Source organism: Puccinia triticina, chromosome 9A, assembly GCF_026914185.1.
Source record: "Puccinia triticina chromosome 9A, complete sequence".
NCBI classification, from domain to species: Eukaryota; Fungi; Basidiomycota; class Pucciniomycetes; order Pucciniales; family Pucciniaceae; genus Puccinia; species Puccinia triticina.
In genome coordinates this window covers 2916627-2986534 of record NC_070566.1, presented here as the reverse complement: position 1 = coordinate 2986534, position 69908 = coordinate 2916627, and the positions used below count along the sequence as shown (strand labels likewise).

General features: G+C 46.3%; 12 protein-coding genes across 12 annotated transcripts in view; 7 read left to right on the top strand and 5 right to left on the bottom strand.

The window, feature by feature from the left end:
* Positions 1 to 4751: 4751 nt before the first annotated feature.
* On the bottom strand, positions 4752 to 6216 carry PtA15_9A302 (uncharacterized protein; the record flags this gene model as incomplete). Its single annotated transcript, XM_053172498.1, has 8 exons — positions 4752 to 4861; positions 4947 to 5130; positions 5210 to 5287; positions 5388 to 5473; positions 5543 to 5591; positions 5666 to 5793; positions 5866 to 5962; positions 6058 to 6216. 8 exons carry the CDS (start codon positions 6214 to 6216, stop codon positions 4752 to 4754), a joined length of 891 nt encoding a protein of 296 aa, XP_053023732.1.
* Positions 6217 to 11400: 5184 nt separating this feature from the next.
* On the top strand, positions 11401 to 13395 carry PtA15_9A301 (uncharacterized protein; the record flags this gene model as incomplete). Its single annotated transcript, XM_053172497.1, has 6 exons — positions 11401 to 11628; positions 11706 to 11875; positions 11967 to 12239; positions 12315 to 12397; positions 12467 to 12635; positions 12708 to 13395. 6 exons carry the CDS (start codon positions 11401 to 11403, stop codon positions 13393 to 13395), a joined length of 1611 nt encoding a protein of 536 aa, XP_053023731.1.
* A 5463-nt stretch (positions 13396 to 18858) lies between these two features.
* Positions 18859 to 20426, bottom strand: PtA15_9A300 (uncharacterized protein; the record flags this gene model as incomplete). The annotated part of the gene is made up of 2 exons (XM_053172496.1): positions 18859 to 20146; positions 20284 to 20426. 2 exons carry the CDS (start codon positions 20424 to 20426, stop codon positions 18859 to 18861), a joined length of 1431 nt encoding a protein of 476 aa, XP_053023730.1.
* Positions 20427 to 24204: 3778 nt separating this feature from the next.
* PtA15_9A299 (uncharacterized protein) lies at positions 24205 to 28504 on the top strand (the record flags this gene model as incomplete). Its single annotated transcript, XM_053172493.1, has 12 exons — positions 24205 to 24228; positions 24293 to 24388; positions 24449 to 24634; positions 24718 to 25006; positions 25101 to 25444; positions 25520 to 25822; positions 25907 to 25967; positions 26129 to 26189; positions 26277 to 26828; positions 26907 to 27075; positions 27136 to 27193; positions 27270 to 28504. 12 exons carry the CDS (start codon positions 24205 to 24207, stop codon positions 28502 to 28504), a joined length of 3378 nt encoding a protein of 1125 aa, XP_053023729.1.
* Positions 28505 to 29451: 947 nt separating this feature from the next.
* On the top strand, positions 29452 to 30815 carry PtA15_9A298 (uncharacterized protein; the record flags this gene model as incomplete). The annotated part of the gene is made up of 6 exons (XM_053172492.1): positions 29452 to 29632; positions 29746 to 29912; positions 30005 to 30140; positions 30256 to 30381; positions 30448 to 30633; positions 30805 to 30815. 6 exons carry the CDS (start codon positions 29452 to 29454, stop codon positions 30813 to 30815), a joined length of 807 nt encoding a protein of 268 aa, XP_053023728.1.
* Positions 30816 to 31544: 729 nt separating this feature from the next.
* On the bottom strand, positions 31545 to 33852 carry PtA15_9A297 (uncharacterized protein; the record flags this gene model as incomplete). Its single annotated transcript, XM_053172491.1, has 10 exons — positions 31545 to 31564; positions 31753 to 31795; positions 31910 to 31993; positions 32118 to 32348; positions 32417 to 32843; positions 32967 to 33091; positions 33223 to 33421; positions 33520 to 33584; positions 33715 to 33760; positions 33845 to 33852. The coding sequence occupies 10 exons, from the start codon at positions 33850 to 33852 to the stop codon at positions 31545 to 31547; spliced, it is 1248 nt and encodes a 415-aa protein (XP_053023727.1).
* An 8504-nt stretch (positions 33853 to 42356) lies between these two features.
* On the bottom strand, positions 42357 to 43552 carry PtA15_9A296 (uncharacterized protein; the record flags this gene model as incomplete). The annotated part of the gene is made up of 2 exons (XM_053172490.1): positions 42357 to 42685; positions 42817 to 43552. 2 exons carry the CDS (start codon positions 43550 to 43552, stop codon positions 42357 to 42359), a joined length of 1065 nt encoding a protein of 354 aa, XP_053023726.1.
* Positions 43553 to 45116: 1564 nt separating this feature from the next.
* PtA15_9A295 (uncharacterized protein) lies at positions 45117 to 45693 on the top strand (the record flags this gene model as incomplete). The annotated part of the gene is made up of 4 exons (XM_053172489.1): positions 45117 to 45340; positions 45407 to 45413; positions 45478 to 45559; positions 45641 to 45693. 4 exons carry the CDS (start codon positions 45117 to 45119, stop codon positions 45691 to 45693), a joined length of 366 nt encoding a protein of 121 aa, XP_053023725.1.
* Positions 45694 to 46733: 1040 nt separating this feature from the next.
* PtA15_9A294 (uncharacterized protein) lies at positions 46734 to 48792 on the top strand (the record flags this gene model as incomplete). The annotated part of the gene is made up of 7 exons (XM_053172488.1): positions 46734 to 46908; positions 46989 to 47190; positions 47298 to 47418; positions 47490 to 47580; positions 47664 to 48024; positions 48104 to 48164; positions 48250 to 48792. 7 exons carry the CDS (start codon positions 46734 to 46736, stop codon positions 48790 to 48792), a joined length of 1554 nt encoding a protein of 517 aa, XP_053023724.1.
* An 11190-nt stretch (positions 48793 to 59982) lies between these two features.
* PtA15_9A293 (uncharacterized protein) lies at positions 59983 to 61713 on the top strand (the record flags this gene model as incomplete). The annotated part of the gene is made up of 7 exons (XM_053172487.1): positions 59983 to 59985; positions 60065 to 60133; positions 60197 to 60366; positions 60438 to 60768; positions 60839 to 60996; positions 61059 to 61205; positions 61272 to 61713. 7 exons carry the CDS (start codon positions 59983 to 59985, stop codon positions 61711 to 61713), a joined length of 1320 nt encoding a protein of 439 aa, XP_053023723.1.
* A 4133-nt stretch (positions 61714 to 65846) lies between these two features.
* Positions 65847 to 66826, bottom strand: PtA15_9A292 (uncharacterized protein; the record flags this gene model as incomplete). Its single annotated transcript, XM_053172486.1, has 2 exons — positions 65847 to 66667; positions 66730 to 66826. The coding sequence occupies 2 exons, from the start codon at positions 66824 to 66826 to the stop codon at positions 65847 to 65849; spliced, it is 918 nt and encodes a 305-aa protein (XP_053023722.1).
* A 1921-nt stretch (positions 66827 to 68747) lies between these two features.
* PtA15_9A291 (uncharacterized protein) overlaps positions 68748 to 69908 on the top strand; it is a gene marked incomplete at both ends in the record, with an annotated part of 2996 nt that continues 1835 nt past the window's right edge. Inside the window, 2 exons of the mRNA XM_053172485.1 lie at positions 68748 to 68822; positions 68896 to 69908. The exon at positions 68896 to 69908 is cut by the window's right edge and continues 199 nt beyond it. Of these exons, the coding sequence (XP_053023721.1) occupies positions 68748 to 68822; positions 68896 to 69908 (1088 nt within the window). The remainder of the gene's footprint in view (positions 68823 to 68895) is intronic.

Sequence of the window (69908 nt, the reverse complement as noted above, 5' to 3'; positions counted from 1 at the left end):
TTCAGTGATTTCTTCAATGGAGCGACCGAGTATGGCGGAGGCGGAGGATGGGCATCCAATGGGAGGTTTGTTTCTTCTGGGTGGAATGGACATAAAACAAGCCTTCAAGGGATCCGGAGTCTAACTGTAACCAACAAGCAAACTCAAGCTTACTTACCTGATCAACTGAGTTCTCCGGAAATAAAAGAAAGGAGTAGATGTCAGGTCGCAACAAGATAGTGTCTAAGTGTTCTGTACCATGCCAGGGGACAGATGTTCACAGTTTGGCAGACTGTATAGCTTTATCACTACGTGCTTGTGCTTCCGTAATCAGAGAGGGTGGTGGGGAAAGCGGAGAAGAACTCAGTCGACCAAGCAAATAAGACCCAAGCGCCTGCCAATCCAGAAAAACCGAGGTGATTGATGGGAGGAATGATGAAGATATCGGGAAAATCCGGGGCGATTATACTCTAGACTGAGATACCCGTAGAAACAGATGAGAAACAGAAAAAAAATTGGAGGTCGATTACGCTCTAAGCTGAGCTACCTGGAGATGTTGAATGTAGAGAGTATCTGAGCGAGATTTACAGGCTCATAACCTGATGTGACCAAAGAGATGAATAACGTAGTGAAGTGGAGAATAAGCTCTGCAGCTTTCTCCGAAGGCATAACTATGGTCTTCGGGTAGGCGAGTGTCACTAACTGTAACCTAAGTGGTTAGGTTACAACAGGAATAACTTTGGGATTGCAGACAAGCCAGCGCTGGAACCCGCGGGGGTACCCGGCCAATTCGACCCATCCCGGCTCCGGCCCGGAGGGTATACCCGACCCGTGTGTCCCGCATTTAGACAGCCCGGACAGATACCCGCGGGTACAGGGTGCATCCCGTGGTTACCCGTCTAGCCTGACAGGGCGCGGGTATCCCCCGTCTAGACAGGCGCATACCCGCCATCCCGTGCAATTATGCCCGCGGGCAGGCGGGTATACCCGCGAAATGGCTTGATTTAGACAGCCCGGACGGGTATACCCGCGAACAGGCCTACCAGGCTACCAGTACCGCCAGCCTCCAGGTACGAGTCTTGGGACACTGACTGATCCAACATATAGATCTGCCATGTGAATTTTTTGATGGGCATCACATTTGAATGGCCTGCCGTGTTGCTCATGGTGAATTTTGGCCGCTGAAAGCCTGAATGTGCTGATTGGGATCTAAAGTTGTAAAAATACAAACAGCCAGATCGTTGATCGGCACTCCCTCTGGTGATCCAAGCCGAGCCAACAAATCTTGCAGGGACCTTCCGCTGCTCTTCCTCCGGATGGGTCGGTGACTCAAAGCATTAAAACAGGACCTCATCCCAGTGATGTCCGTCCATCTCCAGTTCAACTTCCATGCACAACATCGTAAAAAAATGGAAGATATCGAAGTTTTTTCAGATCCAACATCCAAACAGCCTCCTCCGAGTACCACCAGCACCCCAGAGTCACCATCACCCAGGTCAGCACCAAAAAGTTCATGGGTTTGGAGTCACTTCAAGATCCTCAACAAATCCAAAGTTCAGTGTCAGTCTCCGGAGAAGAAGAAAGGCGGAGATCCCTGCAACCAACTGTTGGCTCAAGATCCCACAGGAAGTACAAAGTCAATGGGCGAGCACCTGAGGCGTGTGCATGGCCTTCTTCCGCCAGTTCAAGGGATGGTTAACCAGCTTCTCCTTCCCAAACTTTCAAAGCGACAGCGTGTGGAGCAACAAGTACGCTAGCTTTATTTTTATCTGGTGACTGCAGTACAATGTCTGATTTCTTTGTAATTCCAAAAGCCAATCCTCTCAGCTAGTTCGCTCAGGCAAGCAATTGCGTACCTGATTTCCGAGGCTGACCTGCCTTATTCGATTGTCCAAAAAAAATCATTCACTTATCTACTTGAGCTACTCAATCCAAGTGTGGCAAATATCAAGTATGGCCGAAAGACAATGGCAAACGAAGTCGAACTCCTATATATTGCCCACCGGAATCAGATCCGGAAAGTCCTTCAGGGCATGAATTATATTTCCTTCACCGTTGATGCTTGGACTTCACCAAACCAGAAGGCCTTCATGGCGATTACCGCACACGGCATTTCTGATGATTGGAAGATGTTGGATGTTGTTGTTGGGATGCCAACTGTCTGTGGTACGCCTCTTTTGTTTGTTGGTTGTGAATTGTACCTAACTGATTTTTCCATTCACTTGAAATCTGTACAGGTCGACACACTGGTGAAAACTTTGGTGACATATTTGTGGATTTGATCAATGAGATGGAAATATCCGATCAACTTGTCAGCATCACTGCCGACAACGCTTCGAGTAACTCAACCCTAGCGCAGCAAGTACAACATCGCTTAGGATACACGAAGTTTGATGCCGAAAACCAACTCTTGGGCTGCATGGCCCATGTGATCAACCTCGCCGCTCAAGATGGTCTTAAGGTTTTTGGCTTCAGTGCTAAAGCAAACCCCCCGGCCGAGGAAGAGATAACTTTGAGCCAGATGGACTCAAACAATCTGATCGATATGCCAGATGGCGCTGGCGTCAACCTAAAAACGATTATTAATCGTATCCATGGCCTTGCAACCTATGTCCGTGGCTCGCCTCAACGCCGCGAAGCTTTCTTTAAGGTTAAAGATTTTGTGGAAAGTCAGAACAACAACGCTGCAACCTCCAACAGCAGAGCCCAAACAAAGACATTGATCCTTGACGTCCGAACCCGCTGGAACTCCACGTATATGATGCTCAAGCGCGCTCTTGATTTGAAGACAGTCTGCTCCACTTTTTGTAGCTCTAATCTATCAAAATCCGAAGCCGTAAAATACTCGCTCTCTGATGGTGAGTGGGCAAAGGTGGAGCAGATGACGAACTTCTTGGAACCTCTTTACGACGTCACCAAGATTCTCTGTCGATCAAAATACCCAACACTCAGCATGGCACTTCCGATCTACATTTCCCTCATCAGAACAATCTCCAGCATCCGATCTCAATATGACGCTGGTCAACTCATCCCAGCAGCCGATGAAATGATAGAAAAGCTTCGAAAATATGTTACCCTTGCATTGCAGAAGACTGCACCGATCTGTGCAATGATTCTTGACCCTCGGATTAAACTAAGTTACTTCGAACGAACCCAATCATTCCTACTCGAGCACAATATCTCCACCCTACTACCATGTCAAATTTTGAAAACTTTCTCGGTCGAAGCTCGGTCTTTTGATCGGAGCCCTAGTCGAATTAGCCAAGGTACACCATCGGCGGAGAAAACGAACCCTGTAAAGACTAAGAAAATCTCTGTAATCGAGGCAGACATTTTTGATCAATCTCCTGCTGTTGTTGTCAAAGACCTGAATGGTGAGATACAGATGTATCTATCCGAGCGAAATGAGGATCTTGAGTGCAATATACTGCACTACTGGTCGCATCACACAAAAGTCTACCCTTCCCTTGCTGCTATGGCCAAGTGTTATCTTGGAATTCCAGCCACCAGCGCACCATCTGAGCGCGTCTTTTCGCGTTCGAAAACAATAATAGGCACCCAACGTCACAGCCTCAGTAATTCTTCGATCGAACGCCTCCTTTGTGTTAAGGAATGGTACCAGCGCTTTGACGAGATGATGGACTCGGCAACTATTCAACTCCCCGCGAAAGAATCTGAAAGTGACTCCGATGGTGACTCCGACAACTAACTACATACGATGTATAGACGACATTACAAAACATCTCCTGTTTTTTCCTCTTCCTAACCTTCAAAATTTGTTACAAAACATACCGTTTTGCATTCAATGAGCAATTGATGACCCCAATAGACCAGTCATCGAGGCAGTAGATAACCCTCTCGATGAGCGGCTCACACTATGCCGGTCATCGAGGGGAGCTCTTTATGGGTGTAAGCTATGCCGTGACCGTCTGCCAATATCGCGGGTACCCGCGGGTATGCTCGACGCAGCCCGGGACCGTACCCGCAATATGCGGGACGGGAGGCCGTAGACGGCGGGGTCGTCCCGTGACCCGGTCCCGCCGGGACGGGACCGGGTATACCCGCTGGGGCCGGGTACGGGTTCCAGCGCTGAGACAAGCCATGCCTAAAAGAATCAGTGCTTCAACCACTAATCTTATCTTATCTCATCTGGACAAGTTGCATTGTGGTTACAAAACCTTCCAAATGATAGCTGATGTCCCCCTCCCCTTGCTCCACGAGTGAACTCGGCTTGAACAAAATCACCAATAGCACACGCACATGTTTGTAGCACAGTGAATTCATCTCAGACAACCTGACCTGGATTCGGAGGCTGGGCTAAAACAGTCGATTCCGAGGCTTTTACAGACAGATCCCCAGACCACAATTACAAACTACATACATATACAAACACATCTCTAAACTCCCTGAAAGATAGAAACCAACACAGCATATGTGACATGAGCGCGTAATATGCGCCGACAAAAAAGAAGGTGAATGAGATGAAAGGTGTACGAAGGATGGGAAGGTCTGACAACAGATGTGAAGAGTGAAGTGTCTATGGCAGAGAGACATTAATTTGCACAGAAGGTGTTTGTTCCTTGAAAAAACGAAGGGAAAACTCGTGGAATAAGTATGAATGGCAAACACCAATCATAGTCCATTCCAAAGGGAATCGTGTCGAAATCGCTTCTTGAGCCTTTCCATTTCTCGTCGTCTTTTTCTTTTTTTATTCATAGCACTCTAATCATGAACGACGGTTTCTGAACATCCGAACTCGATGATTTCTTCTATTAACTTTCTTCTTCTTCCTTAATAGTCGACTCAAGGGAATGTGAACGAAGTTTGTGGTTTAGAAGGGTATCTTGAGAGATCGTTGCGTTCTCCTGGACCTGGTTGAATTCTGTAGTTTGGAGAACATAGATAAGAGGCAAGTTAGAAGAAGGTAGCTGGCAGAAGGGTGCCATATTTGATCTCAATGATCTTACCCATCTGTTTCAATAACTTCAGGTCTTCATCGTCATCGAGGTCTAGGTTCTCTGGTGAATTTGCTCCTCCAGGCGGTAGTAGAAATGAAGGGGCAGTCGTATGAGTCGAAGTCTTCGGGATTCGGTGTAGCAATCCGAATCCAATTGAGCAACCCAGTAATCCTTCCCCTGATCCCCAAGAACGCTTTTGGTTATAAGAAAAAATACAAATTACTACATAAATATTTTGGCTGAGTTGAAATTCGGACTGATTTACTACTCACATTCGGCACAATAACCACTTCCCTAGTTACTTCGTAATCAGCGTTGTAGACAAACAATCGCAACGGCCTGCCCTCATGCTGTATAAATCAAATGTTATTTCAAGGTTGAGGGCAAGCTAGGTTATCAATTTCTTCTGGCCCCAGAGGCAGTCATACAGATGTTGACTAATGCACTGACCTCTTCGACGACTTCATAGAGCTCATTTTCGCCTCTTAGGATGCCACCAGCATATCCGATTATCCAGTCTCCGAATGGCACAAGACCTAGGGGAATGAAATCCTGGGTGATCAGCAATTTGGATCATGGGTCGTGATCAGAGAATGTAGACGGACCAGCATCCTGAGCAGGAGAGCCTTCAATGATATCTAACACGTGCCAAACCTAAGGTAATCATGAAACATCAGCTGCCTTGTTGGCTCAAAAATCAGGTCATAAATCAGGGAAGTCGATCATACGTTTGCTAGAGCGTTCTGAGGACTGCATAGCCTCAATGAAAGCCCCAACAGGGATGGCTGCAGTTGTTGATCGTTAGATGCCACGTGATCATTTGATGACCATTTTCGGTTGGGTAGTGTTCGAACGCCTACATAGTTGATGAAATTTCAATACCCCTGGTTATGAATCTGGGATTAGAGCGATAAAAGAACAAGCTGACTTCGAACCTCTTGTTTCTTTGAGTTGTAGACTTGTAGAATGATTGGTTTTCCTTCGGCTTCATCGAGCCAATTCGCCAATTTCTCTCCATCCTCAGTCTTCAAACGCGAGAATCCAAACGATCGGAAAGTCTCAGCTGATAATAGCTACTTCAAGATGTGTATAATATGACTGTAAGGGACAACACACTAACCACTTGTTGACCACCGATCCCAACGATATAGTCGAAAAATGGCTCAATACCCGCCTCGGCGGCAGGAGAAGATTCGGCGACTCGGAGAACATGGTAGGCTTTGAGAGCTGTGACATTCAGACCGGAGGCTGAACCCAGATGAGATTCTTGAGCACCCATGATGATGATATATGTGTCAGCTGAACTGGCGCGAGCGAGCCGTTTGGCCGTCCAAGGCGGGAGAATGATTCTTTATCTTGAGAGAACGACAAAGGAAGAATGTGCGAAGCTGACGATGGGCGGGCTGAAGGGAGTCCTGGTATGCTGCAGTTGGATTGTAGTGAATTGGACACCAAAACACAGCAGTTGGCTTCCCCGATGCAACACACAACTGTCATACGACAGCCACTCAGCCCATGCCCAGGCCGGCTCTTAAACCTTATTATAGCCACTGCGCCAGTCGTCATGGAGCACCGCCGAAAAGATATTTATTTAAACCAACTGCGCTTCCATGTGTGTAATTTGGGCTTGGTGCGCTCATGTCAACATCCCTGATCTTGACTTATCCAAAGGCTCATCTCTGCTGATCAGATCACGAGGAGGAACATGAGTGTTCATGCTGGATAGACCAAGATTTGGACTGTTCACTATTTGCGGTCAGCCTCAGCCCATGGGCTGTACGCTCCAAGGATGTACGTAAGATGATGGAAAATTTTGTGTTTGATTTGGTTTGGAGGGGGAAACTGGGTGGAAATTAGAAAATTGGAACTCAAATACCTCTAATCAACTATCTAGCTGAGGATAAGAACAGGCCTGAAAATGGCAAAAACTACTCCCAAAGAGGTGGATACCAATCATTGTAATCTTCCAGACTGATAGGATTGACTGTCAGCCAACATATCTTTCTCTTCTGTGTGGCTTGTTGGAGCTCAGGGATAGCACTGATGTCAACGAATTGAAAATATGATAGTTGGAAATTCAAACTGTGATAAAATATTTTAATGGTTAATTTTGGACTTTTTATCAATCTCCTGTTTAGCTGTTTGGCAGAGAATTTGAAAATTGTGTTAATTTGTTGAAGACATTCAGCTTTTTCTTCCCTTCTGGATCAAAAGTAAGCTCATACATACAAATATTTTCTTTCTTGTGAGTAGCCAGGAATAGGGGCAGTTCTGAACCAATTGAGGAGATATATCACAAAATAATTCACAAGGTTCTACTTTCCCTGATTTACTATGTAGTGGGGTGGTTGTGAAATCTTAAAATGCCTTCATTGCTTCTCTGAACACTTTTTTTTCTTCAATGCATATTCCTGTTCAGTCAGTGGCAAAGCTGGTGTATGGTATTGATCATATCAACATAGAATAAACAGCACTGAATTAAACTCTTTCAATTGCCATGTTTGCCTTCCATTTGCTCTTCAATTTTTATCCTTGCCCTTCTTATCCACAACTCAAACAGTTGATCTTGGTTCAATTTAATTTTCTGTGGTGCACTTTGGATAAGCGAGTAGGAGTACTTTGGTCCATAAGAATCTGCATTCTTTTCAAAACAATGAATTGAATCCAATGCCTTAAGAGAGGCAACAAAGATGCAAGTGATGATGCTGAAGAGTTCCCCCGGCCAGAATGTTGAGATGGAAGATAGAGAGTTTTAAATAGGCCAAGAATTGAGGGTTTTCCAATGAGAAAGATGGTTGAAAGAGGGAATGAATTTTGATGCAAAAGGTGATGATGATGAATGGTTGTTGAGTTTGAGCAAAAAAGGGAAACTGAGGCTGACAGTGGACAATTAGTGTAGGAATTCCCAAGGGACTAGAGGAAGAGCAGCTGAGATGTTTCTGTTGAGTGACTTCAAGTGAAATCTATGAGGCAGGGATGTATGAGAGGCAAGAGGCTTAATTCAAGACAAGTGTTTGAGTCTTAACATGAGGTCCAAGTATGAATGAGATCAGAGAAAAAACAGAGGAAGGGGTGGACCAACCATGTAAGTGTGACTTGTTGGCAGGTTTGTGAAGTGAATGATCTGGAAAGGGGTGCTGATGATGATCTTCAGGTTTGATAGAGATCTGATGAGTGATGAGGATAAGGATCTAATGAGTGATGAGGATAAGGATCTGATGAGTGATGAGGATAAGGATCTGAGAATCTTGACAGTGTATTTAGTGGATCAGAAGACTTTCATGTCTCTACATCATCTAGTTTGAAGTTTGAACACAGACTCCAGGGATTGACACCAGCCAACCCACTCAATTGCCATTCCAAATCTTGAGGGATTGATCTTCATGATAGTCTGCTTTATTTTTCATCTTGATTCTTGCATGTGATTTTGGAGTCTTCAATCTTCATCTTGCACTTAAACTATGGAATGGCTGTAAATATTTGTGCACTACGGCAGGTGTATGGAAGATATCTGGTCCTGATACCTTCTCTAATACGCCCAATAAGAGGTTTCCAAGCTGGTTAGGTGGGATATAACTTGAAAACAGTCCTTGAGGACATGTCACTTTAAAAATGGACAAATTTTTCAAAAAAAAAAAGTACCTGGGAAAATATGTGACTCTTTCCATGGACTACCAGAAGAAAAAAAAATGTGCCAAACTGAGCATCCTCTGCCTCATCTAACAAAAAAAAATGTCAAACTGAGCAAAAATGATGGTGACATTTTTGTGGTTTTGGGCTGAATTTATTTGGGTGGGCTTTGCTTGTGCCTGTAGAGAATCCCAGGTGGGCCCATAAAAATAAATCCTTGGCTCAGGATGTATCATGATGTTTGGAATATTACTGGATGACTTCCCGTCGTTGTTTAGAGAGCTCTAGATGCCCCTCTAAATCCTAAATTAATACACCTATCAAAAAATCAACCAGTGCACATGAAATTAATGAACTGTAGGGTTAGGAAAACATTTTCCTTTTTGTCAAAAATTAATTAGAATTTGGGTTTGTAAATAGAGATCTGGAAGGCTCCCAGACTTGATGGGAAGTCCTCCACTAGCTCACCTGGCACACCTAAAGCCCAGGGGATTTTTGTGGCCTGCAGAGAGCTTTAATGGCCAAGAAAAGCCCATGGGGCATGATGGCCTGTAGTTAGCTCTTTGGGAAAAGAAAATCCCATAGGATCTTTGATGAAGCACAGTGAAATTTAGGGAGGCGTTTGGGACCCGGGTACCCGCCACGGGTTGTTTTTTTACCAAAAGTAGGCATCTGGTACCACCCAGGTGCGTACCTGTGGTACCCTTGATACATGATCTCAAATCTTTGCTTGTGGTTGGAGGGCATGATTGATGGTTTGCACTGCAAGCATAATTGGCTGGGCTGAGGTTATTGCAGTTAAAGTGGGATGCACTCAATTGATTTACACTTGGATGATCTCAACTGTGGAAATATAATTCCAAGGTGCCCCCCTTGGGTTTAAATTTCATTGGTTGAGATAAAACCATTTTAAATTGGTTGAGTCCATCCCAGTTAAACTGGGATTACTTCAACCCAGTCAATTATGCTGGCAGTGATTAATTGGGCAGGGAGTTGATGACAGGGGTGTATGGTGGCTGTCTCATATTGTATTTAAATAGGGTTGACGGTGCCACTGCCCCAGGGGGCGCCGGGGCGTGCACTGGCACCATCAAACCTACTTATACCAAATCCATTCCCCTGAACCCCGGGAAAAATAGGGGGCTCAGGGCGTGTGCGGGCAGGCGGTACCTGGGTGCCTGGTACCGCTTATTAGGTATCCTATAGGCACCCGCCGCACCCGCCAGGCTGTACCAGGTACCCAAACATCATCCCTAGTGAAATTGCCAGCAAGAAATGTCACTATGCATAAAAACAGCCAATCAATGGCATTTTGGTGGCCCATATAGTTGCAATAAAGATATTCCATGGGCTTTTTAGTGGCCCAGTGAGTTCACAACAGGCTATCAAGTAGTCTGTGAGCTCTTCTTGGCTGGAGAGCAGTGAATGTGGAGCTTGGGTTGATTCAAACCTTGAGTAAGGCTGGAAGCTTCTTCAGAGTTACAGTTTTTTTTGCAGTGGCTGGGATCAGAATTTGGCAAAAAAAGTCCCATGTTGAAGGGAAGAAAAAAATCAAAGTGAAAATTCCCTCCAGCAAGCCATTGGCCCAGCTGGAAGGGACAGTTGGGGCATTCACATTTGTTGGCTAAATTTCCTGGTCAAGTTAACCAGAGGTTTGATGACCCTTAGCTGAGTGGGTTAGGTTAAGTTGCCAGAAATCAGCAAGTTAACCCAACATTTGTGAATGCTCTTAGAAGTGCAACTTGCATGTACTTTTGCAAGTTGTTGTTCAAAGTTGTTCTTGAACCCTGAGTGGAAAAATCACATCCAAGCTCATTTGTACTCTGGGCAGTTTGATTTATTTTTTGCGAGTTGCACCCCACCAACATCAGGGGGTTTCAAAGTTGGCCAGGTGCACGCTCTCACCAGTTGCATGTCTGTTCTTGAACACCAAAGTGCTTGCAAGTTACGTTGTTCTACACCCTCTTGGCCTTCTTGAATGTATTTTTGGCAAGGTGCACCCGGCCTACTTTGAATTCCCTTATAATCAATCCCACTTGTTTCTAGCAAAATTCCCCCCTATTTGAGTCCTATCTACACACAGTACCTTCGTCCAGCACACCAGATTCATACATCACCCCCTCTTGACTCTTGATAAGCAACTTGGTGCCATTAGAAGCGTTGTCTTCGCGGGCGGGTCCTCATCCATCCTATGACTTGAATTACATACTGTTTCCTGATTACATAAGAGTTTCTGTCGTCGGCTGACAATCGACTCCACCCCAAAAAATTGGAATTGCACCCACACCCACAAGCTCTCCGATTTGATGCACCCAAACCTTATTTTCCCTAGTCAAAATGGCCAAGGCTCTCGTAGATTGTATTGAGCCCGCGAAGTCCTGGGCCTTCAGTGCCTCCTCTCCCCAGTCTTTCTCCCTGAGATCCTCATCCGCGTCCTTCCGTTCCTCTCCGCCATCGTCTCACGCATTCTGCTATAAACACCTTCCGATCACTTCCTCTCCTCCTTCACGAAATGCTCTACTGTGTCCTACCCTTGAGTACTCATTGATTGGTTTTGATAGAATATTAGTTGTATACTTCTCAAAACAGTCCCACACTTTCTGATACTGCTTCTGTTGGGCTGCCGCCGGGTTCAAGAAGCCGTACTACCCTCAAGCTTATTTGTTCCCATACCAGAGCAGGAACGATATCCAACTCGCAGAAAAGTATCACTTGCCCCAACGTCCGATCAGTGCGCAAGCGCTGCTATCCAAGCTTCCCTATCCCATCGTCCAGATCCTCCAGTTTATCGTTATTGTTATTTGTTCTTATTTCCACATCGTCGTGTTCCGCCATGAGCAGTCAGCATAATATCCAAGCACCCTCTGCTCCCACCTCATCCTCGTCTCTGCGATCATCAGTTTCATCAACAAACCCGTCGCGCCGCCTATCAACTTCCACCTCCGCCCTGCCTTCGTCCCGTTCCGCCAAGTCATCAACGACCTCGCAAGAAAGTCCTCAAGCCAATTTGCCTCATGACATATTCACCATCACCGACGAAGCCCTTGCTGCCCAATACACAGTAAGATCCTTGTTGAAAATATCCTGGAATTAGTTTGACTGATTACCTCCCTTTACTAAATTTCCTATCCGACGCAGTTTGAGAGCGAGATTGGTTATGGGAACTGGGGCTCCATTTGGCGCATTGCTCCCAACAACCCATCGAACCGGCTGCATTCCTCTAGCAAACTCGCCATCAAGCTGGTATATCGTGACAAGTCATCTGGCACTACCGCAACCAAGATCAAAAGCTTGTGGAGTGAATTCAAGTGAGTCAAACGTTTTATTTCATTGAACTTAAGTGAGCTATGTATCCAAGCAGTCGTCAAAGTTTGTCTAACTTATCATCCATTCTGACAGGATTCTGAGGCTTTTCAAGCGCTGCCCACATCCCAACGTCTTGCGGGTCTCGTCGTTTATTATCACTCCTTCCTACGCGCTCATGACCATGGCGTTTCATCCCGCAATCCTCAACGTCAGATTAGGCGAGCGCACCCCCCGAGTTCGTAGATACATTCGCGGTCTGCTTGAGGGCACGGAATTCTTGCACCGCAGCGGTGTCTCACACAATGACATCAAGCCGGCCAATGTGGTGCTCAGTGCCGAGGATGAACCGGTCTTGATCGATTTCGGGTGGGCACCTCTCCGGTTGCTCACTTCTGACCCTGTCAAACGGAACGCTTTTGCTAATTCTGCATCTCCAACTAGGTTCGCTGCTGCTTATCCACCCGACTACACGGAAACCACAGGCAAGAAACCATTCTGGAGTACTCTGAGCTGGGGAACTCCAGGTTAGTTGTCTGCACACCCTGAATCATTGTACTAGAAACTGTGGCCGATACCCTTCGCACTTCACACAGAATACCTTTCACCTCAGCGCGCCAAGTCTGAAGGACACGATGAGCGACTAAGTGATATCTGGTCACTTGGTGTTACCTTGTACGAGCTCGTTGTGGGTCGGACACCGTTTGAGCTCAATGAGAAAGAGGAGTTCCTGTCCAAGGAAGCATTGGAAGTGTATTACCAACGGTTTGCCATACCCCAGCTCCTTTTCTTCTCGTTTTCGAAACTAATTACACCTCCCATTTCGCAATAATCAAGCACTCTGAAAGCCGAATTCTTAGGACCTCATACGCTCTCTAGCGAACTGAAGCAGTTGTTGGTATCGATGTTGCGTCCTGATCCCAAGGAGCGACTACAGTCATGCTCCGCCGCACTGGCCCACTCGTTCTTCCAACGTCCTCTTTCTTCTGACATGACCATCCGTCAACGCACCATTGAACGCTCTCTTCCCTCGTCTGTCTTGCGCTCGCCCCCCGAACCCGCGGCGACACTCGTCACACGGAGGGTACAGCAGCTAAGCTTCCAGTCGCGATCCAGGTCCAACTCCATAACATCGGCCAGCTCGCCAAGCTCCAGGCGCCCGGGGACCAATATCACCCCCACGAAGTCGAGACCTAAGGCTGTATTCGAAGATCTGCAGTCGACCCCTAAGTCAGGATCAAGGAAGAACCGCGTGACTCCTACACGCCCAGTACTTGCAGCCAAATCGCTCAACACTCCCAACACACCCCGCCAAAATAGAGTTCCTGTACCCGACTGCGAAGTGAAGAAGAGTGCGGCTGTCAAAACAGTTACCTCGCCCCCCAGATCGATGCCCCGCAAACGGGTCCCAGTATCACCGAAGTCGGATAGCTCGAAGAAAACCATCATGTCTCCCAGAGTTTCTCACGCTAAAAAGGTCCCTGTCCACCGACCTACCCTCCTGCAACCAATGAAAGAAAACTAACAGCAGTCAGCTGCACAGCCGATCTACACAAGTGTTTTATCTTTTTGTCATCATCGCCACGACTATCGTCTATAACATACTTCATTCTTCACACATCAAACTCAACATTTCTTTGACATCGTCTTGAATTACTCTCTGTCATCCTCCAATCCGTCCCAGCGCTTTCCTACATCCTCGATCACCGTCTTTATTCCTCTCCTGCCACGTTTAGATTTTGCATAGATGCAAGATGCAGCATATTATTGTTGTTGTGAACATTTAAATTTGCTTTTTTAGGTTTCAATGCCCTTGTTCAATATTGTTTTGCTTACCCGACAAACGCTCCAAGACGATCGTTCTTTTACCTACATTGCTTATTATATCTTTTGAAGTTACAAGCGCACCCCTACTTTCTTGTTTCGTAGATTAAAGTCATTTCCATCTTGTACATCACGACACTCCTTTCTTCCCTACATTGTTTTCCTTCGTTCCATATAAACTTATCCTGTATTGCTCACCTAAACTGTTTGTTTAATCTCAAACTCTCGAAGCCATGATTATTTTGCTTGTATATATTGCAAGTTGTATACCCTTCACATCGTTCTTTACACCTTTTCTGCTTATTTATTTGCACTATTTGATTTTGTTCTGCAGGGACTTTCTATCATTACTAAATAATCTACTACTACCTCGAAATCCCATTTGACTGGGAAAGCTTGGAGCTTTGTCAACAGCCAGTTTGTAAATGTCATACGCCACCCTCGAGCCTACAAAAACTACGATGTACTATTAACACCCCAGAAATGATAGGGTTTGCATGGCTTTCTGCTTGACCATCAGCTCATCTCATGGGTTGGGTTTCTGGAACTGATAGGGTCATTACTACTGGAGCAGAAATGATTGAAACATGATTGATTTACTCAGAACTGGTTTGTCTATGAAAACATTGTCGCTTGATGAACCTGTTTTGTGGAGCACTAGGGCAAGGGAAACATTAGAACGGCTGGCCTAAATCAATAAGTCCCAGTGGGAACACCGTCGGGCAAGATGCTTCCATAACATTTTGCGGCTTTACTCAGTTGTTATGCAGGGTACATGAAATGAGCGATCAATTGTGTGTAGACATAATTATGGACCCCTCACGACAACAGCACCTTGAAGTGTTTGGTCTCGATGATGTGTCACACCACGCACGTCGAGCAGTGAGCACTTTTCAGTCGTGCATCGGTATCTCAATTAAAGCACCAGCGCCTTCCATTGCTTTCCTGAGTGGTCACAATTGCTTTTGTTGTTGTCACGCCTCATGAGGATTTGTGCGAACGACATTGATAGCAATTTCAATCACGTTGGGAACTTTAATTACAAGGTGTGCAACAGAGGATGTTGTCGACGATTCTGAAGTACAAACGTAAATATGGTGAAAATTTGATGTCAAGCATCACTAAAATGAGGTCGAAGTAACCGACGTGGACTGGGCTTACGGCTATTTGTTGTAGGGAGGGAGTTCACAACAGATAACTTTTGTAGCTCTTGGGCCCAAGTGGCTGAATTTCCGAGTGATGCCTGACACTTGTTGTCGAGTCATGAGATTTCCACTATATAGGACACTTGCATTATCCTGTTGACAATCCAGCAGGTTCTACATCCCAAATCCAATCAACCTTTTCCTAGTCAAACAGAGTCAAACATAGATCTACTTTGCAAGTTACCACAACATATGCACTACCAGAATAACATCATGCAAAACATATTTCTGACCCTAATTCTCAGTATTTATTTTTTAAGCTCTACTTCTTATTGTGCAGTCATCACCAGTGATGCAACTCCCCATTTAAACAACTTATTTTCAAGAGCTCAAGATGCAGGTCATCTGAACAAATTGGTAGCAAGGCAGGCAGGGAACCTTCAAAAGGTAAGTCGGGCATGTTTGGTTGGGTTTATTCAATCTTAGCATTTTTGGGAGTTTTTTTCTTACCGAGATGGCTGCGGGCACACAACATTTGTTTAGTTTACAGGGAAAATTGGAGGCATCCAGGCACCCGCGGTGATACAGAAAGGGGCTACTTTTACAATAGTGTCAGTATATTACAGATTCATTTATCAATCAAATACTTTTTTTGTTATTGATCATTTCTATGAATACAAATAAATTTTCCACAGTGGGTTCACCGATACTTTCAATAATAAGGCGGCTGCATTAAAAAGGTCTTGTGATAAGCAATCCAACCTCTGCGCAAACTTTATCAACTCACAAAAAGGTGGTAAAGGTAAAAATGTACAGCAATGTACCAAAACTCAACTTAATGCTTGCTTGACAACAAATGGACTTCCGGGCATCTAGAGATATTGGGAACCCACAGGATTGACCACAATGGTGGAGAAAATCATAGATCCCAAATCAGTGGCAGAAAAACACTAGAAAAATAAATAATACAAAAATCCGGAGAAGAAAGAAGGAAAAAAGGACAATCTAATGGACAGAATGACTATGTCTAACTTTAATATTCTCCAACCAGTACCATAATAATAAAACATATCACTGCAAAAAAAAGTTGTGCAACTTTTAGCAGTTGATATATTGCAAGCACTCCAAAGAAGATTTTCTTGAGTTGCTCAGCCACTTCTGCTTTGTTGAGGGGCTTGTTAGGTCTGTTGGCCTCTGTGTTCTTCTTCGCCAGGGATATTTCTGCCCAGGTATTTCAAATTGTAGTGATATTATTTGCAACGGTGGGCTGCTACACTAAACGGCCCCCATTTGATAGCGTAGCACCTTTTGGCTTTGGCCGCTGCAGCCATAGTGTTAGCAATCAGTGCTACACTAACACCAAGCTACGTTATGCCACTATCAGCGGAAAAAACCACTAAAAAGATAAACCAGCATAGCAGGCTTATTTTTTGTTTGCCCGCGGCTAGCACTAGCTTACCTCCACTAACAGCTAATGTGGAGCCTTATTAGTTTTGGCAGAATTACGCTACACTATGCTGCGCTATTGCTAATGATAGCATAGCTGACCCAGTGTTGTTCCTTGGCTAATTAATGAATTATGCCAAAATTTCATACACAAAGCTGACACATGACAAACACAAATTGCAGGAGGGGACCTGGGTTGCCTTGGTCATTCACCTCAAAAGAAATTAACCACTAAATAACAACTGACATTATGTCTGGTCAAGCGTGCTATCCAGCTTCCAGTACCCGTAATACCAAGAATAGCCAAATCTTTCAGTTTGTGAATGCAATTGTATGCATTTTTGATAAGGTTGTTACATGAGGAGTCCAAGGTTGGGCAGCTAACCTTAGTTCCAATTGGTGTCAGCAACTACATCTACCTACCCAGTGTTGTAGTGGTGTACTATCCATTGAAATTCAATAATCTTTTCAAAAATGGAAGAATGTGCAAGTTTTGCAAATGAGGTTCCAACAGTTTGTGACCCCAGGAATCATTTTTCTGCATGCAAGACATGTGAGTGGCTCAAATTCTCTTATGCATATTCATTTTTTTAGGTTCTTGAAAAATTGACTCCCAAAAATTAAAATTCTGATTCCCAAATGGAGCAGACATCCTGAGTATCAAGTTTTGACGTCCAAACCAGGTCCACAGGACCCAAAATTGGTATGACTGTGCATCCCAAAGCGCATCAAAACTTTACAGTGGGCAGGAAAGCCTCTGAAAGGCACATGTTGAATCACATAGCATTAAGGGGTGTGCTACTGCGGGTCCAATTTGGCAGATTTTCTACTTTGTTAGTGGCTCAGGCACTGTTAATAGGTGCAATTGGGCAATTGGGGCAAACTTTGGTGGCTTGGGTTGCTTTTTTGCGCTCCAATTGTCCCGCAAGACAACCCTGGGAACATTTCCAGGGGCAGTTAAACCCATGATCACCTTCTGACTTCTGCAGTTTTCCACCCAGGTGCAATTGAACACACACCTACATACAAAATACTTTCAACCATACACCAATTCCAACTCACAGCTCTCCACAAAAGAGAAAAAAAGACAGCCCCAAACTCAAACCCAACAACATGGGTACCCCATCAGCAAGAGAATGAAGGTTGAGGCAAGAAGTCAAATCAATTGAATACAGCTCCTCCTGCCAACATTAGCTCTACGCCTGCTGCCTCAAGCTATGCTGTTATTGAAGTTGAAGACAACAAGCTTGAAGCCATTCAATTGGTTCTTGGGAACGTGCATATTGATTTGAGGGTACAAAAGCGGCCTGAGGATATTTCACTTGCAAAGATGATGACCATGCAAAGAGAGCTGGTTACCATTGCAAGTCCTGAATTAAAAAAAGATTAGGAGAAAGATAACAAAATTAATAAATAAAGAGTGTGAGAAAGAATCAAGTAAGATAAAAGGAAACAAGCTGTAAAAACACAAGTCAGCAAACAGACAAAGAGACAAAAATGTAGAAATAGAAATAAAAAGCTAAAAATTAGTGGTAAGAATATTTTGCATTGTGTTGGGTGGTGATTGGAGTCTGGCGCAGGTATTTGTCAGTTGGATAGCCACTTCAAAGTACCAGTCCATAATTGGGGCTGATCCGTGACTGCTGCCACAGGTAGTTGTGGGCTGGAGAACACAAGCCAACTGCTCCCGGACCATTAGAGATGCTCTAATAGGGCCTCTGGCATTTGTGCTTCAGAGGCTTTTCTGCCCACTGTAAATTTTTGGTGCACTTTGGGCTGCCCACTGCAAAGTTATGATTTTTTCTTTATTTTTGTGTTTTTTTGCAAAATTGAAATTCCAACTCCCAAACATTATGTCAGGATTGGTATTCCAACTCCCAAAAAATTCTCAGACCAATTCTGTGTCCTGTGGACCCAGGGTAAATGTCAAAATTTGGTACTCAGGAAGCCCACTCCATTTGGGAGTCAGAATTTCAATTTTTGGGAGTCAATATTCAAGACCCTTTTTCATATCATTATTGCCTTTCTGTAGCAGATAATTTCTGCTCCTGCTTGAATTGACAGACAACTCCAAGCCTCGCCTGCAAAGAGCGCTTTGCGTGGGGTCCCTAGGACCCTCTTATTGAGTGGCTTTTAAATGGTGTTTTGCACCTAAATGGGCCAGCTTTGTGAACCTAAAAGGGATCTATGAAGCATGACCAATCTGAATAGCCAATCCAAACTTTGCTCTTTCACTTCAATCTGAAATGAAGGTTCAAGTTACGCGCTGGGCTCTGTCTGTGATCAATTCTGAGCTTTGTAATATGTGGTCCACTCACTGCATAAAAAGTGCACTTGACCATGTTTCTTTTTGTTTCCTCTTTAGCCTACGTAAGTTTCGCGCGTGTGGAATGGTTGTCCGAACGAACTGAGTACCTTTGGGAGGGGCACACGGATTGAATTGAAATATCCATAAATAATTGGTGTAATATTGTTTGGCATAAGTTATTTTGTAGATTGATTATTTTGTTCCGATAGATACCAAGGCGACAAGCTCAAGCTCCAAAAAAAAAGAGAAGAGATATTGGCGTGTTTCAAGACGATGAAAGCAATTGAGAAGGAGGTCCAGCCAAGACTTCTTTGACAAAGTTGAGCAGGTTTATCTGAGGGCAAAATTTGACTGGTGAATCAAGTTGTGTATGAGTATTGTCCGGTCCTAGCAGATGATCGGTGTGAGCGGCCGGGCGATGTGCATTGAAGTGAAGGGCTAAGTTTTCAAGGGTCATGTAGGCCTGGTTAAGGGGGGGTTGCGGGTTGTGAGCGGCTGAGGAGGGGCCGACGCCGAAGTTCCGACGGTCAAGGACGTTCTGGATAGCTCCGAGACGAGTTTTCCATCCAGGCTTCGAGTCGAGTGGAGCCGCTGATTCGGGCGGGGGATCGAAGCCAGCGTGAGGGTCGATGAACGGACAGTACTCGCGATGCTCGTGGATCGGGTTGAAGGATTTGGTGGATGTGGGAGAGGGGAGTGCTTGACGATGGCACAATCTGCAATACAAACTGGGCAGGTCGCAGGGCTCGGCCAAGGCAACAGAGTGGTCTGAGGTTTGGACAGATGGCTGGGCGATCACGGACTGTGAAGAGTCGCGTTTGCCTCTCGGGACCCGTTTGATGGACCAGCCGAAGAGAGCCAAGATCAAGGCGTCGGTGGTCGGGCAGCTGCGAGAGGGGACGGTGGTGGCGGATGTATGTTGAGATTGGAGGGCGATTGAGAGGGTGGTGACGACCTGATCGGGGAGGGTATGTTGGATCTGGAATACCGGTTGGGCTGGGAAAAACAAAGCATCGGAGATTTCTGTTGCAGCCTTGATGAGAGCCTCGAAGGTCTCTCGACTACTCTTGCAGCGGGGGATGCGGTAGATTGAAGGAGGACAGCTCCTACTCCTCCACGGACACGAGTTACGATGTTGATCGGTCCTCATCTGGATGCCCAAGACGGCCAGCTTAGCACCACTCGACGTGCTCCAATCACCCTTCGATGGTGTCGCGAGAACCCAAGTGGCTCCACAGCAAATGCACTTGAGCCGGTTCTTCTGTACGTTTGTCCAGCCATGAGCGGCCATGCTGGGAGGAGATAACCCCCGCGGCTTGCCTGCAGGATAGCTCGATAACTTGAATGTCTCCAGTCGACGTAGAAAGTCCATCTGCGAACTCGGATTCACTTTCCCCTGTGAGCTTGTCCTCGGACGCGATTCGGTCTTCAATCGCTTGCTGTTACCCGAATTCGTTCGTCCATTGACTCGCGACAATCGGATGGCTTCTAGCGCCGGAGTAGAAATCAATCGGCTATTGGACCTATTATCTGAATTGAAGACGGGGGGTTTTCTACAAAAAAAGGATAGCACGCTTTCAGTTAAATCCAAATCATCCTGACTATCAGAAAACCCTCCAGAATTTCGGAGGTATCCTTGTTTTTATTTAGCAGTACGTTTTCGCTGTAGAGAATAAGAAGGGGAACGAACGATGAGCTGGAAGGACTTTGATCAATTGAGTAAGTCGTACTGTTGGGGCAGTCGATCTGGTTGAGAATATCAAGAGCATTCTTGAGTTGTGAAGGACTGATTGGGACTGTTTGGAGACTCGCTGTGTTTGTAGTGGTTGTCATCGTCGTGATTGGTAGTCTTGGTGTAGTTGGAGAAATTTCTGCGGCCCTGCTCACAATCCGGTCTCCCCATCAAGCCGGAGCGGATCTTGCCCCCCCCCCCCCCACCCCCTTCGCATAAAAATGGATGACCTCCCGTCACATCTGGGGCCCTCACAGTTCTGGATATAGACCCAAAAAAGTCTCAATTTTTGGAGGGAAATCTGGCTTTTGGGGCTACAGATCACTTCTGAGAGGCTCAGATCTTGAGGGGAAGTCACCCAATGTCAAACTGTGGTTTTAATACCAATTGTTATATTTTACAAACCCCAAGAATGTCACCTGCACACCGGGCATGGAATAATCAGCTCATTCCCAAAGTAGGAATACTATGATGCTATTTGCCAACACATCAGAGTGAGAGAGACTGACCAGGAGTCACAGTACTAGTAGACTATAAGGGAGTCTGTTCTGATAGTGGGTCCTCTTTAAAAAATGTGATTTGTCCTGCTCTCTGCAGTGGAATACTTCCTGTCAAGATCTGAGGGTCTCCCAGAAGTGCCTGGAGCCCCAAAAGCTAGATTTCCCTGCAAAAATCTAAACTTTTTGGGTCTATATCCACAACTGCAAGGGTCCCCAAACTTAGCAAAGTCTCTCATTACTTCACCCCAGGGGGTAGGCTGAACTCACAAAGGGAGCATCTGTCAGGAGGGACTTACAGCATACCTCCCCACATTGGCACAGCAAGAATGCCAATTTGATTTCTTTTTCATTAATTTATGTTCACAGCTGGTGAGCATTAAGTGTGGTCTTGTAGGGCTGATAGCATCCTCTGAGAGTAAGCTACACAAAAAAACCTACCACCAATTATGCACAGCTGTAAGGTGCAGCAGTCAAGTTGACCACTGCTTGTAAATCCAGCGGTTTGGGGATTTTTGTGGAATTTCTGTTGGTGGCAGGTTTTTCATCAAACACCTAAATTATGTAGGTTGGATGAGAAAAATCAGGCCTACAACCTGAGCCATTTTATTCCAAAGAATGTAAAGGGGGCAAGGAATCATAAAGCTTCAAAAATCCCCCCCAGCCAAACTCAGATTCTTGGCCCCACAAAACGGGGTAGTATGTAGAACGCAATTCCCTCCTGCCAAGGGCTGTCAGAGGCTTGCTTTGCAAGACACACACCTGCAGCAGAGGGACTTTGTTAAGTTTGGAGGGTCCCAGATGTAACAGGAAGTCATCCAGTGTTAGTTGATTTATGCATGCATGAATCATAAAATCATGAAACCTAGACCACCACTTGATTATTTTGGAATAAGTGCATAGGCTTGGCCACAGGGTCAGGAACAGGTCTTGACCTCTCAGCCCTGAATTTCATAGTGGGAACAGGTCAGCACCAGAGATGAGTCAGAAATATGTTGGTCTGAACCATTACTTGTAATACCACAAACCCCTACAAGTCTACATCTAGATCATGGGTTCAATCCTTACACTGATCATCATTCCTGGGTCTCATTCCCACTTTCTCTTGGGGTCAATCCCGACTTCCCATCATGTAGCAGGGGGGGGGGGGGACGTTGAGTTGTCTGTTAGTCTGCTACCTTGACATATACACACAGTATGGAGGGCTGTCAGACTGACCCATGAGCACTAACAACCAACCAACCAACTGTCACTTCAGACACAAGTGTCTGTAGCCTAGTTGGTAAAGGCAGCACTCTAGTATGTGTCTCAGAATAGCTGAGGTTGTGAGTGTGAATCTCACCAGACACATCTTCTTTTTAAAGTCTCTACAATAAATCACAGTATTCCTACATGGATTCCCCCCTGTTGTCTGCCACCTTGTAAGAAAGGGAAAAAATAAGATTGGCTCACTGCAAGGGGGTGAATTCTGGTGAAGTGCAAGATCATTGCCTGGGCAGTTGAGATACTCAACTTTTCATGAAGTGAAACCCTTCCTGCAGCCAAGCCAAAACTGGTACTGAATATGTAACTACTGCGTATTGAATTTTGTTATCACTGGAAAATGGAGGGTGAAATAGGAAATGTGGTGCTAGCTTGACGCAAAACATTTTCACCCATGAGCTAGCTTTCCTCAAAACCTTTTTTTGTAAATCTACACTGCTACAGCTATCTTGAATTGTGATCATTCTTTTAAGCTTTTGACTATCCCAAGTAGTTCAGTATAATTGCTTCACTTTCAAAGCATGATCAAGCCAAAGAGCAGATATATATACAGCTCTCTCTATATAATAGGAGCTAGTCAATTGGCAATGCCCAGTCTTAAATTTGGAACAGAAGAGATCAGTTTGGTTAAGTAAATATAGCTTTTGTGCTGCTTTTGGTGATTATGTTTCTCTGATTTGTCTTTTCTTCTTGTCAATAATTTTCTCATTTTGCCCAGCTTCTAGTGATGAGGCTGCAGTAGGTGTTTACACAGGTAATTACTAATATCAAAAGCCATGCATATCTTGGGGAGAGATTTTATCAAGAATCAGCTGCAAAACAGGGTAAACTTTTGGCCCTTTTATCCATAAACCACACTTACCTGTCTTTCTTACAGTCAATTCACCAAAACAAATTTAAACAGAAAATATTTATTAAACTTTTAGAAGTAAGAGCATCAGCATTGGTGGCCAAGTTAGTATGGACTAAGTTTAACTAGCTTAAATTATGCTTGGAATAAGCTAATCCAAGTGGCCAACCACATTCTACATGTAGGCCCCACTAGCTCCAAACGGAGCTCTGGGTCAAGTTGATCCCAAGTCTGAGCCAATGCGGATGCAGGGGTGGAGTCAACCAAGTGCCCTAATCCGGGCTAACTTAGCCACAGATGCAGATGCTCTAAAAATCCAAGGTATCAAGAAAGGAATCAATATGCTGAAAAAATTTGAGACTTCTAATCAATTCCAAAAAATCCTTACAAATGAAATTGAAGGATTGTACAATGAATTGAAGAAATTGGTCATGTGGTCCTCCAGAAGCAGCTCAAATTTATGGGATATCTACTTGAACTTATGAAAAATTCAGCAAGAATTACCAACAAGTTGAAGTCTTCAAAGAGCCAATCAACAATATCTTGAATTTTTATGATACAGAGTCAATTGAACTGAAAGAATGGATTGATAAGTTCTATGAAAAAATCTTACAATTCACAAGACCCGTCTTCTACAAGAACCTAAGATGCCAGAGTCCAACTTACATGCAGAGATACATATCCAACATGAAAATTCTATTTCAAAAAGTCTTATAGCTTGTTATAATTTTTACTTATGGTGTTCAAAGTTGGTTTGCATAATTTTATGCATGCATAAATTATAACATCATAAAATATTTTTTGCAGGGGATATGACTGTCTGATTATGTAATACAAAATTTCCTCACCAAAATATTTTTATGATTTTATGATTTATGCATGCATAAAATTGTGCAAGCCAACTTTGAACACCATAACTATTATGGATCAGAGTAGATTATGTCTTGTCCAAACCGCAGCAGTACATTTTTTCCCTCTAGATTTTGTTGATCTGGTGTATATTCAGGAAATACTGCTTTGATTTCTCTCCAAGCTCAAAAGATGTGATATTTAACTAAGGAAACTACTTTTTCAATTCAGCAAATGTATAAAAAATGTGAGCTCATGGCCGTTCTGTCCAGATTGGTCGAGCTGATTACGTAATCTGAGCCAAGTTGACCTCAACTCACCAACAACCACATCCACTCAACCACAGCCACCCAGCCAACAACACCAACAACATCACCAACAACATCGAACAACATGCTGCGGAAATATCAAACAAAGGAAATGTTCAGCGACCCCACTCCAGACGTCAGTATCCATCCAAGTGGCCATCCACAGGACTAAACTCACCAATTTCTTCTTTACCGATCAGTCGATCTTCTGTAACGCATTCGGTTTACCACACGACCAACACCCCCTCACCGAGATCAATGCCAGCTTCAGCTTACACTCCAAACCAGACGTCTACGTGGGTATCAAGCCATCCACTCCAGCTTGAATATCTTGACTGACCTCGAAATTCCCACAGTCTGGAAAGTTATCATTAACCGAACGGTTCTTGACCTTCGTCTCTGTCGATCGGAGGTCGTGCCGGTTCTCTCTCCCACTGGCTACAATCAGGAAGGTCGAAAAGGTCGCGCCTGTCCAAACCTCCGACTTGGGTCCTCCCCCCTTTGCCATCTGTTTCATAGTCTGGCACGAGGACTTGAAATATGTTTGTCGCCCTGCTCACTCTCTTAGTCACTCAACTTCTAACAACAAAATAGTAAACCAATCTCTACTTCACGTGGTGGTCAGGTATTACAACTCAATGGCCTCAAGCCAAGCTGCGAGACGTTTTGTGCAAATCTGAGGAGCCAACTCAAAGCAACCGTCCCAGAAATGAAGATCCTCAAACCGTTTGTATCCACCTTTTACTCCGAACATCTCCTGTCTGCATCCGCCGAAGAGGACGGTACACACACCACTGGCCAAGGAATCGGGAGCGGCTACCATGCTGGATTGGGCGCCCATTTTCGCTATCCAGGTGATCCACGGAAACTGAGAGAGAAGAGCAAGGTTAAACTATGGAAAGATTATTTCAAACGTATATATCCCAAGTTCAATGGGCTTTTTTACACCTTCTCTTCTTTGCCCCTTCTCCCAATCATAAGCTGAGCATTGAAACCCATTATCATCAGAAAATGGCCGGAATTTGACGCTCGTCAAGTTTCCGACATTCATTCGACTCGTCCAAGTCGGTTTACCCAACAAATTAAGGGGAGAGATATGGGAGATCGCGACCGGCTCCGTTTACTTACGCATGAAACAGGCTGGCGAATACGAACGAATACTGAATGATATCGAACTCAATAAGAAGCACAAGTTGAACTTCAGTCTGGATGAGATCGAGAAAGATCTCAATCGGAGCTTGCCCGAATATCCGGCTTATCAGAACGACGCCAAAGGTATTCAGAATCTAAGGAACGTCTTGTCCGCATACGCGTGGAAAAACCCAAGACTAGGGTACTGCCAGGCCATGAACGTGAGCTTTTGGAAACCTTAGCCTAATTCGAGAAACGTTTGATTGATCGACCTGTTTATACTTAATAACCACCAGATCGTGGTGGCTGCGTTACTAATCTATGCGAGTGAAGAGCAATGCTTCTATCTACTGTCGATCTTGTGTGATCAGATCTTACCTTCTTACTATACGCCTACCATGGCCGGCACCATCTTGGACCAAAAGGTGTTCGAGTATTTAGTCGAGCGCACCCTCCCGATGCTTTCCCAACACTTCAAAACACGCGAGATCCAGCTCAGTCTGGCCAGTCTACCTTGGTTCCTGTCCTTGTATCTAGCCTCTATGCCCCTCGTCTTCGCCTTCCGAGTCGTCGATTGCGTCTTGTTATTCGGACCCCGAGTGAGCTTTCTCGTTCCTCCCTACTCGGCCCATGCTTCTGCGTGCTCGCGGTTTTACGTGTTCTGCCATTAACTGATTGAGTAGAGTCCTTCTCAATCTTTCATCTTCCACAAACTCCGTTCACACAGGTCTTGTTCCAAATCGGGTGAGTTTCCCAATTCCTTCCAAAGTGCCGCTTATACCTGGGCGTGCTAACTTCTACGCGCATCCGTCTCCCCTTGCCCTTGATTTTAGCCTTGGTAAGCAAAAGCAATTCAACAGAAAATCCCAGCACAAGCCTTTGTTGACTTGAATACGTTCTCTCAGCTATTCTGAAAATCAATGGCCCCGCCTTGCTCAGGATCAATGATGACGCAGGATTAATCAGGTAGCAGCCCATGATCACGTGTCTGCTTGTTCGATCAACGCTCAAATTTCAACATCATTGACATTCACGTCTCGCGTTGTCCAACAGTACCATGAGAAATTATTTTATGACACTGGGCGACTCGGCGTACCCGGACTCTTCGGCCAACTCGAAAGAACGCACTATCACCCAGTTCCAAATTCTACTGGTGACCGCCTTCCGAGAGTTCGGAAACATCATTACGGATGATTCGATCCAATCAGCGCGCAAGAAGTTCAGAAGCGAGGTAGTGGACTCGATCCAATCATTCTCGAAACGGACGAGTTTGCGGAATTTGAAGGAGGTGGGTAAGTTTACATCAGGTCATCAACTGGGCCTGGTCTATGATCATTTCCAACTAGCGATCTACAAGTGTCAAATGAAATCGGTCGGCGGTTTGGGTGAGAATAATCCGAATGGAGTGGGTACCAGTCATGGAGTGGCCAGTTTTTGGGAGAACGATGAGATCGATGGGAAGCTAGAACAGCGGATAACCAGGGCCACGTTCGGTCTATTCTTAGCTGATATTGCCAGTTGGGCGAGGGACGAGACCTTGGTCAAGTCGGTCGGATTTCTGGAAAGGGTTGAGCGCGTTGCCGTTGATCATGAGATGATCGATAGGTATGCAACACTGGAATCATCGCTACTCCTTTGACTGTCTTCTTGACTACTGCTAACCTTATTCGTGGCTCTTCTTAGACTGTTTCGTGCATGGGATCGCTCTCAGAAAGGCTCGCTCTCGCTCCAAGATATCGTACTCGGTTTGGGCCAATTCATGTTCAACGATCTGATGGCAAATATGCAGACATTTTTCAGCTTGCATGACGGCGATAAAGATGGCTACTTGACTAAGGACGAGGTCTTGCAGGTCAGTCGTCTTGATCGCACTATCTTTCTAAATATGCCTGACTGGTATCTTGTCTTATAGTTATCGGAATCGCTTTTGTTTATTTTCCGAAACGAGCCGGGTGATCATTATCTCGCTGGTAAGCTCTGTGGCCATCGCAATCTCCAGACCCTGCAAACGCTTAACTGATCGGCGATTGTCCTTTGGACGCAAAGCTGTTTCAAAATTAATGCAAAACTCATTTGAATACGCCGATGCGATGCAGAAGGAGTCGCTCAAAAATCAGGAGCCGGATAGCAAGGACAACGCTCCAGCAGAAACAGATGCAGTTCAACAAGAAGGCGCCGGCCCAACTGAAGCAGTAGTACCCACCGAGGAAGCCAAGCCGAGCAAGAATCCAGACGCGTATCTTGGCCTATCGACATTCAGGATGTGTGTGCTAGCAGACGAGCTGTTGGAGTCATTTTTCGAGACAGATTTCACGCAGTCGTGGAAGCTGTCAGATGATCTTTCGAATAGCTCCCGACCGCCGTCGACGAACTCGAAAGCACCCAAAGTATTCACCGATCTTGTTCCAGAAGCCTTCAACCAAAAGGCCGACGAGTTCTTCAGCGGACTCAAGAGTCGGTTCTTGACCGAAGATAACAAGAATGCGTTCTACAAGTTTGCCGATGAAGTTGGCAAGAAGCTCGACATTCCCAAGGTTGACCAACGTCTACCTTCGATCGGCAAGTTGGACCTCGCCGCTGCCAATAATTCGACCAAGGACAGAGAGAGTCTGTTGCCGTCCAACGTCCTCTCGAACTTCTTTGGTAGTGGCGGTGCTGGAGCTGGGAGCTCCCAGCGGACAGGGGGGAGTCATTCGATAAACCCGAGTACTTCCGGGGTTGGAGGAGGAGGAGTTGCGGATTCAGCGGGCGAGAAGACGGTGGAGCCCTCGCCGTTTTCCCATGCGGCGATGAGGTCGCCTCCGGAAGGCCTGAGTTTCGGGAGCAGTCAGCGGGCGGACCGGGCCATAGACGATGACGGGGCGGAGCCGGTGGCGCAGCCGAAGGAATTCAAGCGCCAGTCGATGCCGCCGCCGCCGCCGCTGATCCAACGGGCCCAGTCGATGCTGGACAACCGGCCCCAATGGGCCATCGATCATCCCGTGGAGCCCGACGAGGAGGATGAGTCGGAAGACGAAGAGACCTCGCTCGCCAAAACCCACCCCGACCCCGCGCGGCCCTCCTCTCGTACTACACTCGACTCCGCCGCCGAGCCCAAGAAGTCTAAAGCCCAGGCTGCCGCAGTCTCAAAGGCCGAGGAAGAGGAAGATCTGATGGCAGAGGTCGACCAGTTCTTGGCCGGTGGAGACGACGACAACAATGATGACGATGATGCTCATCAACTCGACCAAAACGACGACGATGATGAGCTGGAAGAAGCCCAGAAAATGCTCGCCTCTTGAGAAGCCCGCATTTAACTCATCCTCCAGTTCCCCTCGATTGTCCTGGTCGTCGTCTTCCGTATTTTTGGTCATTCAGATTATCAAGAAGAAAAAACACGAAATTTCGTTGTATTCATCAAATTGTGACAAAGTAAAAAGAACTTCTTTTCTTTTTGTGAAATCTGCATTTTTTTCCCCGCGAAGATATGATAAGCAAATCAGGAGGCAAAGCACTTGAATGATACTCTCAAACTATCACTCCCACTCGATTCCTTTCGCTTGTCTTGTTGGTATTTCTGATTGACGTGTTTTTCATTCCATCGTTACTATCCTGTTCTTCAGTGCTCACTGCTCTTGACACACTTACATATTTACATTGCCCCATGTTGTCTTTCTCTCCTGTGTCACAGATTAGATTGTTTTTGGTTTGTTGTTCTCGCTTTGTTGTTGATAGTCTTGTACATAATATCACATCTTTCTGTAATACATACAATGATGGCAGTCAAGAAGGGACCATGTTTGCTCAATCATGGTAAACTCGTGTAAAGTTTTCCAATAAGAACAGTGCTAAATAGTGGAGAACTTAACTGTTGGCATTTAGAGACCTCCAGATCATGATGCCCACGCACATGACAGTAAATTAATGAATCCCAGGCTTAGAGAACCATATTCCTTTTCACCAAAAATTCAGAACTCTAGCGGGTGTAAATTCAAATCTGGAAGGGCTGTAGACGCAATGGGGAGTCATCTAAATAGTAAGTAAAAATAAAAAAGGCACCCAAGTTTTCACTTGAACATTTCTGATGTTTGCTGCATCGATACGCAATTTGTTGTCGGGGCTACCGGTGTCCCCCGCTCGATCGCCAGGGCACCTCCCCCGGATTTCGGGTTAGGGGAATGACTATTCGACCTGGCCCACTGTGGAGTGACCAGTACCACCGCCAGGCGAAAACATCTGCACTTCAAACATGGAGGAAAAGGAAAGCCTCCTGCCATCGTCGAAACCCGCCCTCGAGACCAGCCCATCAGCCCGTCCAGCCTCAGCAATCTCAGCCTCATCTTCCCTCTCCACTCGCCCTGCTGGCCATCTCGCCAAGGACGTCAAAGTATGGCTCCCTTCAAACAACGCTCAGCCCGCTCCACGACCAGGTATTTCAAACAGACATCACCTTCATGATCGAGTGCACCACAAGGAAAAATAAATTGTTTCAAAAATTGATGCTTATGCTGATTCATTTTTGAATTATCTGTTTGGTGGAAAGTCCTAGGAGACGATTATTTCATCCCGACAGCCGCCGAGGCTCAAAGGGCTTTCTCAGGACAGGTTGCTAGTAGAGAAAAATTAACGGACGGGCCGATGCTCACGAAAACACTCAGAGAAAGAGAACAGAATCAGAAGAAAAATGAGAAATTGGCGCGGTTTCCTATTGTTTGTTTGAAACTACCTCCCCCCCCCAAAAAAAAAAAAAAAAAAAAGTTTCTGCTTAATATTGATGGGTTTTTTTTTTTTTTTTTGGACAGACTCGGATTAGAATCAAGTTTGCCGATCGGTCGATGTTAGAAGGCGCACTCCCCAGTACTTGTAAAATATCTGATGTTTACCGGTTTGTCAAGGAATCGTTGCTCGAAAATGTCCGGACCAAACCCTTTGTACTGTGTAAGTTCCAATCCCACTTATGCAAGAAATATTGGGCATACAACTTCTTGCTAATTTTCTCTTCTTCTCATCCGAACTCACCAACCCTTTCCTATACACATTGTATTTATTGTAGATCAAACGCCTCCTCGTCGTGAATTCTTGGCAACAGATTCGAAAATTAACACCAGTAATTTACTCGATCTTCAACTGGCGCCTTCCTCTCTTCTGCTGATAAAATTCACCGAAGAAATCTACAACCGTGAGTACTTGCGCGTTATGTTCTCACAAACTTGATATCAATTATGGACTCTTATACATTTGCCAGATTCGACCAACCCGCCTCCTCTAACACCTGAGCTACTAAGCGCGGCCCAGCCACTGCCTCTGCCACCGACCTTGGATGCACAAAATGGGAGCCAACCGACTGGCAACACGCTCGAGAAGGGCAAACAGAAAGTCGACGATATCCTCAAGGCGGGCGCCAAAGTACCCAAATGGCTGCAAAATCTAAGTATGTCTTACTTCTCGGCTCCTTCTTCTCGACCTCCTTCTCACTATTTTGTAGAAGATATCCTTTCATCTCCTTGCTCGTACTGATTGCTGTTCCTCCGCCTTCCCCTTCCGCACTTCCTTCATTTTTTCTTCCTTTTTGTCTTCTGTTGTTCTTTTATTCGACTTTCAGCGAAGAAATAGATCTGGTGTTCTTCCTGGGCAATCTCCTTTGCGAGGCAAATTACGGGCGATGATTCCACTTATTAAAATGATCCCACCTATTGATTTTTTGCTTGTTTTCTCTATACTCTTTGTGCAAGTTTGTACATCTTCAGTAAGATTGTTGTATCAATGAATCATCTACCGTTTTTGTTCTTGTCCACTACTCGATTGATTGTTGCTACTATGTCAAACTTTCCAATCTCGTTACTTGAACTTGCATCTAATGGAATCAATCATAAGTGTTTAACTTATTGCGGATGTTCTGACAGTTTGAGTTTTAAAATCTGGACGGGCAAAAGGGGATCAGAGTCAGATATCGAAGCACTGACTTGCATACTCTCACTTTTTGTCTTCCTTCCAACTCTGCAAGCCAATGAAATCCCTTAAATAATATCTATGAATTTGTAGCATTCCTATTTAGATTGCATGATGCATGTGAGCTCAGCTCATTGATGTTATATGATCCGCGCCCCACAAATGATGTTCCTTTGTGGTCTGATTTGTTGTTTCCACTGCCCGACGAAAAAGGGTCCGACAACTAACAAAAAATGCAAGAAAAAGTAGCTATAAAATCACACAAGAATAATCACCATAATATCTTTAAATCAACAAAATGAAAAGAAGGAAAACTTGAGAAGCCTAAGAGAGATGCAAATGTAAATAAATATGTCAAAAAAAAAGTAAAACAACAATCTAATCTGCAAGATCTCAAAACGACTTCCGATGAACTTTGGTAAATATTCAATGACCGCCAATTGGGTTTTGCATGCAAAAAGTGATCGAAAAAAGGAGAGAAGTTAATCCAGATGATCAATTTTCGCGAATCGATTCAAGTATGAAATCGGTAATAAGATGGGAATGTATCAAAATGTAAAAAGGTCAGAGAGTAAAGAATAAAACGGGAAGAAAGACTGACTTATATCTGGATCTTCCTGGTATTCCTCGGCAGAAACCCACATCTAGTTTTTAAAATCGACAATTGAGCATAGTTAGTACGATGGTTTCCAAAAGCCGAATGGGGAAGACAAATGATAATTGTATCAGAAAAGTATCAGGTCAAGAAAGACGTTTACCTTTTTGAATGTATTGAGCCCAGCAAGAATACTCCCACCAATCCAAGTGGAATATTTCCTTTCGGGTGGTGCGTAAATCTTGATCTATGTGAACCAAGAAAAAGTGAACGGAATAAATCAGAGTCGTGTCGATATTGATCTGATCTATGGATGCAGGAGTTCGGCAAAAAGGGAAGGTGTAAGACAAGAAGATAACGTATGCACTTACTTTGACATCCTTCATAGTCAGCTTCTTGACTTCAAACAAGAGCCGATCACCAAAACCTTTACACAGTGTGGTCCCACCACTCAGAATGATATTATGGAAAAGATGTTTCCGTAAATCTAGATCGGTTCGGTTGATAGAATCGACGACGACTTGGTGGATGCCTGGGAATTCTTCTCCAATCAACTCGGGGTTGAACAGAATTTCCGTTGCCCGGAATCGCTCTGGACCCAGCTGAGGGAGTAAAACAAATGAGAAGAGATCTCATCAATATAATTGAGGAGTAGAGGATGTAGCTCAACTCGAACAACACTCCCGTCGGGGAGTTTGAAATCTTCTCCTCTTCCATATCCTATACCACCGCCGCCACTCCCTGCCCCACTACCACCGCCGCCCACGCCCGTGCCCGCTGTTCCACCAGCTGCCCCGCTAGCCCCACCAGAAGCACCGCCACCAACATGGTGGTGATCCTTTTCTTCCTTGACCGGGTTCAGTGCAACGTAGCAAGTTTTTTCCTTCATGATTCTGACAATCTCTTTTTCAGAACTTGTGAGAAAATTGTATCCGGCCTTCCTGAGGAGGAGTTGCAACTGGTTGGTGATGTCTCTGCCGGCTAAGTCAACCCTGCGGATCGAATGAGGGATCGAAAAGCCTTCATATACCGGTACCGAATGTGTCACTCCATCTCCCGAATCTAAAACAATCCCCGTTGTCCGACCTGATGCATATCTACATCAATGTGATAAGGTCAGATGATGTGGGTAGGATCGTTTGGATGTATTTATTCTGCTCTTCCCTTCGAACGCGTCTTGTGGGGTAGGGTGACAGGAACCGACACGTTGACGCACTTACAGTGATAGCACAGCTTGAATTGATGTAAATAGCGCAGGAACGTTGAAAGTCTCAAAGAAAATCTGGGCGGCTTGATCCCTGTTGTGAGATGGATTTAACGGTGCTTCGGTCAAGAGTACTGGATGCTGAAGACGGTCCCAGTAAGTTTGAGTTGGTAGGTAGGTATAGTGAGCAGTGATGTTGGTTGATTTAACAATGCAAAAATCAAACATGTAAGTCACTGCCCAGATTTATAGAAAAAGGCTTGATGAAGCACCTCTTCGGATGCAGTTTCCAGTTCGGATTGATAAATGTAATTCCATATTCGTTCCATATCATCCCAATCATCAACCACGCCGTGTTCGATTGGATAGTTAATTTTCAGTAGTCCCTTAAGCTCTTGAGCTTTCCTTCCGATAAATATGTCGCCTTCTATTGAGCCAGCCATCACTCTGATGTGTTTGGGCCGCCCAACACTACCGATTGAAAAACAGAAGTCAAAGGAAAGGCGGACTCATCTGACGGTTAGCAATATAAAAAATCTGATATGGTACTGGAACAAGGTAAGGCCCACTAGGAAGGGAAAAAACATTTCGGGTGATCTTGACCCGCAAATCCAGCTTTGATGGTACCAGAGCCCTAAAAAATAATAACAACCCAAGTCCAATAACCGATCAGGTTTGCACGATCCATTGAAAATTTAGGAGTCTGCGCCGAGAATTCCGAGGTGTTGACCCAACTAGTGCGAAGGAAACACATGAATACCCACGTTGTCAATTACGATCGGCTGGTTCGTCAGTACGTCCTCGAATTCACTGTTCCATCATAATTGGGGATTATTCGAGCTGGTTAACATGCGCACTTTTTCTGATTGTGAGAAGGAAGGAAGATGTACGTACGATGGCATGTCTTGAGATCAGGGAGGAGAAAGAAGAGATGTCGGTTAGCTGGTTGGTTGAAGGCGGCTGGTGCTCCTGGCTCTTGATCTGTAACCCGTTCATGGGGGCCTAATACACCCACGGGGGGCTTACGTACAGCGTAAGCCCGAATTTTAGCGCCTCGGCTGTGTTCACTCCCACTCACCCCGGGCAAACCCAACTTGACTAATTCCCTCTCTATGTGGAGGGGGGACGCCGTCCCGCAGGGACCCTCCGAAGGCCGAAGGAGGGACTTATGCGCTATGTCAACCTTGTGGCCTGAGAGAATTTCAAAAATGCTGTTTTTTGATGTTTTGTAGCAGCACCAATTCTCATTGGGTGATCAGGTGTTGGGGGAACAAAAGATGCAGAAGACCATGGAGAATCTTCCCACATGTTTTTCAAATTTTTTTAAGCCTTGAGTGGCCCTCAAATTACTTTTTTATGACCACCATCATGTCTACTTCGTCCTTCATTACACATCTTGCACTGTACAGGATCCAAAACTAATGATATTCCAAAGGGTATTGCAGATCAAAGAAAAGGGATGGGGGGGGATGGAAATAGTACATACATAGATGGGGGCAGTTTGGGTGGTCCCAGAAATGAAAACTAGAAGGAATTTGGTCCAGAGACCCATGTGCTATGTTGATTATAAAAAAGTGCCCACCAACAGTTGAAATTCTCTCAGGCCGCGGGGTAGACATAGTGCGTAAGTCCCTCCTTTGGAGGTCGCTTCGCTCCCCCAAGAAGGGAAATTAGCCAAGTCAGGGGCAAACCCGGTTCATGTGAGCCAAACATGTTGCACAGTCCTGTAGGCCTTTCAGGTTCAGGAGGACCTGTCACACTTACAGGACAGCTTGCCTGGTACACAGCCTGCAGCTGTCATACAGTCATACATACATACATACATACATAAATAAATGATATGCAGGAATTCAACTAAATAACTGCAAGCTGTGGTGATGTCAACACTGCCATGGACCACCATTCCAATCAGACACAACCACATAAGAACTATTACACAACAACATCATCACAGGCCATCACCTGACATCACACGCGCCAAACACACTACATAGCTTAACAGAAGTCCCCTCCGAGGAGAGTGTTTCAGCTCAAACCACAATCTCACTGTAGGTTTTTAAAACAGTTATCCATAGACAAATAGTTAATAATCATGCCTCCATCCCCCACCCAGATCCACCACCTCCACCTACAGGATTTCAACCAAAGACACCCCTTCGGTTGGCCATCCAACTCACCGACAGTCTTTACCATTTCCTTACAGATGCAGTTTTGGACAAGAACCCCGCGCATATACTTAATTTTGAGCAAATGATTCATGTGCTGAAGAGCACCATCCAACTTCAGACAATTCTCGTGAAGATCCGCCCCAACATTAAGACTGCAGCAGAAGATACTAGCAAAGCAAACGACACTAGACAGGAAACTACACTTCTAGAACAGATCACAGAACCAACACTGGGTCGCTACGCTAACCATAGCGGTTAGCATAGCGTAGCGCAGCGCGAATGCGCTATTTTTTAGCGTAGCGTTAGCGCAATTGCACGCATATGCGCTAACGCTACGCGCACGCGGTGCGCAGCTATTTTAGCTGATAGCGTAGCGTTAGCGCAGACGCGCGCAATTGCGCTAACGCTACGCGTGCAGGGCGCAAAAGAGCGCGCGCTACGCTGCGCTACAGCGCCTTTAGCGGGAAAAAAGGGCTTTTTTCCGCTAAAAGCGCTGTAGCGCAGCGCAGCGTAGCGTAGCGACTGTAGCGGCGCGCTAACGCTAACAAAGAATTGGCGCGCTGTTAGCGCCGCTGAAAATTAGCGCAGCGTAGCGGCGCTAACAGCGCGCTAATGCTATGCAAGATAGATGGGCGCTTTTTGCCGCTACGCTAACGCGTAGCACTGAAATAGCGTAGCGTAGCGTAGCGACCCAGTGTTGACAGAACGTTTGGACAGATTGGAACGTCAAACACAAGGCACAGCTCCCCCACCACCTGCAACCTAGGCCGCGGTCGCAGGAGAAAACAACAAGAAGAAAACTAAACATGCGAACGGGCAGCAACCACCGTCAGTAACCTCAAACAAGGAAATTAACAAATATAAGAAGGCCTGTGTCTTCATACATACACCACCGGGATTCACGGTGTGGTATGCTTTATGGTTACCCATCTAGCCCATTTCAAAATTTCCTTTTTTCTCATATGTACACTCTCAAATCAACCAATACAGCAACACCACTGGATTCTACGGCCAAAACTACACAGGACCCTATGGACAACACACCTTACACCCCTCTGGATCACCAGTTACAACCCTTTCAAGACACCATCAGCCAGTTACACACACACAAACACTATACTCAGGTCATGTAATCCGTTACATGAACCACACTTACCCAGGACATGTAATCCGTTACATGGACCACCCTGACAGTTTGTCTACCCTTTACATACACTTTACCTCATCAGCTGCACTCATTACATTGTGCTATGCACATGTCATGCAGTGTCATGCAGTGTTGTGCACACTTGATGCAGGCTTATGCAGTCTAATGCAGTCTTATGCAGGTGCATGCAGACTGGTGTAATAGGGGCTGCAGTCTGACAGTTGACAGATGACATCATGCAGGTGTCAAGATAGCAAAAACCCCTCATGCAGCTTGCAGATGACATCATTTGACATGCCAGGCCAGCTAAAACATCTCACCTCCTATTTCTCACTAGCTAAATTCCCTCATATGACATCATGACCTCATGTGACCTGTCAATCACCAGCCAAAATATCTCATTGTAGCTTTCAGGGCAGCTAAAACCCCTCATTCTCTTGTTCCCCTGGAGCTAAAATGTCTCACTCTTTTCTATTTAAGGAAGCTTTCCTCCCCCCAGTTGTAATTTCTCTCAGCAAACTACTTGCACTCAGCTTACCCCATAACAGTACAATACTTCCTCACTCTACAGTATTAGCCCCCACTATATTGTGGTTTTACCCTTATTACATAACAACTACATACAAATTACAACCTCATTACAACACTTACACATCAGCTACATCACCATAACCCTTAAGCCACCTGCTCAAAGTAGGCTATCTTTTGATACACCTCCACTATCACTACATAAACCTTCCAATTGTAGATTGGGGGGCTTGTTTTAGTGTCTAGTGACCCAGGAAAGGCAGAGGTAACCTCATTCATCCCTTTCCGCACTCAGAAAAAGGTTCTCAGGAACACTTTTGAGCTTTACAACGGCTTTTGATGCGCTGTCAGGTTCGGACATATCCACCAGGATAAATAAGGTCTTGACTTCAATTAATGCAACCATTGACTTGCAGGTCATTGAGGCAGTTGGTATTGCTATACTCCCATCAAGGGATATCAAAATTTACACAAACACTTGAGAACGTGCCATCACCTTACCAACAAACACATATGGGCGGAACTACTTAGCAACAAACTCAAAACTCTTCCGAGTCAATTTCCTGTAATCCTCCACACAACAGTGGGTCAGCTACGCTAACATAGCTGTTAGCGTAGCGTAGCGCAGCGCAAATGCGCTATTTTTTAGCGTAGCGTTAGCACAATTGCGCGCATCTGCGCTAACGCTACGCGCAAAGGGTGCAAATCTATTTTAGCTTTTAGCATAGCGTTAGTGCAGATGCGCCCAATTGCGCTAACGCTAAGCACGCAGGGCGCGAAAGAGCGCGCGCTATGCTGCGCTAAAGCGTTTTTTGCGGCAAAAAAGTGCCTTTTTTGCGCTAAAAGCGCCTTAGTGCAACGTAGCGTAGCGTAGCGGCTTTAGCGGAGCGCTAACGCTAAACAAAAATTAGTATGCTGTTAGCGCCGCAGAAAATTAGCAAAGCGTAGCGGCGCTAACAGCGCGCTAACGCTATTCAAAAAAGGTTGGCGCTTTTTGCCGCTACGCTAAACTTTAGGGCTAAAATAGTGTAGTTTAGCGTAGCGGCCCACTGTTGCTCCACACCACACCAACAAGCTTTGATCCAACAGATAGGACACATCTTCAAGAATTGTGAAATCAGAACCAAATTGACCTGTCATTAGAGATGGCAAACAGGTACCTGTCTGATTTCAATGAAACCGCTTCTTGAGTGCTTGTGATCAAATGGATTCAATATGTAACACTTCCATGAGATGAAGAACTACTTGAACTTGAGCAAAACTGGATCGCTACGCTACGCTATTTCAGCGCTACGCGTTAGTGTAGCGGCAAAAAGCGCCCATCTATTTTGCATAGCGTTAGCGCGCTGTTAGCGCCGCTACGCTGCGCTAATTTTCAGCAGCGCTAACAGCGCGCCAATTCTTTGTTAGCGTTAGCGCGCCGCTACAGTCGCTACGCTACGCTGCGCGTAGCGCGCGCTCTTTTGCGCCCTGCATGTGTAGCGTTAGCGCAATTGCGCGCATCTGCGCTAACGCTACGCTATCAGCTAAAATAGCTGCGCACCGCGTGCGCGTAGCGTTAGCGCATGGTGCAATTGCGCTAACGCTAAGCTAAAAAATAGCGCATTCGCGCTGCGCTACGCTACACTAACCGCTATGGTTAGCGTAGCGACCCAGTGTTGACTTGAGTAGGACACTCAGCTAACTGCATGGTAAGGCACACATACAAGGCCAGATGGCAAATAGCCCACAGGTACCTCCTGGCAGGTACCTGTGAGCTATTTGCCATCTGCACTTGTATGTGTGCCTTACCATGCAGTTAGCTGAGTGTCCTACTCAAGTTCAAGTAGTTCTTCATCTCATGGAAGTGTTACATATTGAATTTATTTGATCACAAGCACTCAAGAAGTGTTTTCATTGAAATCAGACAGGTACCTGTTTGCCATCTCTACCCATCATTGATTCAATCAGCCCGTTGGCTGGGAAACCCGGTACTGTAGGCAAAGGGGAAAAAAATGGATCACTTGTACTTCAATTACTCAACAAGGAGATGGCCTTCAAGATCAAGAAGACAGGCCTCTTTCTTCAAAACATACTCTACCAAGGTGCACACTAAGTTCAATTGGTCTCTCAATGTTTCCGCTGCTGGAAACTAGGTCATACAGCGCAATGGTGTAAGAACTTGCCACTCTGCAACAAATTCAACAGACTGCACAATTCAAACACTTGTACCTCAACATCAACGGGTCCTATTAAATGCTGTATCTGTATCACGCAAGAGAATGTAACTTTGAAGAAGCCAGTCAACTCCTTGGACAAGAAATTCACTCACCCCCCTTGGTCAGAATCATGCCCACAAATGAAGCAAGACATCCAAAGCCAAAAGCAACGGCGTTGGAATGCTTAACCTAAACCTTTTCCCCTTCCCTCTTATTTTTTTAGGTCCGCTTGATTAATATCCAACCCATCCAATTTTCATAGGTATTTTTTCTCACATGTTTTTGTTTTTACTGGCTACAAAATGCCATTTTTTTGTACACATCAGTGGATATACACCGTAGTGCACAATGTCAAATCAAATCTGCACTTGAAAAAAAAGAGGAGAGTGTGTGGAAAGTGTGACTGTGTATGTAGTTGTTAGCTGGCAAGATGGGAGTGGCAGAGGCATTTCACCAGGGAAGTGGTTAGGCCGTACTCCTTGTGGTGAAAGAGGCCGGGCCTGAATGATGGTCAGGCCGCGCACCTCCTCCAACTAAACAAAAACAACCAACAGTTGGTTCAAGCTAGGTTGACTCACACTTGATTGATCCTAGTAGTGTGAGGAGGGGAGGATTCAAGAAAGTTAGTTGTCAGTTTTGAGTGGTGAAAGGGGCCAAGTATGAATGCAGCTCAAGCCAACAGCACCCCTTCCACCAGTAAGTATCAAGTTCCAACAATTGCTTCAAGATCAAGTTGACTTACAGTTGATCAATCCTGGTGGTGAGAGCTCAGAGGAGTGGAGGAGATAGTTATTTTCTACATTTATCATTTGAGGAGCTGAAGGCCAGCAAAAAAGATAAGAGGCAGATTCCGGCTGAGTGTTTGGCGTGCGCGCGGTGACTATGGACATATGTGTAATGCATATGCATAGGTCTGTCATGTAAATACATACATAGTGTTGAGTTTTTGTCCTCAGGTCTCTTCCTTTTCTGCCTTCTACCTCATTCCCCTTCCTGCTCACTCTCAAATGATTCCATCTGATTCACCTTCTGTCACTTCTTATCATCAATCACATCTTATGATCTGGTGTAGTTAGTGGTAATGATTGTATCCGTACTTCCCTTGTGACCTTGTTCCCTGCCAAGATTAGATTATCAATCTTTCCCAATTCCCCTTATTCTCTGATGTGTGCGTGCCCTGCTTGTGACAGTCCTGACTCATTTGTGATATCTCTCAGAGTTTGAGAATCTTCTATCCAATTTCTTTCCATATTCATTATAGCTCTCAGCCACAAGTTGATATCATGTACTTAGTCTATATATACATAGCCTAGTACACAGAAATCAAACCATTGGTTCTTACTCTCTTCACTCCGCGCCATACCTTGAGCCGCATCCAGTGAGCTCCCCATCTTCACTGCCCCTCTCTTGAGCACTGTTCTCAGAAGCTCTTCTCTTTGTGCAGTTGGCTGATTTTAAATCTCAACACATAGTACGTGCTCCTTTTGCTGGGAAAGTGTTGGCTGTTGGTGGTTTTTGAGGTTATGTGTGTACAGTGTGATATTTGCTGTATGGGCATGTGTGATGTCTGGTTATGGGAGGTTTTGTCAGCCCTTTTGACTGGTTTTGGTCACCTCTGACACATGATGATGGGTGCACCTGAGTAGTTGGTAGTTGGAATATTCCCTCCTTGAAGGATTGTTCCCGCGCGCGCGGGAGACATCCTTCAAGGGTGTGTTAAACCCAACCAGCGGCATGCCAAACTTGCCAAACATGGCAGTTTGGCTGCCATACCTTGCGCGACTTGAAGTTTGGATTTCAACAAAGTCGGAATCCAACAACATTCCACCTCTCAACCACCCCAACCAGCCCTTAGGTTAGGTCCTGGGGGGATATGAAATTTTTTTGGCAAGAGGAACGAAGTCGATTGACTGTAAATGGCAGCCAAACTGCCATGTTTGGCATTTTTGGCATGCCGCTGGTTGAGTGTAACACACCCTTGAAGGATGTCCCCCGCGTGCGCGGGAACAATCCTTCAAGGGGGGAATATGCGGACCGGTCAGGTGTGATGATGTACCTAGTGAATTCAGCTGTTGCTCAGTTGTACTGCATGAAAGCCTGTCATGCATCTGTGACATGACCCAGGCCGCTGTTTTTTTTTCTGTGGCGTGCAGTATCACATAGCCTTTTTGGCTTTCATGAGGACCCAGGAAACCCCCTGTAAATGACTGTAACAAGAATGTATGAATTTTTTGGCAAAAACCCAAAATGGCAGGCACAAAAATGGTATGAATGGGCTTTTTTGGCCTCAATGGTAAGCACTTTAAGTGTATGAAATTTCTCCTGGGTACAAGAGGGTAGTAACTAAGATGTATGAAATTCCTGAGAGTGCACCAGACAAACCCGTAGCCCTCCCCCCTCAGCAGCACAGCTTGGCTTATTTTTGGTACCCCAGTGCCCCACCATGCCAGCACACCCCAGGTTTTTTTTTTGCCCCCCCCCCTCGGCAGGAATGGTAGGCATGGAAAATGTATGAAAATTTGGGAAATCCTCAAAGCGTACGCACAAACTGTGTATGAATGAGGTCAAAAAAATTTATGCATTTTGTCAAAATTCTGGATTTTAGGTTACGGTCATTTATAAGGGGCTTCCTGGGTCCTCTTTCATGACCCGCGCTTGCCCGGGGTGACTTCAACAAATGGTAAATTTATATGATGCTCGCAGCTTCGACTCAAATGCCATCAAATGAACACTACGATGGTCGCTCTTTTCACATTTTTTTTGCCGCTTGATTAGGTTATAGTTACGGTAGCGCTTCTTTTTGGTCTTCTTCTCTTTTGAAATCCTTTGCGGACAATTGCCATCAAGCAGGGTTCGAGGAGACTCAACCTCTCTCTCGAATACCCTGATCTTTTATGCCCTAGTCTGAATAAGAATTCAATTTGAAAGCAGAAGTGTAGTACTCTGAGGGCCCAGGTGCACCTATAATGAGCTTTGAGGAGTATATTGCGTGATGAGGGCTCCATCAGAGTTTGGTATCAGATTTCTAAGATTAAGAATTTTTGGAAGTAAGTACCATTGAAGATGGGTGCAATCAATGAAGATCAGTGTCTAGAGTTGCAGGGAAGATTTAGCTTTCGATAACCAATATGATTGGAGATGAAGGGAATCGACCTTTTCAAGGTAGTAAAGACGTCCGACATGTGGGATGAGTAAAAGGTATAAAAGAAAGAACGCTTGGTGTTGGATGCAAAAGATCAGAACCCCACTCAGATATTCGAGTTAGGATCAAGTTGACTGGCATCGGCTGAATATAATCAAGTGCAATGAGTACCGAATCATCTTGAACACTTTCAGCGATTTCACATACAATCTGCAACATTTGTTCACAATGGACAATTTTTCCAAAACGCTTCTCTCTCGATGACCATTATCGCTGCGATCTTGTGACCCATGTCGAATTCTTTCATCTTTTTAAATCCGTATTTCTCAAGGTAAGAGATCATTTTAAGGTTCCGGTGATCTGGCTCCGAAAGGATTCTTTGCGTCCGAGGATCGTCACTGAAGATGTGGTGGAGTAAGGAAGGCAGCCAGGAGCGCACTCGGTGTGGGCCTCGGTGCGCTGAGGAGCCAACCAACATATGAATACCTCTATCAAACGCGTCTGCAGTATATGCTCGGGAAATTTTGTCCTCAGCAGCCCAGTATATTTCATCTATGCAATGGTCACAGTCGCAAAGTGAAAGCGGGAATGCATTAGTCAGCTGTGATGCAATCTCAGAAAACAAACCCAACAGTTTGGGCTCGGGCATTGAGTTGCCAGGACAGGCACTTGGAAAAACTCACAATATGCAAACGGCTCAATGACATTTCGGTCGGCGCCATTCGTACCCCGGTAGGATCCTAAGACAGGCAAAACGTGCTTGTCTTCGTAGCGCTGTCTCAACCATTCCACATGGAACTCTCGGTCCCCGGCGTCTTTCCAGTATTCGTCTACCCTGGGGTCGTTCAACCAACTGTGCAAGAGGTCCAAATCGTGCTCCGAATCGCCGAAGATGGACAAGCAAAAGTAACTGTCCAGATGCGCTATATAACGCTCATATATAGTTTGAGTAGGTGGCGGCAGTTGACTCTGTAGGATCCTGTCGGGATGTTCTCGAGCCGAAGAATCTTTACGTTCAGCTAGATCCCTGATGTTTCCTTGCGCAGCGTTCTTATGAGGATAAGAAAATATAGCGTGTTGCTGATACCACCACGAGCGACTAATCAGTGCTGATTTTTGGTTAACCGAGTCGAATTCAAGCGATAGATTCTCAAATATCTCTGGGAGCTGTCTGAAGGAGCCCAAGTCCAAGCTAATCGTGAATTCAGCGGTGTCCGCAAAATGGCTCGAGCCAATGATGTCCCATAAGGCATATCCAATCGAGGTTGCAAGCTCAGCCGGCTTCTGCAATGCTTCTGATGCGACAAGCGCAATTTTGAAGGAATGCGGACCTTCCTTAGATATTATGATGTTCTCTGAGCCTTCCGGTGGTTTTGCGCAGGTTGGTGGACGCAGGCGGGGTACTAGATCTGCAGTCATATTCGCTTGACCGAGGGCATTCAAGTTTCAACGGGTGCTTTTATGGGTCGAGGCAAACTCTTGGCGGTAGATAGATACAATATAAATACGTGGCCATTGCCCCGGCCTGGCAAATGATTTGTTAAGCAACAGTCCCAAACACTGCTTCAAGACTTGTACACAAATTGCCGCTGCGGCTTAGAGATGGAAGGAGACTTTTGGCGGCATTTTCCGCTGAAATAATCAGGTTTGAGCCGAGTGAAAAACTGTATGTGTTTGTAGTCAGTGAGTGACTTGTCCATCGCGGCAAGTGTTATGTTTCCGCCGAGAAATTATTAGAAGAAGGATTGCTGCCAACAATTTCTCTGCTCCATGGGCAACACAGCAAATGTGGGGGCTGGCCAGTGGCTGGATGATGAATTCCGTGCGCCGAGCTATCCTGCTGCCTGGGAAATCTATTCGAAGATGCTTGGCTGCTGCCTTTTTACCCTAGCAGCAAGTGTTTCCTGTCAGGGCTTTTTCAGGGTGCTTGGACGCTTCCCCACTGCGCTGCGAAACGCCCCCTTGCCGATCCCAAGGGCAATGCTCCGCGGTCCACAGCCTCAGGTGGAGTCTGGACCCCAAACGGCGGCCTTGCTGATCGGGATGATTCTGTGTTTGTGCAAATCAGGTAACAAGGCTGGACTTTTCGACCCGAGCTGTCAAACCTCGAATACCTGAAGTGGCAATCTATGCAGTCCACCTCAGAACAATGACGCGGAGGGAAGGTATGAATCTTATTGAGGAGTCAGCATCCCGCCAATCCCGTTATTGTGAATATGAAAATGGCGGGGTGGTGGGTTCAGTTGATCGATTCCAGTGACCGAGAGTCGCTGGGAATCAAAGCAAAGTTCAAACTGCACACCCCCTTTTCATCTTTGTGAGAGACACTTGCATGTGAGCAAGAAGCTTGTGCAAGGCTCCAACTAGTCCACCGCTGTTGTGAATCTGGCATTGAACTCATGCTCTGTGCCGGCGGACTGAGCGCCCAAGTCCTTCTCAGATGTGACTCGGCAGAGGCGACAGGACCAATGTGCTTTGGGTATTGGGGGCGGCGATGGGAGTCAATTGCAACTTGTTATCCCCTCGTGAGTCACAGCAAAATGGTTGGACTGCTCTAGTCTACCTAAGAAGAATATGACTGCGTGGCCGTAGCCAACCCCTTTCTCGAAAACCAAAATAGGCCGATTATGAAGGCGAAGCTTCTTATCGATAGTCAGGTGTGAATCCGCTATGATAACCTTCAGATAGGGAAGGTAACATCGTGCGATGTACCCAACTGAGAAGCTTGTAGGCCATTCCTCGAATTCATGAGGAACGACTTTTAAATATCCCCGAATCCGTGAGGAAACACTTGGTCCTTCTATCTTTTCAGTGCCATGCAGGCAGTTCGAGAAATAGCGTTTCCTTGGGCCGGAGCCGACAAACAAACCCGACACAACCTGGGGAGGCCGTTTTCGCATGAAAAGTTGTCCAGAACTGTGAGACAAACATAACGTACCGTACTGTTACAGATGCGAAGCAAGGTGGGAAGTTAGTGCAAGCTATGTATGTATCATCCTTCCCCATCGCTAAATTGCCTCACGCATGCACACAGCATGTCCTAGTGCATACAGCTCGAGGGGTTTTTGCCGTTGGCCGCTTGTTGATCTTTGTTGATATCTTTATAAAACCCAGTCCGTTCTTTCCCTCGTCGATATTCCAATCCCCATCACATTTAAATATATCACTCCGGAGTCCACTCGATCGTTCCTCCTGCCTCCATAGATGGTACGTACGCAGTGGGCCTATACATATCCCCCTTTTCAGATACCGTTTGACGATTTTCTCCCCCAGCTTTCGAGTAAATCTTCTTCAAAATGCCATTCGAACTCGTTTAATTGGTATCTCGAGTCGACGTGATGCAGCCATTCTCTCAAGCCTACGGAAGCTCCCCTCGCCTCGTCCCTCCAGGCTGCTGCCATTACTTGCGCAGGACCCATAATATCTGTAAGGCTCCATTCTCCTCTTCCACTGCACCATCATAATTCCGCAGGCCATTCTAATCCTTTGATTCCGATCTGTTATCAGTTAGAAACTTCGCCATCTGCTCCGCCTGGCCATCATCAGGATCTTTGACATAGTCGATTCACACAGCCCCGTCCTTGTACAGCAAGCAGGATCCTTTTCACTCCACTATGTAATCGTCCGGGCGAGTTGCTTCCACGTTTTAATCTATCGCTCGCCCCCTCGGAGTTCCATTAAAATCGTGTGCACGTGCCAACTATTCCAACGCTCATGCAAATTCTCCCCATCATCCTGAAATATTGAACCCAGTGATCAAGTACAGGCATGTTCAATGTCACTGCGCTCGCTCTTGAACCTCGATCAACTCTGAAGCTTGAAAATACACCATCACTTACGTACCTTGGGAGCAATCCGGTGCACCACAAACAAGCCCCAGGACAATTTCGTCGACATTCATCAATATCGAATACACGATTCTTTGGCATGCAAAGCTGCATGAACGAAATGGTGAAGCGGTACAGCCAATAAGAATACAATCCGGTGCACCGCAAATAAGCCCTAGCAAAATTCGTCGACATTCATCAATATCGAATACACGTTTTTTTGGTACGCAAAGCTGCATGAATGAAATGGTGAAGCGGCACGGCCAACAAGAATACCGCAAGTCGATGATAGGTGCCTCCAAGAATGTGCCTTGCGGCTTTCTGCCTGCAACTCATCATTTCATGCAATGCAGCTTTGAGTATCATTATTTCAATCGGTTAAAAAATTGATATCGCATCAGCACCTCAGTTCAGGCACCACGCGAGCACAGTACATAGCGTCATATCTCGTTCACATCACTCAGAAAGTGTCAACGCTTGTCGACGTTTGGCAAGCCACAGCAGATGAACATCCACACGGGCCCACAGCACGGGGCGCTTCATCTTATTTGATCATTATCGTCGAAATCGGAAGGATTGTTCACTCAATGCCCAACGGAAACCAACCAAATCCCCCATTTATCCCCCATTTCCCCAAGACAACGCGACTCGTGCTGATCAGACCATTTGAAAGTACTTCGGCCCAGTCTCCAAATTTTTCGGTCATTCCCTGTGTTGAATAACAACGATTACCCCTCTTGTTCAACGCCGCTCCAAGTGTATCTACCGACTAAATGGAAAACAGGGTCTTTTCCGGTAAAAACTCTCTATTGAACTATTACGATCCAGACCACAACCTACCTACACCGATGGTCGAGTTGCCCGACCATCCTTATACCGCCGACGGGGTACGAATCTATGCGAAAATGATGAATTTTCTGCCTGCTGGCAATGTGAAATCGTTACCAGGTAAGTGTACTCATTATTGTTTGTCCGTCAGTTTATTATTTAGCACGAGTAGTCGTTTTAAACGAAAATGATTTACACAGCACTCAATATGCTTCAACAAGCCTTCCACGATGATAAAATTGGCGTAAAAACTAATTCTATCGTGGAGTTCAGCTCGGGCTCGACTGCCCTTTCGCTTGGAATAATTTCAAGAATTATGGGCATTGATCGCACCGAAATCTACATCAGCAACAAAACTAGTGAAACCAAAATCAACATGCTGCGTATGTTCGGTCTCGAGCTGTAGGTTTTTATCATTTGATTTATGTCTTGGTGATGGAAAGCTCCAGTTTCTAAATTTGACTCCCACGTCATGTCGCATGGCTGATATTTTGCCGCTGTGAATTCAGCACTGTATTTGGAGGCCCCGCTCAACCCGAAATGAATGACTCGATCGGGGGTATCGCAGCGGCTAGGGATCGTGGTTTCCAACCTGACTGCTTCAATCCTGATCAATACGAAAACCCGGCTGTCAGTGAAACGATTATCATTTTTGAAATTATATTACGGCTGATGGACCCCAAGGTGTGCTTGAATATTAGAATTTCGGTGCTCACATCAGATGGACGGGTCCTCAAATCTATAAACAGCTGCCCCAGATTAAAGTGATTGTAGCGCCTGCGGGCACAACAGGTAAAGGGTACTTGAGATGCAGTGGGGGTTTGACAACATAGCTGAATCAAAAAACAACTTTTGTCCCAATTCGTCATCATCAGGAACTCTGACTGGCACTGCTACCTACTTGAGGAGTGTAAAACCGGACATAATCGCCGTCGGCGCTTTCACTACTCCTGGAGAGCGTATCCCTGGTCCGCGCACCCTGGACTTGATGAGAGAGGTTAATTTTCCTTGGAAGCAAGTGACGGATGAGGTCATTGAGATAGGAACTCGTGAGGCGTACAATAATTCCATGTTGCTATGTCGTATGGGTATCGTTGCGGGACCGTCATCTGGCATGTCTTTGGCTGCGGTTTATTCCTTCTTGGAGCGTCGCAAGTCACAAGGTTCGTTGGACGAGCTTCGCGATGAAGAAGGCGATATTACCTGTGTCTTCTTATGCTGCGATTTTCCATTTCAGTAAGCTAGACGTGACCCCACAAACAGCTTGTATGATTTGTCCGGCTGAACCTGATACTTTTTCTTGATCGACTAAAAGGTACGTCGATGAGTACATGCACAAATGCTCGGCAGAATTATTCCCTCCGATTCATAATCAGGTAACTAACCTGGTGACCTCAGGCTGTCTGAATCTGAGAGCTTCGATGTTGACCAGCTAGTTTAAACTCACGCCTTCCCCTGCAGGAACTGCTCACGGTCGATCTGAATCCGTATTTGTCGGAGTGGGAGTTGAAGCCTTGGGAAGCCAAGCAAATGATCTTGGGATCCGGCGACCCTTTCAAAGCAAACATTCTTCTGCTTGATTTTCGCCATCCCCTCGCATTCAATCAATCATCAATTTTGAACTCGGTTTCAATCGACGTGGGACTAGGACTTGCCGATCCAAATCCGTTCGATAGAGCCAATCAGCTGACTGAACTACACCGGCAACTCGACATATCCTTTCAACTACCCGACGGAAAGTTGATTGGGGTGTTCAATGCGTTCTCGGGGAGCAAGGTAGTTGCCATCTGTCAAAATGGGACTGCCTCTCGGACCGCAACAAGTGTGATGAGGTCCAAAGGAATCGAGGCTTACTGCATTGTTGGTGGGATTGATGCCTGGCATCGTGCTGGTCTTCCCTTACACACTCCCTCCATCAAGAAAGATTCCCTCTGGCCTCTTATCCAGGATCTCAGCCATTTCGTTACAAAACCTGTCATTCAAGTCCTTCAAGCTTTTCATTAGTTTGCAGCCACGACATCTCTGATTTAAGGAAGTCAACATCATTATTAGCATGGGAGTTTTTGTTCATCATTGGTTTTTTATTCTTCATTTGTACATTTTTTCTCCTTTGTACACTACACACAGAAAGCAATCCCCACTCTTTCAATCCAAGCACTCATTAGTCATCAATCACTGTGCAACACACAAAATCATACCTGTTTGTGAGCTCAAGGTGAAGTTAGTCCAAGCAGCACTTAAGATTCTGACATGAGGCCCATTGCAAATTACTAGCACTGTTCACGTAAGCTAAACATCAGCAAGATTGAAATAAAGTTTATCCCATTGTGCCAGCCAATTTGGCTGGGAAAGTATGCTGATGTATATCTCTCACATGGTCATAGATTTCTTACGTGAACAGTGCTACTAGTTGGTAGATTTTGATATAATTATCCTCTGTGCACGGTTGTTATGATCTGTAGAGGGGAGGTTTCCATGTACAGTCACTGGACAGAAACATTGGTACCCCCAAAAGCTCATTTTAGAAGGCCAACCCACAAACTTGAAGTCATGAGGATTCAAGAATGAGTGTGTAAAATGACTTCAGAAGAATGAATATAACAAAATAAAAAGTATTTGGAACATCACAAAATTTACAAAATTGCTTGCATTAAATGACAATTTTGGAAAATCTTCAATACCATTCCAAAAAAATAATGAATAATCAGAATCAATAGATTGACATGGGGAAATTAATGATAACAAATGAAAAAAATGAAGTCCAAAATCCATACTGCAATTTTGTGGGCAGTGAAATCCGCACCGGTCATCAAAAGTGCTTCAATCTCTCAATGGCCCCGGTCTCCCAAGGAAGAGTGACATGTGACATGGCTCTCTTGGATGACCGGTACATGCCATTGAGAGAGTACATACATAGCTCTCTTGAATGAGTGGTACCAGTCGTTGAGGGAACTCTCTTGATGGCTGTGTTACTGGTCATCAAGAGCGCTGCACACTCTCTTGACAGCCGGTACCAGTCATTGGAGAGAGCTGGGCACTCTCTTGGTGGCCATTACCGCTCATCAGAGAGAGCTATGCACTCTCTTCATGGCCATTACTGGTCATCAGAGAGAGCTATGCACTCTCTTCATGGCCGTTACTGCTCATTGGAGAGAGCTATGCACTCTCTTGATGGCCGTTACCGGTCATTGAGAGTGACACACTCTCTCTCTATGGCGGTGCCGGTCATCAAAGGAGCAATGCACTGGCCATCAAAGAGTTCTATGCACTCTTCATCACGGTTTTGATGGCTGCCAACAAGGATGACTATCAGAAAGGCCGCCCGAGCACGGGCGGGCATGGTCTGGCCACGGGCCCGCTTTTCTTGGGATTTCTGCTTTGGCCCCGCGGGCCGCCCCTGTTGGGAGACCGGGGGATAGAGAGGAGTGGGAAAAACCCGGTTCTGGAATCTCAGTGTTAAGGCCGGGCAACTGCAGCTGAGCTTACAGTGCGGGACACCACTTTTGTGCTAGCCCCCTGGGGGTGTCCCAAATGTTGGGCTTGAGAAATTCACAAAAATCCCCCCATACCCCAGGGGTTGTGGGGAGGTTTAGGGGGGTGACCAGTGTAAAAATCACAAGTCCAAGTGCAAGATGTCTTTCCCCAGCCTCCAAGATGGCGCCTATGACAACAGCACAAAGAGCTCAGATCAAAAGACGAAGAAAAGAGTTCTTACTTTGAAGAAAACCTCCTCAAGCCAACCAAAAAAGCCGCTGAAACCCTTCTTGCAGCCTCAAAAACCGCCTGTTGTCCTTATTGCTGACAAAGACAACCCTATTTTAATTGAAAGCAACAATGAGGATAATTTTGGTCTATTCAAAACTCCTCTCTTAGAAAAATATCAAGAAGAAGAAATTGCTATGGCTGAAGAGACTCAACAGATGCTTAATTGGTGTTGCAATGGCAAAACCTCCGACGAAAATGATGAAGTTGACAAAGCTACCAGGAAGATCTTGTGGCCGATCTTGTACTCAAAGGATAAAGAAGAGCAAGCGCAGAAGAAAAGGCAAATTCTCAAAAGTGGAAATCAAAGTACAAGATGCCAGTTCCTAGCTCCGATCTGAACTCAAAGGCAGTTGTTCTTTTCCTATGAATACAAGGCCTTGGTTTTGTACCGCAATGCTCCAAAACCCACTATAAGTGCATAATATACAATTAATACATAGTCTATATGCATAATGCACCTCCATAGTGCCATACTATGGCCTGTAAGTCCATGTGTCCCAAATCCAAACCACCCAAAAAGTGAAACTTTTTTCTGAGCAGTGCCACAGAGCTGGCGAGATATTTAAAGAATTCCCTAGCTCTGTAGAGCTCAAAAATGTCACTTTGGTGTATTGTATATGATATATGTAAACCCTCATAGGTCTCAAAAAATAAAAACATTTTTGCGGGCGCGGGCTAGCACAAAAGTGACGTCCTGCACTGTAACACAGGGGCCGAAGGGCCCGCCCTGATGACCCTCTCCCAATGGCTGGTACCAGACATCAAGAGAGCTAAAAATTCTCTCAATGGCCAGTACCAGTCATCAAGAGTGTTACATAGTCTCTTGATGGCGGGTACCTGCCATTTGATAGAGTAAAGTCCCTTCAATGAGAGGTGCCAGGCATTCAAGAGAGTTATACTCTCTTCAATGAATTGAAGTTGAACCCACAATTCAAAAGAGTTAATCTCTTCAATGAATGGTACCCAGAATTCAAAAGAGTAATACATACTTGCTTCAATGACTGGTTCCCACCTTCAAAATAGTTAAACTGCCTTCAAGAACCAGTAACAGCCATCAATATTTCTACACAATATCTCAATGATTGGTGGTGGGTCTTGTTATCTGATAGCAGAAGGGCACTAACTTAACTAAGTCCCTCTCTATGTGGAGGGGGGATGCCGTCCCACAGGGACCCTCTGAAGGAGGGACTTCTGCGCTATGTTGCCCCTCTTGCCTGAGAGCATCAGGAAAATCGAGCTTTTTTTCAATCTGCTGTACAGCTGCCATCTCTTATTGGGTGACTACAAATTTACCCAACAAAATGAGGGGCTTATCCAGGAGAATCTCTGTGTCTCCTTCTTGAACTTGTGAGGGCCTTCAATGTTTGGTTAATTGTGTGTTTTCCAATTTTGTTCCTCCAAAGAGACTGAAACAACAAATCCTGTGTAGAGCTGGCACTTGGCACCTGCCAGCGGGTAAGCGCCACACTTCAGCACATAATTCTATGTGCTTGCAGGTACCCATTAGGGGGGTTCACAATTGGATTTCACCAGCAACTTTTTATCACCTCACCAGTAGAGATGTGCAATTAAATTTTTTGCCTCACACCAGGAGAATTTTATGCCAGCTGAGCAATGGAAACGTACTGGTGCCCATCACACCATGAACCTGGGCGGGTCATGACTGGCCATCAATCTCACACACCTCAACTGATGGAAGGCCAATAATCGGGAAAAAGGGAAGCTAGGGAAGTCGGGAGTCAGAGGAGCAGCGGGTACGCTCCGTACAAATGTGCTCCGCAGGGATAGGAGCGTCATAGTCCGCGGTGGTAGGTTGTGTGGGGTGCGGTTTGTTCCGTAGCGCGTCCTCCATGTTCTGTTGAGCTTGGAGAGTACGTTCGTAGGCGGGAACAACAATGGCTTGCTTGAGTCTTTCGACGAGCTGGTTGATGCCGACGAGGAAGAATGCGTACCTACGGCGGCGTTGTGCGGTCATTATCGCGGAGATGTGAAGCAGGGTGCGGTACATATCGCGGAAGGCGCCTACAAAGTCGAGTACGGCGGCGGCGGGGAATACGGCTTGCTCCCAGAGGGGGTTGTTGGGGAAGGTTTCGCGTAGGTTGCGGGAGATTTCCGCGAGTTGGCGATTTAGCAACCCAGCTTTGGTGTCCGCGGCAGGCTTGGCAGGTGGCGGTAGATGGGTAGGTACCGACAAGGCTCAAGGGCGTGGAGTCGGAGAGTCACGAGACGCGGCTGGCGGGGCAAGGAGTCAAGGTGCCTTTGGAGTGGCATCGGCCGGCGGAGAAGGCGGGTCAGTGGACTCCAACCTGTGGATTGAGGCGGCGCGGGCGGTTCTGGCTTGCGGGATCTCGGCGTGCGGAACGGACTGCGGGGAACTGGGCGGTGAGCCGGAAGGGGCATGGGACGGGTCTTCAGGTGCCATTTTGGTGTCCTTTGCTGGGGTGGCTGGAGCGGAAAAAAAATGGTTAGCAATGACGCGACAAGCAGAAGCGGAAAGATTAATCACCGGGAGCCTGGGGAAACGTGGGCTCTGGAGAAAGAATGATTGGAGTTGGGTCACGCGGACGAGCGGAAAAACGGGCTGCAAGATCTAGAGTCGGCGGACCGGCTGGGCATGGACGCTTAGAGGATCGATCCGTAGAATCCGCCAAGGGGTGCTTCGAACCAGTAGTGGGAGAAGGCCTAGGAGCCGATGAAGGTCCAGTGGCAGGGGTTGATGCGGGTTCTTGAGGACGTTTGAGACGCTCGTCGACTAAAGGTCTGTTGACGCCGTGTTTACGGGCCCACGCCTGGGCTTGTTGGACGTATTCTTTGGCGCTTGAGCAGTCGGCACAATTGGGTGGCGGCGTCATAAGTTCTTCACCGTGTGCGGAGGGCGACTTGGTGCGGGAACTGACCAAGATAACAGACGGGGAACGTTCCGCACGAGAGCTTCGGGATCCAGACGGCGGTGGACGGTTTTGCGATTCGCGGTTTCTGCGGGAGCTGTCGGATTTGGGAGTGAAGGCGGAGCAGCGGCGTTTCGAATCTCTACAGTTGTTACACGCAGGACCAGCGCGGGAGTAGACGCAGGGTAGTCCGAGTCAAGTGCAACGATCGCAAGCTACCATACTGAACAGGAGGAGATGTGTGGGAAAGGAGGATGATGTTGTATGGGTATGTGTGACGAGTGTGGGAGCAGGCAAATGGGTGGGAAGATCCTGGGGGCAGGACGTCAAAACTGGGGCGGATGTGGTGATTTATATAGGCAAGTGCGGTAGAATGTCCACGCGGGGATAGCGCGGGCGGGGAATGCACAAAGCCGCTCAGGCAGAGTGCATTCCGGTGACATAAGCACTGAGGATGAGGTCAGGAAAGCACGCTAGGAAAGCTTACGGAAAGTCACACGCGGATTGGAATGCACGGATTGCGGATTTTGGATTGGGTATTTGGATCGGAGCGGAAAAGACGGGGCTGGACTGCGGCGGGACTACACATGTGGACTGGTAGCAGTGGCGCGTCAGCGGGTGAGCCATGACAGCAAGAGTGGGTTTCACCAGCGGGTGGAACCGGGGTGAAGGCGGTGGCGAGAGAACGACTGACGGGGGCTAGACAGAGGACGGTGGGAGGACAAGCGTCGGAGAGGAGCGGAGTCTGGGAGAGTGACGAGCGGGATAGCGGGCGGAGCTGGAGGACTAGTGCGGGATTGGGTGGGAACGGTGACATGCGTGGAGGGAAGGACGGGGGTGGCTCAGGGTTTTCTCCTCTGTTTTTCTCATCCTATTATCTTTATCCTATTGATTATTACGGATTTCACTCATCATTGTACTTACAACTACGGACGTACAAGAGTTATTGGGAGATTATCTGTGTTCTTATTCTTATTAGAGAGTTACTGCGGATTCTGGCGCTTACAAAGTGTGGAGCTTTATTCACCTGCGGATTATTACGCTATAGATCAGGCTTGGTAGAGGAGCGCTGAAGGCTAGCGGAAAGTAGCAGTGCGGAGCCGAGTTACCAACAATCACACAGCCCGGACATCAATATTCTTGAAGAAGGCGGTCAGCGGACATTCTGCACCAGCTAACCACTCTTATTTCTCACACCAACCAACACCCATACATGCACCCCACTTGATGACCAACCTGGCCATCAGGGGGATACATACTCCACTCAATGACTTTGGGTCATTGAGTGGATCACCACTACCCGGTCATGAAGTGGGTACACACTCCACTTGATGACCCGATTGGGTCATCCATCCCGACTCAATGGCCGGACCAGGTCATTGAGTGGACAAATACACTCCACTCGATGGCTGGACTGGGTCATTGAGTGGATACACACTTGCCACTCAATGGCCAATCCACACACTCCACTTGCACACACCCCACTCAATGACCGGCTAGGTCATCAAGTGGATAACTACTCCACTCAATGACCAACCTGGTCATTGAGTGCAAATTACTCCACTCAGTGACCAACCCGGTCATCAAGTGCAAACTACTCCACTCGATGACCAACCCAGCCATTGAGTGCAAACTACTCCACTCGATGACCAGATTGGCCATTGAGTGGATAACTACTCCACTCGATGACCAACCCGGTCATCGAGTGGATACACACTCCACTTGATGACCGGATTGGCCATTGAGTTCATTGAGTGGAGTGTGTGTCCACTCAATGGCCAATCCGGTCATTGAGTGGATTGTGTATCCACTCGATGGCCAATCTGGTCATTGAGTGGAGTGTGTATCCACTTGATGGCTGATCCGGTCATTGAGTGGAGTGTGTATCCACTCAATGGCCAATCCGGTCATTGAGTGGAGTAGTTTGCACTTGATGACCGGGTTGGTCATCAAGTGGAGTACTTATCCAGTGGGGTGTGTGCACTCAATGACTGGGTTGGTCATTGAGTGGAGTGTGTATCCACTCGATGACCCGGTCCAGCCATTGAGTGGAGTGTATTTGTCCACTCAATGACCTGGCCCGGCCATCAAGTCGGGATGGATGACCCGGTCCGGTCATTGAGGGTCATTGAGTGGAGTGTGTGCAGTCGATAAACACTCCACTTGATGACCTGGGTTGGTCATTGAGTGGCATTTGTGTGTGTCCGATCACCGGTGTTGGGGAAGAGTTGAGTGTGTACTCGACCCAATGACCGGTGTTGACCGGCCATTGGATAAAGTTGTGCATTCCATGTGATGACTGGTATTCATGACCAGTCATCAGAAGGGGTGCCGTAAAATTTTTCTGGTCCCTGTTGGGTGGCCAGCAAAGTTTTACCATTTCTGGTGGTAATTTTATGGCTCAAATTTGCACCAGCAAGCAACATTTTATGGGGCCACCAGCAACCAAAAATCCAATCGTGAACCCCCCTATTGCGCGCGTGCAGCTCCCTGCATTTATTTTTACTAAAATGGAACCCCGGGAACCCGCCATGGGCGCCTGCAGGCGCATACAATTATCTGCTGAAGTGTGACGGGTACCCGCCGGCGGGTGCCAAGTGCCATCTCTAATCCTGTATCAACTGCCACAGCTCATGGAACAAAGATTCCACATGAAATACAGCATTTGAAATGATTAATCAAAAAGTGTAAAGAGCCCTTGCTACTTAAATGTCTATACGCTGTAAGACTCAAAAGTGGTTGTGAAACCCTTTTGCTGAATGGAGAAGGGGATGATGGAGGTGCAAATTCTGCCCTTCTATACTATCAGATAACAAGACCCACCAAGCTAAGCTTGGCAAGTTTTAATCAAGTGATAGGTCTGGTCTAGTTCCAGATGAAGTTGTTCGATGACAGGTATGTGAGATTTGAGAGTGAGTTCAGTAGTTATTTGCAAATATAAGGGTTGTAGTGATGTGTGAAGGTGATGGTAAGTGTGAAGGGTGGTATGTAAATAACTGGGAAATACTGAGCTGAGGAGCTGACAACTGGGGAGGAGAGAGCTCCTTATATAGACAAAAGTGGAGCCCCAGAGGGGCTTGTGGGTTAGGGTTTCAACTAATCTAGACAACAGTGTGAGGGATTTTAGCTGGTGGGAGTAGTTACAAATGATGTCATAATATGTCAAGGGTACATAAATGATGTCAGAAGAATGCAGTAGGGCCGCATGAAGGCTGCGTAAAGTGACAGTAGACTGCATGAGTTGACAGGTGGATGCAGGGGGTGCATAAATGAAGTCTGAGGCTGCAGAGTCAGTGTGTGATGACATCACAAAATGGAAATAGAAGAGTACTTGATAATATGCAATGACTGTAGTCTGATGGGGAGATGTATGTTTGTATCCTGTGATGTGTATAAGCATAATGCTGTGATCCTTGTCTTGAAGCTTGTGAAAGGTTGGTGACTGGGTATGTTGAACTTGTGATTGGTGTCCAGTGTCCAAAGAAGTGTAGGTTCCAATCCAGTGGGGTTCCGGCGACGCTTCCAGTGGTGACTAGGGGTAAAATTAGCCGTAGAATCCATTTCTGAGGTCCTTTTGATGGTATCTTGAGGCATATTTTGAGTAAATATGTAGTATAGAAAAAACTTTTGATTTTTCACTTTTTCGTCTACGACAACACACTCATGGGCTACAGTCATTGAATCAGCATAGTATGTTTCAGCACTGAATACAGTTTGAATGTGTGGAACTGCCTAGAATTCAAGTGTAATGCCCAAGAGGAAATAAAAAATTTACACAGCAGCATAGTGAAGGCAGCTGATGGGATGAAGAAAAAAAAAGTAGGTACATGGGGACCGCTTGTGTGGTCCCAGAAATGAAAACCAGAAGGAAAAGTGTCCAGAGACAAGTGCGTCAGGTTGATTATGAAAAACTGCCCACCAAAAGCTGAAATGCTCTCAGGCCACGGAGTCAACTTAGCACGTAAGTCCCTCCTTCGGAGGTTGCTGCGCTCCCCCAAGGAGGGAAATTAGATAAGTTAGAGAAGGGCAGAGCTTGCAACTCAATCATACCCTTCACCATTCAGCAAAAGGGTTTCACAACTACTTTTGAGTCTTACACCAGGCAGAACATGTCACAGAAGGTTTCATACTCTTCTCACGTGTGACAAGTGCACAGACCTCAAAACAACACAACATAAAGGAAAGAAAACAACTGTAATGACCACTTTGCCAGATAGATCTCCCCTGGACCCCGAAAAGTGCGGTGGCAAAGCCGCCTTGGCCTCTAGTCACCACTAATTTGACCCAATTTATTTGATCCAATAAAAATCATTGGCAATGATTTCAGAATTTTTGATTTTTTATCATTCTTGTTGCATGCCCTACTGTGCTCTCCAATTTTCCCTCCTTGGTTTGACCAGTAATGAACATTAATATTCTGAGCATCAGCAGAGAAATTTGCAAGAAATGAAATTTTCCACATTTTTCATTTTTTTCATGTTTACTTTTTTTGGACCTACTCTGCGCAGCAGCAAAAAACTCTTCGCGCACAGAATGGACCGTCCCCCAACGTCAAGCCCGCTGTGCGCGCAAGCCAAAAAATACTTTGCACACAGCGACTTTCCCCAAAAGAAGGAGAGAGTTTTTCTGGATTTTTTTTTTGATGGATCAAAAGAGGGGGTCTTGCTTGCCCCCTCCAAAAAGTCTTGGATTTTTTGGAGGTGTCCTCCATCATGTAATTTTTTACATAATATTAATCCAAAAAATAAGCTCCCCCTGCCCCGATAACCCACCCCGGGGAGTTTTGACCTGCCAAAACTCAAGCGGTCGGGTATGCAGCCCCTCGAAAAGAAAGTTTGAGGGGCAGCAGATCCGGCTAACTCCCAGCCGCCGTGCCGTGCTGATGGCCGGCACAGGCCATCGAGCGGAGTTACACGCTTCCCGATGACCGGCCAGCACAGACTACCGATCATTGAGGGGATCATGTATTCCTCTTGATGGCCACTCTGTTCCGGTCATCGACAGGAGTACAAACTTCCCTCAATGACGTTCCGGTCACGAGGGGAGTGTTCACTCCTCTCAACAACCGGAGCAACTGGGCCATCAAGGGGAGTACGTACATACATACTCCTCTCTTGATGACCGGAACATTCCGGTCATCGAGAGGAATAAATCCTTCCCTCAATGACCAAGTCCGTTCCGGTCATTGAGGAGGTTGTTCACTCCTCTTGATCACCGGGTCCGTGCCGGTCATCAAGAGGAGTACATACTTCCCTCGATGACCGGGTCCGTTCCGGTCATCGAGGGAAGTGTTCACTCCTCTCAATGACCGGAGCAATTGGGTGATTGAGGGGAGTATGTAATCCTCTTGATGACCGGGCCTGTTCCGGTCATTGAGGGGAATGTTCACTCCTCTTGACGACCGGAACGGACCCGGTCATCGAGGGAAGTGTGTACTCCTCTCGATAACCGGAACGTCCCGGGCATTCTCGGAGGAGTACATACTCCTCTTGGTGACCTGGTTGCTCCAGTTGTCGAGAGGAGTGAACACTCCCCTCAATGACCGGAACAGGCCCAGTCATTGAGGGGGTGTTCACTCCTCTCAATCGAGGTGAACCGGAACGGACCCGGTCATTGAGGGGGTGTTCACTCCTGTTGATGACCGGGTCCGTGCCGGTCATCAAGAGGATTACATACTTCCCTCAATGACCGGGTCCAAGTGAACACCCCCTTGATGACCCGCAATTTGTGCCACATGCACACAGGTGCTGGCCGGTCATCAGGGGAGTGTGTAACTCCGCTTGATGGCCTGTGCCAGCCATCGGCACGGCAGCTGGGGGATAGCCGGGCCCGGAGCTGCTGCCCCTTGAACTTTCTTTTCGAGGGGCTGGGTACCCAACCACTTAAGTCTTAGCAGGTGAAAACTCCCCAGGGTGGGCTATTGGGGTAGTGGGTGCCTTTTTTTGGATTAATATTTTTTTTTTTTTCTACATGACAAGGACACCTCCAAAAAATCCAATATTTTTTGGAGAGGGCAGTTAAGACCCCCGCTTTTGATCCATCAAAAATTTTTTGGGAAAAATCCCCTCCTTCTTTTGGGGGAAGTCGCTGTGCGCAAAGTATATCTCCGCTTGCGCGCACAGCGGGATCAACGTTGGGGGACGGTCAATTCTGTGCGCAAAGAGTTTTTTGCTGCTGCGCGAAGTAGGTCCGTACTTTCTTTTTATTTCATAATCATTCTTGGGAACTTATTTTCCACCCCTGTAGCCAATCTCATGACTTAAAGGCTGTGTCCCGAGCTTCTGCATTCAAAAATGTGGAGCCAAAAACATTTGTTAGCCCACTGCACAGTGGAAGGTTGAGTCCAGATTATGCAATACACTTCGGGGTCGGGGTCGGGGTCGGGGTCGGGGAGCTTACGTCAGTCCCTCGGACATCTGCTCATCGGCTGCCAACTCGGACCCATCGCAGAGGGACTCCATACTCGTGTACAAACTGAAAGATATCCTCCCAATTCAGCAAAGACGAGCACACATTTATCGTAGATTAGCCACTTATCATCATGGTCAGGTCTCATTTACTTTTCTTTGTTCAATATTGGTGTCACTCGCTGAAGCTTTTGTTTTGTTTTTTGACTTTGACAGGGTAACGGTCCATCTAACATGTCGGGGAACGGGAAGGATGGAAAGGACAAGAAGTCGATGCAAAAGAAGGTCCGTGGATATCGCTTGTCCTAGGATTCTTTAACCTTCTCTTATGCTGGGTTATTTCTTCAGTGGGAGCCACCCCTCCCCACACGGGTTGGAAAGGCGAAAAAGAAAAGAGGCCCTTCCGCTGTCAACAAGCTCCCGACTGTCTTTCCGACCTCTCGTTGCAAGTTAAAACTCTTGAAAATGGAAAGAATTAAAGACCATTTGCTACTGGAAGAGGAATTTGTCATCAATCAGCAAGTTCTCATTTTCTTTTGTCTTACCCTAGCGGTGCGCTCTAATTGATTCCGGCCTTCTACTGTAATAGGGAGAGGTTGAAGCCCAAAGAAGAAAAAGCAGAGCGAGAAAGGTCCGAAGTTGATGATCTCCGTGGTTCGCCGATGGGAGTTGGAACCTTAGAAGAGATCATCGATGACGATCATGCGATCGTCTCTTCTGCCACTGGCCCCGAATACTACGTCAACATCCTCTCATTTGTTGACAAGGACTTACTCGAGCCCGGTTGTAGTGTTTTACTACATCACAAGGTCATGAGTGTTGTTGGGGTCTTGGGTGACGACACAGATCCGATGGTCAGTGTAATGAAGCTCGACAAAGCGCCCACCGAAAGCTATGCAGATATTGGAGGGCTCGATCAAGTGAGTCTAAAACACGGCTACATCCTTCTTCTGCGTTACATGATGGTGAATGACTTCGTTTTGGATGCAGCAAATCATGGAGATCAAAGAATCAGTCGAGCTACCGTTGACTCATCCTGAACTGTACGAAGAAATGGGCATCAAGCCTCCCAAAGGTGTGATTCTGTATGGCCAGCCGGGTACCGGAAAGACCTTACTGGCCAAGGCTGTTGCTCACCAAACAAGCGCGTAAGTGCCATCAATCCTTAATCACCATGTTGAATTGTGCTTGATTAATTGTTCTTCTTTAGTACCTTCCTCCGCGTCGTCGGTTCAGAACTTATTCAGAAATACCTGGGTGACGGTCCCAAATTAGTCCGTGAGCTGTTCAGAGTGGCGGAGCAACACGCCCCTTCCATCGTCTTCATCGATGAAATTGATGCAGTTGGAACCAAACGGTAAATGATATTGAACTGAGTTTATAAAATTGCAAAGCTGAGGTACTTCGTCTCTTGCTTCTTCAGGTATGATTCGAATTCTGGGGGCGAGCGGGAAATCCAGCGAACGATGTTGGAGCTCCTGAATCAACTGGATGGATTTGATTCTCGGGGAGACGTGAAAGTGATCATGGCCACAAACAAAATCGAGACGCTCGACCCAGCATTGATCCGACCGGGACGGATCGACCGAAAGATCGAGTTCCCACTGCCGGATGTGAAGACCAAGCGGCACATCTTCAAACTTCATACCGGCCGAATGACCTTGGCGGATGATGTGGACTTGGATGAATTTGTGATGATGAAGGACGAACTCAGTGGGGCTGATATCAAGGCGGTCTGTACCGAGGCTGGCCTCATGGCCCTCCGCGAACGTAGGATGAGAGTGACTGCTAAAGACTTCAGATCGGCTAGAGAGAAGGTTCTTCACACCAAACAAGAAAATATGCCCGAAGGCTTGTATCTTTAGTTCATTTACCTCTTATCCTCCTGGCCAATCAATTCCAATTTTAAACCTATAATGTCCTTGAGCTCACATCAAAAACCAGACAAAGTGTGAGAAACTGCCGGTCTTTGTTGTACCAAGTACATTCTGAGGACATTGAAACTAGAATCCACTTAAGTTCATCCACCCGGCTCGACAAATGCGGATGAGATGAGGGGTGAGAGGTGAAGTTTCTCCCTACTTGATCAGGCTCAATGACGACTTCTTCCTGAACGATCCAGTTTTCATCTTGTTTGATTCCATTGAAAAGCTGGTGTTTGGTTTCCTTCTGTGTTGCAGTCATTGTTCTTTTTTTTTACTTGCTAGGTTTGTTATTCTACACAACTTCCAATCTCTGCCAATCAAGCTGTAGAAATGCTCCCCGGTAAGAGCCTCCTGACATGGATGATATATTTAGAGGCTTAAAAAATAACTTCCAAAGATTGGGTGACTTCCTGTTAATAGTGTCAAGATCTGAGGGCCTCCCAGAAGTGATCTGGAGCCCCAAAAGCTAAATTTACCTCCAAAAATCTAAATTTTTTGGGGCTATAGCTGCGAGGGGCCCAGATCTAGCGGGGAGTCATCCATCGGCTGACAACTCTCAAATTTGGGTTTATGTTGGGAGGGCCGGTTCTTGAACCATCCTCCAGACATCTACACAGGCCCCCTTTTGGGTCACGGCTTTTTTGGGAGTCGTTGACCAAAACCGGCCAACATTTGGGAGTTGTCAATACTATTTTCTCCGATTATTACTTTTTTTCTTTCCAGATTTTTGGGAGCCATCCACCCAATTTTTGGGAGCTGTCAAAGACCCCCCCCCTCCCCATGTGTAACACAGTCACCAGGAAAAAAAAATAGTCACTTGATGACAAGTGACATCACGCCAGCTCCAGTGGGCTACCCACCATCTACCCACCATCTACCCATCATCTACCCATCATCTACCCACCATCTACCCACCATCTAACCAGTTTAAGAATTTCCACAGGAGATCCTCAGTTTTTGCTGGGCACCACTGATCCCCATTTCTGGTCAGCTGATACTCAGCTTTAGCTCCCAGCTTATGCTCAGCTTTGGTGCCCAGCTCATGCTCAGCTTTGTTGCCCAGATCAGAACCAGTCCTGGCCCAGCTTATTTTCAGCTTTATTCCAGTCATGGCTCAGCTTAGACTCAGATTAGGACTATCATTGGCCCAGCCAATGCTCAGCTTTGGACCAGTATTGGCTCAGCTGATTTTCAGCTTTGGATAAACCTTGGCCCAGCCAATGCTCAGATTCTGAGTCTGACCACTCCTGTAACAGCTTATGCTCATCTGTGGACCAGCCTTGGCTCAGCTGATGCTCAGATGTGGACCAACCTTGGCTAAGACAATGCTCAGCTGTGGACCAGCCTTGGCTCAGCTGATGCTCAGCTGTGGACCAGCCTTGGCTCAGCTGATGCTCAGCTGTGAACCAGCCTTGGCTCAGCAGATGCTCAGCTTTTGAAATATTTTGGCCCAGCTGGTGTTAATCTTTGGAACAGTATTGTCCCAGCTGATCCTAAGCTCTGCACAAGCCTTTTCCAAGATGATGCTCAGCTTTGGACCATTGTTGGCTAAGCTGATGCTCAGATTTGAAATATTCTTGGTCCAGCTGACACTTGGATTTGTTTCAGGCTTGGAATATCCAATGCTCAGCTGTGGCCCAGGCTCAGCCAATGCTCAGCTTTGGCCCAGGCTCAGTCAATGCCTACTGCTCAGCTTATGATGAGCATCAGCTGTTCCTGGGAAAAAAATTGGATCAGCTGACTGTGCCACATTGAGTGCTCTGGTGCAGTCCTGCAAGCTCTACAAGTGCTGGTGGAGCAGACTTGGAGCAGCGCTGGAGTAGCTCTGGAGCAGAAACCAAAGCTGCATCATGTCACTTGCCATCAAGTGACTATTTTTTTTTCCTGGTGAGTGTGAGGTGGTAGCATAGTGTAACAAAGCAAAGAGGGTGTAGTGATGAAATTAGACCCAGAGGTGAGAGAAGCAGGAGGAAGATTGGCTGTGCCAATAGCAGACAAAAGGTCTGCAAAGGACCAGATAGCTCACTCTGATCAGGCTTAAGTGTCTCAGGGAGACTTGAGGTGGGGCTCAAGTCCCAACTCAAGGATTCAGTATGGCCAGGACTGATGGACTGGTTTCCTTGGAGTGAGAGTCCAACTAGCTTATATAGACTACAAACACATATATATCAACTTGTGGGCTCAATGATTTAAGCATAATCAATAAGGAAAAAGAATCACAAGCATAGCAGACACATGAAACAGGTGACACACGATTGAAAAGAAAAAACGGCTGGGAGAGCAAAGAGAAGTGAAATTTCAACATGTAGCGTAACATAGCACAGAGGTAGTAGTGCGGTGTAGCACAGCACAGAGGTGGTAGTGTAGCATAACACATTGCAGAGGTGGTAGTGTAGCTTAACACAGTAGTGTAGCACAGTGTAGTAGCCATAGTGTAACACAGCACAGAGGTGGCAGTGTATTGTAACACAGGATACAGGCAGTAGTGCAGTGTAGCACAGCATAGTACTAGTGGCTGTAGTGTAACACAGCTGTATTGGATTCTGATTACAATACACTCTATTGTTGTTACAATACACTCTATTGTTGTTACAATACACTGTATTGTTGTTACAATACACTCTATTGTTGTTACAATACACTCTATTTTTGTTACAATACACTGTATTGTTGTTACAATACACTGTATTGTTGTTACAATACACTGTATTGTTGTTACAATACACTGTATTGTTGTTACAATACACTGTATTGTTGTTACAATACACTGTATTGTTGTTACAATACACTGTATTGTTGTTACAATACACTGTATTGTTGTTACAATACACTGTATTGTTGTTACAATACACTGTATTGTTGTTACAATACACTCTATTGTTGTTACAATACACTCTATTTTTGTTACAATACACTGTATTGTTGTTACAATACACTCTATTGTTGTTACAATACACTGTATTGTTGTTACAATACACTCTATTGTTGTTACAATACACTCTATTTTTGTTACAATACACTGTATTGTTGTTACAATACACTGTATTGTTGTTACAATACACTGTATTGTTGTTACAATACACTGTATTGTTGTTACAATACACTGTATTGTTGTTACAATACCCTGTATTGTTGTTACAATAAAATACAACCTATTGCAAGGGTAACTTTGGTAACCATGCAGTGAAATAAACGCTCCAGCAGCAGTGCACTTAGCTTAGTTGGTGAAAGCATTGCTCATGAAGTTTGGGGTTGTGGGTTTGAGTCCTGTAGTGCACAACTTACATTTTGGTTCCTGACAGATATTGGTTGTAATTTCACTGTTTCTAGGTTCTATGAACAGGTCCAAGGAGGATGGGTTGTCTGAAGACCTCTCAGGTCAGTTCTGGTTTCTAAAGGTATTTATTATTTTTGTCAATTTTACATTCATTCTCTCATACAAAAGATCTAGAAATACCAATGCCTCACTTGTATGGGGTAATGCAGTATGTTGTCCGAAGAGCTATTTTCTTCAGCGCCCAGTTGCTTCAAGGTATTCCTGGGCCAAGGGCCCACAATCATCAGCAAGTTTTCTTGTTGGCCTGTTCATACAGAACAAGATAGATGGATTGAGTTGGTGATATCAACATGTTGCACTTGGCTTCTTGGGGAAGGACCATACCTCACATCTCCCTGGTGGTATTAGGATGACGATGGCACGTAGAGCTGCCATTGCTTGAAATTTGAATGCCAGGGGCTTTGGGAAACTCTCATGGGGTTACGGCTGTTTCACCCTTGAATTACAGAATAAACAACGGTATCAGGGCAAAACCTTCTGCGGGGAACACATGATGAGATGGAACAAAGTTCATAGAAACAAAGTCTTGCAACGGTTAAGGAACGAGCAGCAAAAGTTTTGGCTTGAATTCAGAGAGGAGGAAAACTACTAGATCAGTCCGGAGGAGAGCTAAATACACGATTCACTTTGGTTGAAGCATACAAGAGGTACGGTTATCTTAAGAAAAACTTGTTACACTATCTAGTTTCTAGGTGTAAAATGAATCTCTGGCAGACATTGTGATACGGCCCACGGATCAAGGTAAAAAAATCCCGCTACAGGTAGCGGTAGCGTAGTTGAATCCTATGGCGGAAAGTTGGTCGGGCTGGGCTGATGAGTCCGCTATCAGGGAGGGAATGGAACAAGAGGTGGGGGGCGGAGCTCTAACTTCATGCTGGAAATCAAAAGAGGACATTATGTGTGAGGCGGAAACAGGCGTCGATTGGCCTACCGCGTCCATCCCCATCAATATTTCAATCTGAGAGTTTGAACACTGATATTCGTTTGCAGAAATGGGATGAGAGAACTGCGAGCTAGGGGGGCCAGGAGAATCAGGAGAGGAACCGTTGAAGTCGTTGGCCTTGGAAGCACCTTCCCAAAGATGGAGGAGACGTTGGTTTCTTCGAGTAAGAATGGAACTGGAATCGATATCGCGAGAATCGAATTCAGGTTGATGTTCGACCTGGCTCGCGAATGGATATGGCGCAAAGGGATCTTTGGAATAATCTGCCGTGCTGGTACCGGTAGGTTCGCCATTCATATCTATGAGGACATATTGTGACGGCGGTGAGCAAATATCGTGACATATGCTTTGATTCGATCCACCGGAAGAGGGAGAAACCGTGGCGTTCTCGGGCATGATGGCCAGGCGATTCGATGGCGCTGGAGCATAGGTCTCCACTGTCTGGCTCAGGTCCAAGAAGTCAGACAAGCTATGTTTCGATTTAGTCCTCTGCTTTTTGCGCGAGGCCGTGCGAGCAGCAACTACCTCCGGAGTCGTATATCGAAGCAATTCATTGTGCCGGGCGAGGACCTCATCCACCTCAGCTTCTAACTGGCTCACTCTTGCCTCGAGGCCTGAAAAAATGATTACATTAACACAATGAGGTGGGACTTCAAAATCAAAGTGAGAAACTCACCTTTGATGTAATCTGACCTCCTTTGGCGAAATGCCCTCTGGATTTCTCGACTGCGAGACGGAGGCAAAGTATCATCCTGCTTGCGACCACGCTTCATTGTCGGCTGAGAGTAGGGATGCCGGAGTAGAGTTTGATTTGATTTGATTTGATTTGATTTGGGTGAATAGGCTAGAATATGAAATTTTCGTGCAAGCAACAGAAGTTAGATCTAAGGGGGCTTTGAAGGAATCGTGATCGCGACACAGTCAGACCAAATCTTTTAGACAGTTTACTATTACTACAGGGCGGAATAAAAGGATGCCTATTGATCAATGTGGCACTAGGGTATCCTTTTGCTTGAAGGAACAAGTGCTAGTGTTTCCTACGAGTTACGCGTCGATGAGCGGCCGGGGATGATGTAGAGATTGGCTCCCTTCTTTAACGCTGAGGGAAGAGGATTAGAACCGCGAACAAGCTCTGAAGCAAAAATGTTTTACAAGCCCCCGGTTTGAATTGAGGAATGCAATCCATGAATAGGCTGGTGAGAACCTACAATAGAATATGTACATTCAGCTATCGCTCATGAGTGATGGCTACTCGGACTTATGCTGGGGTGCTAGGGAAGCTCTTTGTATGTATTATGTACTCGGCGCTACTCGCCGATGTGCAGAGTGAGGCAGAGTGTCACCACCGGATTTATTGACTTAATGGCGATAAACCCTTAGCATTAGCAGCAAGTCCACCGGGCAGTCCCGCTTCAGTCAACTCACAACAGCCAGACCCCAAACCTCTCAAAACATTTGACGCAATGCATGCTGTTCCCCCGTCAAGGGTGCTAAAACAAAAGTAACTTCAGAAATAAATAGTCTTGCGGTTCTCACCGGCAGGTTGAAAAAGACGCCAAGCATACGTAGAAAATGTCAACACACAGATGCTTAGCGGCGACAAGAATGTCAATGGAGCGTCATGCCCTGTCATGCCGCCAGATTAATACATAATACATACCTGGTAGCGGGGTGTGATCTCTGAATCAATGTGGGGTGCAAAACTCCGGGTGATCTGGATTCTCACTGCTTCATTGGGTCTCGAGTCATTTGACTGTTTCTGGCATTTGTTTAAATTTTCCGATTTTTGTCCAGTGCCCTTGTATGCTGCAGACAAATATCTACATCCCAAAACGTGAGCTTTATGCTTCATGAATGGATGAGTTCTATCATCTGTGCCTTTCCCGACAGCGGCGATGTGAATGTACCGCCGCGCCAGACATTTTTCCACGAGCCTTCGATGCAAACCAGTCGTCCAATTCACTTCCGTTGTTTCAACTTTCAATCCGTTCTCAATCATGCTTCCATTCCTGCCCACATCAATCTGCTGAGACTCGCTTCCCATGTCTAACCATAACAATGTACTGCCAGGGAAACTTCTCAGTGGATTGCACGTCCCATGACGTAGAAGATAGATTCCTCGGGGTTGCGGCAACCTGACATGTGGCCCGATCATGTCATTGCCGCCGTCTCGCCGGGAAGCGAAGGGATGAATGATTCTGGAATCGTGTTGTGCCCATCGGCCGGGATTACATAATTTCAAGCCTCGGCAGTCAGGCTGGTCCCCCACATGAGAGCCTGGACGGCAGCCCAGCAGCTGTCTGGCCTATTGTCAGCAATCAGGCGTGCCAAATTGTCGACGGGTTCACGAACCTTTCGACGGTCTGCGAACTTGCATGGATAACACAAGTCCCTCCAGGGCGCCAGCACCGTTCCGAAGGGAAGGTTCACCTGCTGCGTAGCCTTTTGCTTAAATATGTGTATCTCGTTGCAGGATGAAATGCTCAATGTGCGCGGGCAACATTGTCGTTTGTCAACCGGGAGAGAATCCCAGCTGACACCCTCCCGACCCGGCTCACGGGCTGACGAGGTTGTGGCTTGTCGGAAGCGTTGCCGAGCGAGTCAGATTTCCCCAACGTGTCACGGGCGTAACACCCAACACAGCCCAACCACGTTTGTCTGGCCATCGGAAGGAGGCAGCCGACGAACGCAGAGATGGCTCAACAGTTCAGAAGAAAGTCGGCGCCCAAAGATCCAGCTCCGGGCGAGCATGAGGAATCTTTTGTGAAAGTGAGTTTGTCTCCTCTGGTCATTCAAGCCCACCTGCGACGTCCACGGAATTGATGACATATGCCCTCCACAGATCGGGACACCCTTGCCTTCGCTGACCTCGACAAAAGTCGATCAGAATGTATTTGAACCAATCTGGAAACAAGAAGTTACCGATGAGCAGGGACGAAGGAGATTACACGGCGCGTTTACTGGCGGATTTTCGGCTGGTTACTTCAATACCGTCGGCTCAAAGGAGGGGTGGAATCCAGCCGAGTTCAAAAGCAGTCGGACTGATAAGAAAAGCCAGCCGAAAAGTTTCAGTCAGAAGCCCGAAGATTTTATGGACGAAGAAGACCTCGCTGAACTAGCTCAGTCGAAAGAACTCCAAACCAATTCAAACTTTGGCTCCAGCTCCACTAACTCATTGCGCTTGCCCCGAAAAATATACGACCCGTTGTCAGGAACGGTAGAAGAAGACTCTGTATCAGATTTACTTGGAGGACAACCGACGCGCCCATCTGGAATAGACCTCGCGCTATCGGACTTGGTTCAACCTAGCAATGCTCGAGCAGGTCAGAAAATTATGAGGAAGATGGGGTGGCGCGATGGCCAAGGTATCGGACCGAGAATCACTCATGAAAGAAGGCTCTTGCTGGCATCCAAACTAGGCGTTGATCTGAATTCACAGCTCGATCTCGAAGACGATCCAGAGCGCAAAAAACATTTGTATGCACCTATCGATCGGCCCTTGACGCCGATGCTACCATGGCCTGGGACTTCGGGGCTAGGTCACACAAAACCGACATCATCTCACTATCTGGGCGACCCATCCTCATCTTCAATAAAACCCCATACCAATGCGCAAAATCAAGGTCCGCAAATTCCCAAAGGCTCATCTTTTGGCTTGGGTGCCTTGAACGACACAGAAGACGACGATCATGACGTTTATGCACCAGCATTTGATCAAGTCACCTCTGATCCGCGCGCTCGCCGTCTCTTGAACTTGTCCGAAGACAACACAAACTCACATAAGCCACCTGATCATCGATCTACACATACCGCCAACCGATCCTCAAGTCCTGGAAAAAGGTCTTTCCAAGATAA